This window comes from Juglans microcarpa x Juglans regia, chromosome 5S (assembly GCF_004785595.1).
Source record: "Juglans microcarpa x Juglans regia isolate MS1-56 chromosome 5S, Jm3101_v1.0, whole genome shotgun sequence".
Lineage (NCBI taxonomy): Eukaryota > Viridiplantae > Streptophyta > Magnoliopsida > Fagales > Juglandaceae > Juglans > Juglans microcarpa x Juglans regia.
In genome coordinates, this window is record NC_054603.1 from 28,880,877 (window position 1) to 28,952,965 (window position 72,089).

General features: G+C 36.4%; 4 protein-coding genes and 1 pseudogene across 5 annotated transcripts; 2 read left to right on the forward strand and 3 right to left on the reverse strand.

Moving 5' to 3' along the window:
* The first annotated feature begins 300 nt into the window (after nucleotides 1–300).
* Nucleotides 301–7,123, forward strand: LOC121267868 (oxysterol-binding protein-related protein 3A-like). The gene is made up of 10 exons (XM_041171961.1): nucleotides 301–653; nucleotides 1,421–1,514; nucleotides 1,786–1,902; nucleotides 2,001–2,073; nucleotides 2,165–2,283; nucleotides 2,446–2,567; nucleotides 2,955–3,131; nucleotides 3,629–3,773; nucleotides 5,438–5,616; nucleotides 6,688–7,123. The coding sequence occupies exons 1-10, from the start codon at nucleotides 556–558 to the stop codon at nucleotides 6,935–6,937; spliced, it is 1,374 nt and encodes a 457-aa protein (XP_041027895.1). The 5' UTR covers nucleotides 301–555; the 3' UTR covers nucleotides 6,938–7,123.
* Nucleotides 7,124–12,555: 5,432 nt separating this feature from the next.
* On the forward strand, nucleotides 12,556–21,835 carry LOC121267282 (telomere repeat-binding protein 5-like). The gene is made up of 10 exons (XM_041171130.1): nucleotides 12,556–12,627; nucleotides 12,728–13,493; nucleotides 13,817–13,960; nucleotides 14,076–14,135; nucleotides 14,216–14,295; nucleotides 14,905–15,143; nucleotides 15,254–15,565; nucleotides 15,650–15,713; nucleotides 16,146–16,255; nucleotides 21,778–21,835. Exons 1-10 carry the CDS (start codon nucleotides 12,556–12,558, stop codon nucleotides 21,833–21,835), a joined length of 1,905 nt encoding a protein of 634 aa, XP_041027064.1.
* A 2,317-nt stretch (nucleotides 21,836–24,152) lies between these two features.
* LOC121267849 (uncharacterized protein At5g02240-like) lies at nucleotides 24,153–50,641 on the reverse strand. 2 transcript variants are annotated; one of them, XM_041171940.1, is made up of 7 exons: nucleotides 50,611–50,641; nucleotides 26,678–26,805; nucleotides 26,307–26,578; nucleotides 26,014–26,050; nucleotides 25,582–25,741; nucleotides 24,548–24,671; nucleotides 24,153–24,393 (listed from the first exon to the last, which is right to left on the reverse strand). In XM_041171940.1, exons 1-7 carry the CDS (start codon nucleotides 50,625–50,627, stop codon nucleotides 24,274–24,276), a joined length of 858 nt encoding a protein of 285 aa, XP_041027874.1. In that variant the 5' UTR covers nucleotides 50,628–50,641; the 3' UTR covers nucleotides 24,153–24,273. The 2 variants fall into 2 exon arrangements, with proteins under 2 accessions (XP_041027874.1, XP_041027873.1); XM_041171939.1 differs by lacking the exon at nucleotides 50,611–50,641 and having other exon boundaries at nucleotides 26,678–27,030.
* On the reverse strand, nucleotides 39,258–42,428 carry LOC121267850. The gene is made up of 9 exons (XM_041171941.1): nucleotides 42,274–42,428; nucleotides 41,311–41,388; nucleotides 41,164–41,229; nucleotides 40,635–40,732; nucleotides 40,512–40,549; nucleotides 40,273–40,360; nucleotides 39,840–40,178; nucleotides 39,651–39,716; nucleotides 39,258–39,559 (listed from the first exon to the last, which is right to left on the reverse strand). Exons 2-9 carry the CDS (start codon nucleotides 41,369–41,371, stop codon nucleotides 39,407–39,409), a joined length of 909 nt encoding a protein of 302 aa, XP_041027875.1. The 5' UTR covers nucleotides 41,372–41,388; nucleotides 42,274–42,428; the 3' UTR covers nucleotides 39,258–39,406.
* Nucleotides 50,642–59,870: 9,229 nt separating the features above from the next.
* LOC121267677 lies at nucleotides 59,871–67,185 on the reverse strand (annotated as a pseudogene).
* Nucleotides 67,186–72,089: the final 4,904 nt, after the last annotated feature.

Below are 72,089 nucleotides of genomic sequence, written 5' to 3' on the forward strand. Positions count from 1 at the left end.
TCACTATTTAAACGCAATCTAATTCAAATAATAATGAGTAGAGTACGAGTAAAACAACTCATATTTATTAATTAATTAATCATTTCATTATGGGCAAAATGGAGATTGTAGGTATTCAACAAAATAATCGAAATAAATAAGTTTAGATACGGTTGTGATTCTTGTGAATAATTAAGGGGAAAAAAAAAATTAAAAAAAAAAGCAGCCAAAGGTATTTGTTGTTGAGCTGTACAGCGGAGAGCCGCCTATCTGGATGCTTATATAAAACGGTAGCAAAATATAACAATCTTTCACAAAACGCGTGGGCCTATGATTTATCATTCCACGCCGAGTTTACGGAAAGTTCTTCAAATTTGACTTCAAACTTCAAACTTCAAACGAAAGAACCGCCAACGACAGTCGTTGCCGCTTCTCCTCGCTGTCCCCGCCTATAAACCAAATCCCAATCCGAAGGTCCAGCCTCCTCTCTGAATTGAACTCTCTCTCTCTCTCTCTCTCTCTCTCTCGCTTTCTCTCTTATAGCACCTGTAAAGGACTTCAGCAAGGGTTTCAGAAATGGATTCTACGGATCCGAAGCAAGGCGGTGGATTTTTCGCTTCCATCGCTACCAGTTTGACGAATTTCGGTAGCGCCATGACCAAATCAGTCAACGGGTATAGCCATCGCTCTGTTTTGATCTTCCGCTATTATTTTTCTTTTCTTTTGAATTCTTATATCCTGACCTAGGTACAGAAATCGATTTTTTTTTCCTCTTTCATTTCTCGGATGATTCTGGGATAAATTATTACCGTTAATTATTCATTTCCCTTTTTATTAAATTTCTACGATCCCGATATTGGATAAAGCTTAACTCCATTATATACTTATTTTCGTTGTTGATCTTAATGGTTTCCTTCAATTATGTGCTAGTCCTTTCATATTCGTTGCCATGATGATAACTATACTGCTAGAGTTTAAGGTTAGAGCCTCCCAAGGAGGCAGTATTTCTTACTAGTTTGAAAATCTCTTTGATCTTTGTGTTTCTGTGCCACACGTCTTCCATCTCAAAACTGAAGCTGAAATGGTTGTCTTGTATAATTTCTTAGATTTATTGATGGTCTCGGTTACAGTGGTTGTGGCGTTGTTTGGGTTGTTGATTACTTGTATAATTTTATATCATATGCGGGAATGTCTGTTTATTTTGGAATCACACACTTTGTGTAGCTTGTTTCCTGTTGTATTCTATCATGTAACGCCCAATCTTTCTCACCTGTGCATATTCTGCAATTCGAGTTTTATAAGTTTCTGCTGATCATGGTGAAAGGATGTATTTTATGGTTTGCCAATCTTGACTGTGCATTCGCCATGTATATTGACTGCACTAGTTCCATGTGTTGAAGAATCCAATTGTTTGACAATCTATTGCCTTTGTATTATACAGGATACTGGGTTATGAAGGGCTGGAAGTTGTTAATCCGGAAGGAGGCACCGAAGATGCTGAAGAAGAAGCAAAAAGAGGTAGATGGAAACATGAGGTACACTACTTGTTTCACTATGTTCTTATCATATTGTATATATTCAATAGCAAATAGAAAAGTCATTACCCAAGTAGATGGGTTCTTTTGCGTGTATCTGGGTTGCTTTCTAGAATTTGATGTCGAGTATGTGTAGCAACACTTAACATCCATATATTAAGTAATTATGCACAAAAGTGAGGCTAGTCAAGATGCATTAAAATTATTGTGTTTTTCATATTGTTTAGGTATATGTGAATATTCATTTCTAACTTCGTTCTTGTTCTTCCAGGATCGCGATGGTCACTGGAAAATGATGCAAAACCATGTAGGCTCTGATGTCACATCATTGGTGACACTTCCCGTACTTATATTTGAGCCAATGTCAATGCTGCAGAAGATGGCAGAGGTTTGTGTTGGTTGCACTTTAACTGCATTGCTGGGAAGCTCTTGTGCTATATTTGATGTTGTTGAGGAAACTTAAATATTATCAAATGTTTTTTACAGCTTATGGAATACTCCTATCTGCTAGATCTGGCAGATGAATGCGAGGATCCCCACATGCGATTGGTGTATGCAAGTAAGCTTTCTTTTTCAGCTGTCTCTGCTAGTGTATGTTTGAATGTCCATGTGTAGTGTGTGATCTGGGACTTATGATTGGCTGTTTGCAGCATCATGGTTTATATCTGTCTACTATGCACTCCAGCGAACTTGGAAGCCATTTAATCCCATCCTTGGGGAGACTTATGAAATGGTTAATCATGGTGGCATTACATTTATAGCAGAACAGGTAAGTTTTTGGATTATCTAGTCATTTTTTTTGTGATGCTGCTTTTATGGAAGTAGTAGGTTTTTTAATCTATTCTTGATGAGTGGATATTAACTGCAAGTTAGAGCCACATTTTCTACTCCACCTAGTTAAATATCATTCTCAAATTATTTTTCCTTTCAGGTTTGTCATCACCCTCCAATGAGTGCTGGACATGCTGAGAATGAACATTTTATTTATGACATAACTTCGAAGGTGAAAACCAAATTTTTAGGGAACTCACTCGATGTCTATCCTCTTGGAAGGTAATCCTATTTTGCTTTGTTTGTCTATATCTCCATGATATTGTTAAAAGGTTCTAAGATCCTATGAAATTTGTTGAATTCATTATTACAAAATTCTTGATGTTGCTACCACAAATTCGTGGTTCCTTATTTTTTTCACTTATTATGCTAATAAGAAAGCTGATGTATAAATGACCCCTCGAGTACTTTGTGTATGAGTAGAGTTATTGTCCTAATTCTCACTTGGCCAGGAACTGAAAACATGTTCCATTTCACTGCCAATTGGAAATGTATGATTATACTTTTTACAATTCGGTTGGTGAATCTGTTCATAGTGGCCACATTTTCTGTTATTCTTATTACATTATGTCTACGGTTTTCTAACTTTTAGTACATGTTTGGATGCAGGACACGAGTGACACTCAAAAGAGATGGTGTAGTTCTGGGCCTGGTGCCGCCTCCAACAAAAGTGAACAATTTAATCTTTGGCAGAACATGGGTTGACTCACCAGGGGAGATGATCTTGACAAATTTTACCACCGGAGACAAAGTTGTGCTGTATTTTCAACCATGTGGCTGGTTTGGGTATTACTATTTCCTTGCAAGTAGTTGTGATTTCTCCTGCTGGCATACATGTCGTGCACATGTTTATTAATTTGGATAGATACTACCATCTTATGTGGGGCATTTTTTGTACAAGCAAGGTGGCAGTTATAGCATGCCACCTTTATATGGTTTTCTATGCTACATACCAGTCTTTTGTCAACATTTTCCTTACTAGAGGCATGAGTTATTTCCTGCGTTTGTCGCTATTGTACGCTTGTCGTCCTCATTCCATTTATCTGTCTTAAGAAAATGCTATATGCACCTGTGAGCAATATTTAGATCCTGTGTATGTGCTTAGAGTCTCTGAAAATCATGCGTGGATATACTTAATACACACAGGATGGATTGAGCGTTATAGAAGATTGGATATATTTGTTATAAATCCTTTGATTGGGAATGCATGTGTGGTTCATCACTCAATGTAGGCTTTCCTTGCTTTTTCATTCTTAATATGACATAGGAAATTGTGCCCGCAGAGCTGGTCGCTACGAAGTGGATGGATATGTATATAATGCTGCTGAGGAACCCAAGATCTTGATGACCGGAAAGTGGAATGAGTCAATGAGTTTTCAACCTTGTGACCTGGAAGGGGAGCCACTTCCTGGCACCGAACTGAAAGAGGTTAGCTCTTCAAATATTGTTTTCTGTTTGTACTATTTTGAACCCTTAGTGGTTGGCTTAAGTGTTAAGAGCCTTGGTCTTAGTGGTATGCTCCCCCAAGGTTTATGGTTTGAACCTTTTGGTGCAAACAATTTATCGGGGCCATCGGATTGGGGGAGTTTTCCCTTGAATTACCTGATGTGCACTTGGGGGAAACTTCTTCCAAAGGGATGCGCACTATCGGGATTAGTCGGGACTTTGTTTCGGACAAGTGCCAATTAAAAAAACATATTTTGACTGGTTTCATTGACATCCTTGTAAATAAATTTAGCAGCATGCTCCCATTAACTTCAGCAAATTCTGTGGTTGTACACACTCTTTCAGTACTACCTTGGTCATCAGGATGGGCTGTGGCTTCAACATGTTTAGAAGTGTTGGTGGCTAAGATGTTCTTGCCACCTATTTGTTGAAGTTGTATATATGCAAGTAATTTGATTTGCGTGCTGCTAAAAGTTCAATGCTTTTAGAGACTTGCTTGTTACAGACACTTACAGGAACACAGACGAATATAGTTTAAAATCATTTTGAAACGAAACAATAGCTTTAAATTAGAATCAGACATAGTTCTCAGTCTGTCTGACATGCAGATCTTGTGGGTCTGAGACTCAGTTGATTGTGATACTTGTTAATTGTATTGGTGTTAGTTGGGTGATATACTTATTAATGCAACCTCCTGTTGATGAGCTTCATTTTGTTGATGCTCAAAAAAGTATAGATTACAAGGAAAAGCAAATAATGTTTTCCACAGGGAGCAGATTGCCCCGTGCTGAAATATCTTCATAGTTGAGAATCAATATATATTTGCTTCCTTGTGGAGAGGATTGTGCTGTTTTCGGGCCCATTTGGATACTTAGAATATCTCAGAATATTTGTAAATAATAGTAAAATGCATTAGGTTAAGATGATTTATTGGGCTTTGGGAAATGGGAGAGAAAAAGTTGAATAAAAATATTAAAAAATTAAAAAATTATTTCAAAATTATTTTTAATATTATTTTTGTTTTGAAATTTGAAATTATTTTTTGTGTTTTGTTTGGGAGTTTGAGAAAGTTCTAATGATTAGATGAAGAAGTAGAAAACTTGAAATTGAAAAGTGTTTTGTTTTTTAGTGATGTTTGGGAAGGAAATATTTGAGAATGTCTAAGAATACTTGTGTTCCCAAACGTACCTGAGTACATCGTGTTTAAGAATAACCCAGCAAGTAATCACTATGTTTTCTTTAGATTTAAAGTCTTTTAGTGGACCTGGAAAGACTTTCTTTGCTTTCATCAGCCAGAGTCTTGGAATCAATTATGAGTCTCATAGTGTAGAATCATCTATGAACTTCATTTTTGCAGAAAATTAATCAATTATGATTATAGGTCATGAAATATTCACTCTTATGACGTATATGCAATTTAAAGGACTGCCTTGGTGGTGAGGTGATGGTTTTTGCAATGCTGCTATAGACCTATGAGATAATTTATATATATATATATACACACACACACACACACACACACACACACACACGTCTCCCTAAATCTTGGCAGTTGTATTTTTTAAGGGTACTTTTCAGCTCTTGTGGTTGAAGGCAAATATTGTGAATAAACCTTATTGGAGTTATTCTATTGCTTCATTGTGCAGGTATGGAGAGTTGCCGATGCCCCAGAAAAAGACAGATTCCAGTATACACATTTTGCACACAAGCTAAACAGCTTTGACACTGCTCCCAAGAAGCTATTGGCATCAGATTCTCGTCTGCGTCCTGATAGATATGCACTTGAGAAGGGTGACCTATCCCAAGCTGGTTTTGAAAAGAGCAAGTCAGATTCTCTCTCTCTCTCTCTCTCTCTCTGTGTTGTGTGTTCGATGCACGCACTCAAAAGCACATGCACCCAAAAAAATCTCATACATCGGCTAAGTAATTTAGGATGAATACTAATGACAATTGTGGACTCTGTCGCCGTTCACTAATCATGGTACCTCTGATATAAGTTCTGCACAATACATGCATGGTGTCAGCATTCTCCATTACATTGGTACTCTGTGGTAAGTGATTGGCGGTCATGCACATTGCCACAGCTACTCTTACCATTAGGGACAGGATGGCAAGAATTGCCATTCCAACTGCACCCTGTAGTGTGAGAAACATGATTTTTTTATTCTCTTTGTCGAAAAATTTATTTTATCCCGGGAAACAATGGGGTCTCCAAGTGACCGGTGTTTACATTTAAAATAAGAGAAGTCTCAATCCATGGGCTGAACTTTGATTGGTAAAAGGATTGTGTATTTGTTCTAGCTGAGTGGGGGAACTGAAGGCTTGTTTGGATACTTGGAGTATCTCAAAATACTGTAAATAGTAGTGAAATGGTTTGAGTTAAGATGTTTTATTAGAATTTGGAAATAATAGAGAAAAAGTTGAATAAAAATATCTTAGAGAAATATTTGTTTGAATATAATTTAGAGAAATATTTTAACCACAGAAATTTCACAAGAGTAAACTCAGAAACTGACGTGACTTAATGTGGTATGTTAGATTATAAAATTACTTTTATTTTAAAGTATATTTTGTATCATATGAATCCATTTCAGTTTGTGTGTTTATTTTTATGGAATTTCTTTGTAACTGTAGCACTTATCTTTTTAATATTATTTTTGTTTTGAAGTTTATAAAAGTAATATTAATTTTTGTGTTTTGTTTAGTTTTAAAGTTTGTAAAAGTTGTATTGGTTTTTGTGTTTACATAATGATTAGGTGATGATTAGATAAAAAAGTTAAAGATTTGAAATTGAAAAGTGTTTTTTGTATTTGAGTAAAATTTAGAAATAAATTTATGTAAAATTATGAGAATTTTGTATCTCATGCTGTTTCTTTTGTTTTTGTTTTTGTTCCAGGCTGGAGGAGAGGCAGAGGAGTGAAAAGAGAAACCGAGAGGCTAATAGCCATCAGTTCACTCCAAGATGGTTTGACTTTACTAATGAAGTCACTCCTACACCTTGGGGTGACTTGGAAGTGTACAGCTACAATGGCAAATATACTGAACACCGGGCTGCTGTCGATGATAGCTCAGATGGAGTCCAAGAGACCGACATTACACCAACAGAGTTCAACCCCTGGCAATACGAAAATTTGGCCTCAGAATGATTGGTGTACATCATATGTATTCTTTTTTTTTTTTAATCTTTTTTTTTCTCTATGGGCTATATATATCACAAGTATTCTTAGGTGTGTTTTAGCAACTGCTAATGTTATCTCCGTACTCCTTAAATTTGATACGCAGTTTTGCTTGTTCAAGCATTAGATTTCCTAAATAGTTCAGTGATCGCTCTGGTCTTTTGCTTGCCATGTTCTGACATTATTTCCAGTATACACGGGATTACTGGGCACGAAACGACACTTTATGGTGGGTCACGTCTTCCTCTCACCACGAAAATAATACCGTAGTCCTTTGTTTATGACGTGTCTCTGGCTCCCCTTTTCACCACCTGAGCACTGGTATATGGTCTCTTTAAATGGGAGGAATCTCAAAATTTGAATGGTTTGCAGTTAAAAATGCTATAATAGATTCGGCAAATAATCAAAATTTTAACTTTTGAGTTGTAGTATATTTGTTTTCATCTCTATATTTGCAGACGTATTGTTCATAGTCTATTTTTATTATTTTATTATAAAATCACTTCCTTCAACTTTCAGATTAATGCCATCACGATTTAAGTATTAATCAGGATTAATTAGGTTGAGAAAAAAAATTACTTGGGAAACAATAATTTAAGGATCAAATTAAATTATTAATTAACATATGATTTGTGTAATTATAAAATATAAAAAAATAAAATAAAAATATTATTATTAAAAAATATATTATATTATTATTTTGATTAATTTGATGACTAATCTAATGTGATGTTATGGCTAGAAATGTTTTGGATTTATGGAAAATATATATTTTTTTTATCAAATTTTAAAGATAACTTTGATGAAGTTAATGCCTATAGAAATACTTATTTCTCTCCATAAAAAGCCTAATAGGAGGAGTGGAGTAACTGCTTATAAAGTACAGGATGAGTTTGTTCCTAAACCTTGTGAGACTTTTCAACATGCCCCTCACTTGTAGGTCAGTATTTTTGATACCATCATCGTGGGTAGGTGAGTCCATCATCGGTCATAGGTTAACCTGCTCTGATACTATATAAAAACACTCATTTCTCTTTATAAAATCTAATAGGAGGAGTGAGGTAACTCCTTATAAAGTTCAGGATGAGTTTGTTTCTAAACCGTGTGAGACTTTTCAACACGCCCCTCACTTGTAGGTCAGTATTTTTGGTACCATCATCGTGGGTAGGTGAGTCCATCATTGATCATAAGTTAACCTGCTTTGATACTATATAGAAACACTCATTTCTCTTTATAAAACTTAATAGGAGGAGTGAGGTAATTTCTTATAAAGTCCAGGATGAGTTTGTTTCTAAACCGTATGAGACTTCTCAATAATATCAATGCTCTTAGGACAGTATTGAATCAACTTGAATATTCTTGAAGTAACCTCGAAATGTGGGGACATACTTTTGAATGTTTATTTGTTGAAAAATGATAAGCATACATTATTTTTTATAATTTTTTTTTTCTATATTATTTAAATATTATATTTTTAATATTTCTTACTCGTTCAAATATTTTATCTAACTTCCAAATATTTTATCTAACTATAAATGATATCATTATACCTTTTAATATTTGTAATATTTCCTCATATACAAGTCATATTGATTAATCCATATTTATAAACTAAACCAAAACTGAAATTGATTCAAAAAAATAAAAAGATATTATATTACGAAAATATCAAAATATATTATGGATTTGTGTTATTTAAGTTCAATAAATTTCACTAGGTTTGAGTTGGTTACTCAATCTTATGTGTTATTTAACTTATATATTCCATCCATTTTTATTAAATTACGGCCTAGAGAATTGTTAGGCCAACCCCACCAAGCTGCAGTCGATAATCATAAAACACATGTAACGGTAACACATTAGCAAACTGGAGAGTAGAAATAATGAAATAAAGAATTCATTGGATGTGCATTTTGAACAAAATTCTTTAAATTTTACGGATAGATGGATTTTACATTATTCATTGAGAATGCCCTTAGAACGGTATAATTTAAAAATTTAGGTCTGATTTAGTACTGAAACCATATCAATTTATTTTATTTTATATCATTTAATCATTACAATTTTTCCAAACATTCAAACAAAATATAATAAACAAATCAATTTTTTCAAATTTCAAAATAAAAATAATATTAAAAAAATAATATTTTAATAATATTTTATTTAACTTTCATCTCATTTAATCTCATCTCAACTCACTATCCAGATCAGGTGATATTTAAAAACAATTTTCATCTCATCCCATTTCATTTCATTTCCAAACATCATTAAAACATAAACACTTTCAAACTAATCATTACAGTTTTTTTAAGTTAATCATTACAATTTTTTCAAACTTTCAAATAAAAAATAATTCAAAATTTTCAAATTTCAAAATAAAAATAATATTAAAAAATTATGTTCTAATAATATTTTAAATTTATAATATTTTTTGTTCACTTTTTTTTTCTCTCATTTTCTAAAATTCAATGAATACTTAACTCAATCCATCTTACTACTATTCACAAAATTCTCATCTCATCTCTCCAAGCATCCCTAGCTAAGGCCCCAATTGGAACTTGGACTGAGCTGAGATCAACTCAGTCAAGTTGCATTTGGGTAGTAAGATATTCTCAGATATTCTGTGAATAATAGTGAAAAAGTAATGATAGAATATTGAATAGTAATAAAAAATATGTAAAAAGTATTAATAAAATAATAATTAGTAATGAAGTATTCTCAAAATACCTGGTACTCTAATTCTAATTTTAAGCTAAGTTTAACATTTAAATACATAATCATCAAATCATTAAACTCATCTCAACTCAAAACGTCTTTACACGTGGGATCCATAACCTTTTTCAACTCAACACATTTTTACATGCGAGACTTACAATCTTTTTCAATTTCTCATGAATACATCTAAATTCATCTTAATATCCAAACACATATAAACTCATTCCACCATCTCAACTCACTACTATTAATAAAGAATTCAACTCAACTAAACTAACTCAACATCCAAGTGTAAAGCCATTTTGTTTTCGCAGATGAGATGAGATGAGTTGAGATAAAAGTTGAAAATTGAATAAAATATTATTAGAATATATATTTTTTAATATTATTTTTATTTTAAGATTTGAAAAAAATTGAATTGTTTATTTTATTTTGCGTGAAAATTTAAGAAAGTTGTAATAATTAGATGAAATGATATGAGAATAATTGTGAAAACAAAAGAATTAATTTGGGAGAATTTGTACAATTGCCTTCAATTTTCAAACAAATGAAAATGACTTGCAACGGGCGAGCCATAAGGATTTGAAATAGGTCAAATTCACCAACCTAATTCAGTAATTCCCGGTAAAAAGTTGGAGGAGAATATTATATAAAAGTTAGCTTGCATTACTTGATGTTACTTCTCATAGATAATGTGGCTAATGACTAAGCATTCTGATGATGTTTGTCTCCCCGGATTCTACGCATCCTAACTGCTTTTTTTTTTTAAATATATATAATTTTAATTGTACACCAGTAAGTATAACAAGATATTTAAAATGATTTTTTTTTTTCATTAGTTACTATTTTTCACTTCACACTATATATTATAAAAAATACTCTATACCTTATGAAAAATATCTCACACCATGTAAAAAAGTTATAGGTGTGAGGTGTGAAAGTAAATAATAACTTATGCATAGTAAATTTCATTCAAGATAAATGCAAAACTCTTACATTTTTCTAATGAGTAATGATATACTCCATATTCTCATTTTATGTTCATCTCATCATATAAAATGTGATATATTTATCATCATTAAGTGATAAAAAATTATCTAATAATAATGATTATATTATATTTTATATAATAAAATGAGAATAAAATAATAATATAGTGTATAGAATTTTACTTTTCTAATTAGAAAAATGGAAACAATACAATAGGAACCATGTCTCTTGCTTCTTTCAAAACCTTCAAATTGGTAAATCCCAGATTCTTTTATTTTCAACCAGTCAAATTTGCAATAAAGTTTCATACTAATAATTGCTTGTCCTATTCTCATTGCCCAAAAAGTCTTCCCAATTTGAAACTTTAAATTCTACCTAGTTTTAGTATTTATGTTAACGAGATAAGATGGACCCACATGAGTGGAAAGACTTCCACGTGGTGGACATGGCAACTCATATGAACGGTAGTGGATCACCCATTACACGGACGAACAGATCCGAAGTGTGGCCGGTAAAATTTACACCAAGTTACCGGTTAGTACAGTTACTTGCAGTTACGAGAGTCAAAGTTTATAAAGCGCTGGGGGGTTTAAGGCTTAAGCACAGAGGTTCGTTGGTTTTCTGGGTTTTTTTTGGATGATCGGACAGAACCCAGTTTGATCGGTGAGAATGATATTATCGTTTCACCGAACGGTGTTTCAGACAGGAAAAAAATTATTGCTTTTCCTGTTGGTGGAAATGTAGTTCTGTTTTTCAGGCATAGAAGTTTCGTTCACATGGAAAACTTTTATGATCTGTCTTGAATTCCTTCATCAAGATAGGACCCAGATCGTTTTCCTGTTATTCTTACAATTTCTTCTTTAAATTCCACCAATTTCCCATTTTCTTTGGGGACTTGGTATTAGTTTTTGTTACTGTTTTGGTTCCTTCTGGTTTGTTTTCTGAAATTGATAAAATCTTTGTATTTTTGGGCATTTTTTAATGAAAGAATCATGCTTTAAATGCTTCTCTGAGATTGTTCATTTCCGGTAGTTTTTGGTGTCATTGAAGGTTCTAAGGATTCTGTCAGGGTTCGAACTTCAAAGTTCAAGTTTTTTTTTTTTTTTTTTGTTTTGTTTTGCTTTCTGCTTTCCTGTTTCTTCTTCTTCTTCTTCTTCATTTTTAAGATATTTATTGTGATTTTTATTTCTATTTACAGAGACTGAAGGGTGTATATATCTTAGGTTCAGGTGGGCGTAAATTGTCCCCAACCAGGGGGTGAATGAAATGAGGGTTACTCAAATACCCATTTAAATGTAAGTTTTTTTTTGTCTGCTTCAAATGGACGGTTACTCTTTTTTAGCTTAAGAGATTTTTTTTCTTTTGTTTGTTATTCAAGTGCAATATTAAATTTTTGTTTGGTCCTCCTATTCTATGATGCAGTGTCTCTGGCTATTTGTTTCGACCTTGCTTGGATCGTCATCCATAGACGGTGATAGTTTAGACAAATTGTAAAATCTACTACTTTTTTTTATTGCAAATGTTAATTTATTCTGGGACTTGGATGTGCGAAGTTTAAAGGATTTTTTCTAATCCATTGGTGAGTGAGAATTTCAAATGAAATCTGGATGTAGAACAACTTTCACACGGGCAAGATGATTTTGCGTTATGTATCGTGCCCAAGATTGTGGTATTTTACTGTGATTTTTTTAACTTTAATGGCTCGTAATGCCCTTTCTCAAGCAGTATGTTTTGAAACCTCATGAGTTATCTGCAAGACATATTCGATATGAAAAACTTGATCATCTTTAATACGGTAGAAGAAATCATATCATTGTTCTGATGGTTTGATAGGATCTTATTCTGGGTTTCTGCAACCTTAGAAAGCTGGCCATTTTTATTTAATGAGGAGGTTAGACTATGGTTTCACTGGCTACCAGGTTCCTGTAGTTCCTCGAGCTTCAAGATCATCTAGGGTAAACAAATGCTACCATTCCAAGGTTCCCTATTGGCCTATTTTTGCTTGGAAATTTACAGTTTCCTGATTTTATAAATCTTTTTAATCCCTGGTTTTAGGGGAGGGGACGAATCAGAAAGAAATGTGAGGATAATCAGATACAAGGATTTGGAATTTTATCTAGTGTAGCCGGCAATTTATTGCAGGGGAGTGAAAGCTCGGTCCCAACCAATGCTGCTTGTGTACAGGATTTGCATCACATTGTTTATGCTAACTCTAATAGAGAGAGAGAGGCTGAAGGTATATCATTGAAGGAAGACTCCTGTCTGCAGGGAAATTGTGATGAGAAATTCTTTGCCTTCCTGCCTGGTTTGCAGGGACACCATAAAAGCTACAAATTGAATGAATTTTGCCATGGTCAGAACAACCTTATTCTTGAGGTTGGTTCTGCATCAGGTGTCTATGACCAATCAGAGATGATATTTTTTGCTAAGAAGCTGGCTGCTGTTAACAGCAGAAATAATTGTGGATCTTCCTCAAACAGTGTAATTGGTGACTCCCCTTGTTTTGGGGAATTCTTCAAAGATAAAGTTGGAGGTGTGCTTGAAGGGAAATTAGGAGATAAATCATATACAAGTATAAGCGAAAAAGATGGAATTATTCCCATTACAGGCAGTTCAGAGGATTTGATCCAACTGGACAGGGAACCACATGCCCTGGTTGGTTCAGAAAGTGATGTAAAGCCGTCTTTGTTGGACTGCATAAATCATGTTCCTTGTCCTAAGCATTATGATAATGTGAAAGTAATTAGTAGAGATGATGACGAAAACTCAGTTCTGTGCACTCAACACATCACCATATCAAAGTCCTATACGCCAACGGCAGGTATTCGAGGGAGAAGAACGAAGAAACTCTCTGCTTCTAGACACTGGAGAGAAGCTCAAAAATTGAAGGGTAGGGGGTAATTTTAGAATTTGCTATTTGCATTATGTTTTAGCCTAGTGGATTGTGCACTGTTATTATGAATGTAAATTAGGTCTTATTATACAGTTTGTCCCACATATGATACAATTAATAATAGGTTTTTTCGTTGTATGTGAGGTTGAGGCTGCATTCCATTTTTGTGCATGTCTTAGTACAGTGAACTGATTTTTTGTAGTTTCATGTCTAGCTGATGGTACCTTTCACCTCTGGGTTGATTTCTTCAGATGGGCAAATGAAGCCAATGTACTGCAATGGGACAAATCGTCATATGGATGAAAGATCACAGAATATCTATCCTTTCAAGAAGAGGAAATTCTTTAGTCAAAACCCAGCATGCTCATCTGATGGAGGAGATAATCACTCCACAGGTGAAACAATGCATGCATGCAAATTTTCCTTTTTTGTGGTTTTCTGTTTGTGTTTATGCTTTAGGCTTTCAGGATATATTCAGTTTTGGTGAATGGTCCTAGCTCTTACATGCAGCAATTGGAGCATCATCCTCAGTAGCAGGTCAAGTACCACCTGAGTCCAAGGGTTGTAATGGTAGGAAAGCCTGTCATGTAATGAACTGGAAGATCTGCTTCTACTTGAGAGGCTCTTATGCATTTATTTTTGTTATTCAGTGAAGCTTAGCATAAAATCTTTCAAGGTCCCAGAACTCTTCATAGAGATTCCTGCAACTGCAACCGTTGGTTCACTGAAGGTTTGGAAAGTTGCCTGATTTCTTTGTGATTACTTACATGGCTCAGTACTTCTATACTATAGTTATTATTGTTATTGTTATTGTTATTTCAAAGATGCATGCAAACTTTAGGATATGGGCACATCTAATAAGTGCTTACACTTCACTGGGTGTCAAGGTACTCATTTGAGGTCTTTTTCTTTTTGGGTTGGAGGGGGTGGGGGGGAATGGTAGATTCGGGATATGTTTTTCATAAATTTTGTAGTCAGCACTAGAGGATTATTACCTTGTAGTTGTGGATAGACATGTTGCTTTTTTTTTTTTTTAGTGCCTGATTGTGGAAAACAAGCTGGCTATGGATGTTTTGTTGAGCCCAAGTTGCTTGTGTATTAACAATGTTGCATACCGGGATGAAGATCAGATGATACTTGCATCATGCATCATCTAAACAACAACAATAACCGTCTAATAGTTGAACAACTGGTGCTTTGATTTCTTTTACATTTTTATCATACTTTATTGCAAGTGGCATTTTGTGTAACACTTGGGAAGGAGAAAAAGTTCCAATTAAGTCTCATCACCTATTTGATTGTCTGCGATATTTGGTATTTGTTTTTTTTTTTCCCTTAGAGGACAGTTATGGAGGCAGTGACTACTATACTTGGAGACGGACTGCATGTTGGCATCATGCTTCAGGGAAAGAAGGTCAAAGATGACAACAAAACCCTACTTCAGACTGGGATATCTCAAGATCGGAAGCGTCATAGTTTGGGTTTTATATTGGAGCCCAGACATGCACAAATCACCCCACCTGCATGCACGGAAGACCAATCTTGGCTATCTGGTTGCACACCTCAGGACTTATCCAAGTATGTACCAACTTTTAGTTTCTGTACTCTTGAGCTATCTTTTATGTGTTCCAAGTTTGTGAATTAAAAAATTTATCTTGTCTAATTGTATTAGCATATTCTATTCTCAGGCATTCTGCACCGTTGACACTACAACCTGGTATATCTTATGTCTCCCCAAATACTCTGTTGTTGAATTTGGGTAGATTTCCTGAAAGTAATATGAGCATAGTTCCCTCTCTTGCTGATAGTTCAACTGCCACTGACATGCCAGAGACCCAGGCAATGGCTGCAGTTCCATCGATCAGTATGGAGGCATTGGCTATGGTTCCCTTTTGTAGGAAATCAAATCCTGAATTTGTACAGAGGCGAATCAGGAGACCATTCTCTGCTTCAGAAGTAGAAGCATTGGTTCAGGCAGTTGAAAAACTTGGAACTGGAAGGTACGTTTGATGATTACCTAGTTGCTTTAGTTCAGAATTTGAATTGCCTTTGTATGGAGTATAACCATTTGACTTGGGCTGCAGGTGGCGTGATGTTAAATTGTGTGTTTTTGACAGTGAAAAGCATCGCACTTATGTTGATTTGAAGGTCAGTGATTTGAGGTTCCTAGACTTGCAGATGAGTGCCACGATTGATCGTTGCACCACTTCTTGGTGTCTGGTATTTCTTTTTTGTAGATGTTTAAAGAGTGTGACTGTGTCTAAATATTTGATGGTGCTATCCCTAGAACTTCCCCAACCCACCACCCGTTGCCCATCTGCTACTTCCTATTTTATTTTCGGGTTGTTTCCCACAATCTATTTAATTCTTGTCAAATTCTCTGCTGCTATAGTCAAGACCTCGTTGAGTTGAGCAGTTGCTGAGCTACCTACAAGGTTTTAATTATATCATTCTACCCTCTGGATATAGTTTAGGACTGAAATGGCTTAGATGTAGGTTGGTCTAGATTGATTATATGCTGTACATCAGCGGATTTACCGCATATTGTTGTGTTTACAACATGAGGGTATAACAATGCAGGATAAATGGAAGACATTGGTGCACACAGCAAGAATCTCCCCTCAGCAAAGGAGGGGAGAACCTGTTCCGCAGGAGCTTTTAGATAGGGTCCTAGCTGCCCATGCCTACTGGTCCGCAGCATCAGACAAGGCAACAGGTTAAAACAGCTGTCTGAGGGCTTGCCTTCTTGGGAAACACAAGGATCAGGCAGAAAAGGGTTTGAGTTAGATCTCTGGTTATTCTTCATTACCATGTAAATGATTGATTATGTCTTCTTGCAAAGGGATTGGTGATCTGTACATGATTTGTTAAAAAAAGGGCAGCGTGCTGAAGAGAAGTCACCAAATCCACTCTCACTCTCTGGGATGTAGAAAGTTGGTGATATCTTGCTGCAATTGTGTCGTAGGTTTTAAGTGTTGACATTTTCTATTGTATGTAGAATTGTTGATCAGCAGGAATGGTATATATTGTTTGCGTCCATGTCTATCTGAAAGGAGCTGTATTTTTACAATTCAATATTTCCTGAAATCTAGCTTGTTTTGTTGCATATAGACCAGGATTTAACCCTGAACCTGAGGGAGGACCTTTTCTTGGGGTTCACAATACAACTTCATTCGATTGTTTTAAAGACAAGTTTACAGGATGCAATGTGGAATGTCTTAAAAAAGCTTGAGCATGTCTTCAAACACCAATTAGTTTTAAGTGGATTAATAGCTCATAATATTACAAGTGGTATCGGAACTAAGGAATCATAGATTAGGAGGAAATGCACCCAAACTTTTGACTTTCAATTTCTCCTGTATTGTCATTCTTGGTATCATCAGATCTGTATTGAGCACTGGCATCCGATCTGTATACCTCACTTTTCTCCAAATTATAAGAAAACATTTAAGGAAGACGTCCATTCCACCCTTCCATTGGATCCCCAAATAGGGGGAGCTACTGTACATCCCCAAAGCCACTGTTTGTGGTTCTTGGTGTTTTCTGATTCCCGCGTTCAACCCTCTACTACGCCCTAGTTGCTATTGACTCTCTCGTGCCATACTTGCTATCGACGATAGCCCCTCTAATTTCACTACGATAGGAAAGTAGTGCCACCGACACGCACAAAGTCACACTCACACACCAACACTCTCGAGCATGTCATGGAAATGATTTGAAATAAATGCTCTCTCGAATTTGTCCTTGGGCTCACCATCTGGAGCATCTTAGTGTTCCATTGCTGGTTCTTGTGCTAAAAAAAAACCAACATGATTCTCGTACCTGTTCTCTATTTGTGCTTCCCTAGGGTTTCTACAACTAAGATTTTGTTAGACACTTCGAACATCCTTGTTCAATCAGCTCGGTTGGTTTTTTATTCGACAGCTTCTTTGATTTGTAGAATGGGTAAATTTGTAATATTTTCATTTTCTTTATAGATTCAGTGACAGTTATTGTGTTCTCTACCTTGGGTTTGTGCTATGTTCTTTTGGGATTTGTTAATTAATGTTTTGTGCTGTTGGATCTCTGGTTCTTGTTGTTCATTGGTTTATTTGCTTTGTTGTTGACTTATAGCTTTGTCCTTTGTAGCGATTAGTATTGATATGCACGGGTTGTCGTTGGGGCTGTATGTGTAATGTAATTAGGCTGTGATGATGATTTTCATTGAATCTTGGAAGTGTAATTTGTACAAGTGTTGTGAATGGGCTCGATTGATATGGCAAGGCAACCCGATTGGCTATCTTTATGGTGAAAGTTTCGCAAAGGCAATCAAGGTTAAATGTTTTGTAGCTGTGCTCCTTTCCTATGTCTCAAAAAAACCATTATGAGCCCCATGGAAAAATATTAATGGAAGTCGCTGTTATGTGCAAAAAATCATTGTAGGTTGCATTAGTTTGTTATTTTACCTGTTGTGCTATGATATATCCATGCTTAACATCCTCAAATCTTGTAAACATAAAAGCCCTGATTGCTGAATGGTATAACTTGTTCTTGTACTTAGGCATGTTGTTCAGTTTTGTTGGTTGGATTTGTTTGTTATTTTTGTTGTTGCTGTGATCTATCCATGTTGGTTCATCCTCAAATCTTGATTATTTTTAAAAGCCCCCCTTCCTGAATAGCATAACTTGTTCTTGTATTAATTTCATGTTGTTTTTCTTTGTTGGTTGGATTAGTTTGTTATTTTACCTGTTTTGCTATCATATATCCATGCTGTGACATTTCATCTCGTTTAACATTTTTGTTGTTCTACTATGATTTAGTTTTTTTGGTTCATTTTCCTTATATATCCCCTTAGTTGTGATGATAACAAAGTTGAGTGGGGCCAATGGAACATTGGCACATACTCATGGCTGGGTAACCTAGATGGCCAATCAATATTGGCAACAGATTGTTGCAACCATTGAGGATGTTGTCACTTCCTATAAGTTACCATTCCTTTCCTGAGCCGGTTTCCAAAATGTTATCCCTATTGCTTTTGAGTTTCTAACATGTCTACCAACTGTTGTGTATTTATAATTTGTTAGAGATAGACTCACAAGATCATAAACATATGTTCTTCATGAGCCCCCTCAATGAGGACCCTAACACTGACCCCACTTACTTGAGTCAAACTAAACACTCCCCAGTGATGGTGGAAGAGTCTCCACCTCCACCCTAATTATAGGTTCTTTCCGTAAAAAATTAGCAAGGGGTGCGTGCTTCATCCAAGAAGAAGACAAATTACTCGTCTTCACATGGTTGAATACTAGCGTAGATGTCATCTAAGGAACCAATAAAAAACATGCTCAAATTTGAGAGAAAATTAGTTAATACTTCAATTAGTATAAACAAAGTACAACGAACCTGAGCGTTGGGTCCTTAATATATCGGTGATCAGTGATTCAAAAAATGACAAATAAATATTGTGCGAAACCCAAGTCGAAGGGTTGAATCAAGATGGCATGACTAAACAAGACAATATATAAGTTCTAATAGTTTCAATCTCTTGTACTTACTGTTTTATTTAATTTTTTGCCCGACTTTGCTAATTATTTTCTGTTTGGTTCTATTTTTCGAGTTAGATGAAGCGAATATTATGTATCAATCACTAGAGAAAAACAACTTTTCGTTCAAGTATTGTTGGCACCTGTTGAAGAACCAATGAAAATGGATTGCAAGTTTCTCAAAGGAAGGTCTAAAGTGAAGGTCGATGGCTCCTTCGACCTCGACCCATACCTCTGCTAACATGTTTGTAGATTCAGTAAATGATGCTGAGGCAGAGCATGTTGTTGATAATGATGTTGTTGACTTGGAAAGACCAATGAGAAGGAAAGCAGAGAAAGCAAATATTACTATTAGATTTCGGACAAAACCATAATCTTGATTTTATTTATCTATTACAAATAAGATACTATTAGAAAAGGCGAATTTTTATAAAAAAAAATGTATTATTTTTAAAATCGTAATAATTTCAAAACTATTACCGTATCCGCAAAGAAAAATCGGATTTGTGTTTAAAATATTAGCTAGAATGTGAGAGTTCAAAATGTAAGAAAATAGACAAAAGAGTGAGTAGTTAAGTTTGTAAATGGAATTGAGAGAAAAAAATAATAAAGAAAAAATTGAAAAATATTATTTTGATAGAATACAAAAATGATAGGGAATGAAATGTATAAAATTTTTGAAAGAGGAGTAAAATTTAAAAGAATTTTAGAAATGATGTTTTTAAACCAAAACTTAAGAAAATTTACAAGAAATGGAATGTGGATGCTCTTACACTACTTAAGACACCAAGAATCTCATCACCATAAGTAGAAGAGTCGCTTTAACAAAAACAAAAATAAAATAAGACTTGTGCAAAATTATCACCAATCACGCCCCCCAGCTCCCCGGCAACATTGGTTAAACATTTTTGCATTCCCAAAAAAAAAAAAAATCCATGGACTATACATTTTGCATTCCACAGACAGCCCTCATCTACCATGAGTTATGTATCTCCACATCCATGGAGGGTGATTCTCCTCGAGGCCCATCCACGGAGACGTCCCTAGCATCGTGCAACAACTAAGATCAAAGACAACAATCATAATTGAACTTTTTTTTGAGATTATCAAGACCATCTTGTATGACAAGTTGACCATGAGAATCTCAAGAGAAAAAAAAGAAAAAAAAAGCCACCTATACAAAGAGGGAAGAGATAAAAGAGACAAAATACTTTTTAAGGAGTAGACATAGACACAAATACGAGAATTGACCAAAGTTGACAAAGGCATGGACATAAAGTAAAAAGAGCAAGTGGACAAAAGGCAGGCGATACGATAAAAGAAGGGCATTTTTTTGATACATTTGGAGAGTTCACTTGCTAGGGTAGAAAGACATCTTCTACTTTTTTCCTCCTCTTCTCTATATACATGGTACTAGAGAGCATGAGGGTCCATAAAAGTTTATAAAATCACCTTACATAATCGATTTTCCCTCCCCAAGTCTCGTGCACTTAAGCCTGAATGCCAAATTACATAAATTTGTGTTTCTTTCATTTCTTATTTCCAGAACTTATTTTACTATTCTATTGAGGACGTAAATCACCCCACAGACTAGAACAAGAGAAAGTGTCATTCTCGGTCCACGAAGTTCCAGGTTTCAATGAAACAGTTTGAAGCCCATGATGGTGGTCTGGAGTGGCGGTACGTTGTCCATACGTATATCCATAGTAGTGAATAGAAAATAAATACAATAAATGTAAAAAAAAGAGGGAGACACAAATTTACGTGGCTCGGCACAGGGCTTACATCCACTGGTCATTTGAGGTGCAAATCCACTACAATGAGAATATTTTATAATCTTTTATGGTTTCTCGTATCTCACCATACAAATGGGGTCAAAATCCCTCAAATATAGAAGATAAAAAATGGTGTCTCGTCATGTGTGAGGTTGAAGAAGATGCTCCCTCTCTCTTAACCCAAAGTTCCCTCTTTATTAAGTCAATCTGATCCCTTTTATTGAGACTCTGTTAATGGTAGGTGAAGAATCCGACTTTATGTCACTTCGTCTATTTTTTTCTCTTTTCTTGTATGTTCTCTCTTTTTCTCTGACACCTGCTATTCTTCTTGTCTTGTCTCCTTCCTCCTATTTCCGACTTGTCTTCTAATGATGACCCTTTGGTAGGCTGGGTCAAGTATATCTGAGCCCGCTACTTTTATCCCTTCCAGTATGGCTGCAATTTTTAAGGTTGATTTTTTCAACAAGAAGGTTGTGAGAATCTTCAAGTCAAGCCGCGATAGAGATAGTCTGTGAAACAATGTAGAAAAATAAATGTTGAGAACTGGTCCCCCGAGTTTTTGTTTGTTTGCGCTAAGCAGTGAAGAACTCTGAGCGTGGAACTCGGCTTAGGTAGAAATGTACTCGACCGCCCTAGGTTCTTAGAGGGAATAGGGTGAAACGACGCTTCCGGCTTAGTTTTAACTTACAAGGAAATAGAGAAAAATGAAGATCTTGTTGTGGCATTCTAACGATCATAATTATTTTCTCACTGATGCGTTCTCCTAGTTTTAGAAAGCAACACCAACCTCTGGCTAATAGCTATGTTATGGAGTTCGGCTTGGAGAGATAGGTGGGAGATGTACTCGACTGTGCTAGGTGTGAAGGCGAAGCTTAGTTTTGAGAAATAGGTAGGAGATGTAATTGACCATGCTAGGTGCGAGCATAGAGCTCGACCTAGAAAGCTAGGCGAGAGATGTATTCCATCGCACTAGTTGCGAGAGTGGAGCTCGACTTAGAGAGATAGGTGGGAGATGTATTCGACCGCAATGAGTGTGAGTGTGGAGCTAGGCTTAAAGAGCTAGGCAGGAGATGTACTCGACTGTGCTATGTGCGAGCGCGGAGCTTGGCTTAGAGAACTAGGCAGGAGATATACTCGACTGCACTAAGTGTGAGCGCGGAGCTCGAGAAGACTTGTGAAATTTTGTAGTAAGGGCCTTCGAGGGTGCAACCATCTGAACATATAGTTAGCAAAGAGTGTGACTTTTGAAATCGTTTTGGTTTTGATGTTAAAGTTTGTTTTTATTACCCGCGCTAAGTGGTCAGGATGTTCGTTGTCCCCCGGATCCATCTCAGGCAGTGGTCGAGCCTGTCGACTCGTTCCCAAAGAAAACCCACTCATGGCTGTTGTGGAGCTTGGAGGTTCATTGCCAAAGGTAGTCCACTGGCGGCACTTGTGGCACAAGTGTAAGGCGTTTGCTGGAGAAGATGCTAGGTAGAAGATGACTCGACCCTGGAGAGATGACGAGGAGAGATGAGACACTTAGAAGATGTGTTCCCTCCTTTGTTCACTTGTGCAAGCATGAAGTATCAACTTAGATAACCAGGCAGGAGATATGCTCGACCGCATTGGGTGGCAAGGAGAGATGAGACACTTAGGAGAGGTGTTCTCTCCTTTGTTCTACAGGTGCGAGCGTAGAGCATCGACTTAAATAAACAGGCGGGAGATGTGTTCGACTGCATTGAGACATTTAGGAGAGATGTTTCCTCTTTTGTTTGCTGGGTGAGAGCGCGAAGCATCGACTTAGCTGCTTTGGCGAGAGATGTGCTCGACCGTATTGAGGCAAAGAGAGATGGGACACTTAGGATAGGTGTTCCCTCCGTTGTTCACCGATGCGAGCGTGGAGCATCGACTTAGCTGCTTTGGTGGGAGATGTGCTCGACTGCATTGAGGTGAAGAGAGATGGGACACTTAGGAGAGGTGTTCCTTTGCTGTTTGCCGGTTTGAGTGCAGATTATTGACTTAGCTGCTTTAGTGGGAGGCAGAGACTATTGCGACAGGAGACAGAGCTCGACCGCGCTAGGGGGTTTCCACAAAAAAAACCAAACAAGTGAGTATAATAATCCAAATTATAAGTTTGAGACTTTGCAAACCTAAGTCAAGTGGCGTGATGTCTGGTTAGCATCCGATCCATGTAGTGGAAGCTCATCATCCATGTGACCTGCAGATTAATCCCCGTGGGTGAAGGAGCTCCCATGATGGAGGATCACTTTGTCAGTGACATAAGATGTTGATGGATCAAGTGGTGGCTGGTGTGGTTCAGTTCACTGAAGATTCACTTGTGGCTTTCCAGGATGCACAATGACATGCATCCTCCGCATGCATCGTGTAGGGCGGCGAGAGACTGAGCTTGGTAGTCGGTGGTGTGTGTCGATGGCTAGTGGTGCACGTTGCATGGTTGGTTGTAATCTTCATGAGGTTTTGAGGGCTTGTGGGCCATTGGTTGTGGCGAGGTGCACGTTGCATGGCCCATGCAACGTGTGGTTGGAGTCTGGACTTGCTCCTTATGACCCTCAAGTGCATGGCGGTGCACCCACCATGTGCTGTCATGATGTGAGTGTGGGGGTTGCCGCCTTGGTGCAGTGCAGTGGATGGGACCACCACGCAAGGATGGTCTGCTTTGTGTGGCCATGGAGTCCACTAGGCAGGCGAGGAGCTTGCCCTTCATGTTGATGAAGTCTACTGGGTGGGCAAGGAGCCTGACCACTGTGGGGCGTGCAGTGCATTGGGTGGGCAAGGTGATGCACGTCATGGGTGGCCAAGGAACGAACCATGGCCAAGCAAGGTGGGGCACGTTGCACGCCTCATGCCATGTGCTCATGGCCGAGGAACCTGTGAGGGTGGTGAGGAGCCTCCTATGTGAAGATGGCAAGGAGCTTCTCCCTTGAGAGTGGAGAAAAGGTGTGGTACATGTAACACTGCACGGGATGGGGCTGGCGAGGAGAACAACACCACTTAGTGGTGAGGAACGCTGCGTGGAGGCATTGACAAAGATGCTACACAGGGGGAGGAAAGCCACAAGGGCCAAGGAAGGGGTTGGGGTCGTGGAGCCAACTATACATACACCGTGCGCCTTGAGGCTGGGCAACTATGCCCAGGTGAGGTTCATTGTCCCTAATTTACCTTCCTCTGCAAATTGAATACAAACACGTATGTTTCTCATAAATCTTAGTCAAATAGCTGAAAAGGATATTACTTTTGAATTATTTTATTTAATTGGTGAACAAATGATGTGTAGTGGAAGAAAATAGTAGTAACAAGGACGCCAACTGGGGCAATTTGAATTATTTTTGAATTACATAACTATGTTTTGAAATAAAACTCCGAATGTGGGAAATATTATCATAGACCAAATACAATGGCGGTAGAAACTCAGAAACGAGTAGCGATTTGGGAAAAGAGAGCCTTAAAATCTTTGGTCGGTGTCCCAACACCCTCAGGCTTTGAGGACAAATCAAAAGCCTTAAATTTGGCTTCCTCAAACTGTAATGCCTGTTGAAAACAAAGAAACAAACACAGAAATCTACTAAATACTAAGGTAATAAAGAGTAGGAAGAATCAAATGCAGCTTTGCAGGTAACAAAGACTGGGAAAAATCAAAGAACCCACAAATTTGCAGAAGCACAACTCAAGTAAAACAGAATACCTGAATGCACACTTCTGCCACATCTGCCCTGGAAATGGTTCTAGTTTCTGTCTTAAGAAGCTCATCATCCTTTCCAATAAGTAATTCTCGGATACCCCCTTCTTTATCTTGCAGGCCTCCAGCCCTAACCCAACCATATAAAGGTTGTCGATGTTAATTCGCAAGAGACTAGCACAGTTACATAGTGACAAATCTTTCAGAATTACTCTGTTAAATTTCTCGTGGAAGAGTATCTTGTTTATTCAAGCAAAGTTCAAAGATCAAGTTTGAAGCTTAAGAAACTTAAATACATTAAACAAAATAATAATAACCAGTCCTCGATTTAAAAGTAGACATTGGATTTTTAAAAGTTTCTTTTGATTCCTTAGGTTTCAGGTTTAAAAAACAAAAATTATCCCTCTGTCAATTATCCCAATTCGAGTCCAAATCACTAGCAGCTCGAGAAATTACCAAGACATGCTGACATGTGGATAACAAGATAAAAATAGTTTAGTTTTAAAAAGGCTAAAGATACTAGAAAAAAAAAAAGAAAAAGAAACAAGGAAAAACAGAAAAACAAATCAAACAACAAAGAAGTACAAGAAAAATTAAAGCCAAAATATTTACATGTAAAACAAAACATTGCACGGGATGGAACTATAAAAGTTAAAAAAGAAAAAAAAGAACATAAATAAAAATTAAAAAAATGAAACTACAAAAAAATAAAAATATATAAAAATCCAGAAAATAAATAAACTAACACACACCATTGCATGGAATGGAGGACCCCTCCACCCTTCCCTACTCTCTGTGAGGTTGGATAGGAGGGGGAACCGTTTCCCCACCCAAGTTTAACCGTTAAGGCAGAGCAAAATAGGTGACATGACACAATCTTCATTATCAGATATCAATAGAAGATCTTATTCGATAGTCAACAGTAAGTGAAGAATGTAATGTATCAACTTTGATAGTTTGATATGTAAAGTCTAAAATGTCTGTTAGTTGAAAGGGATAAAGGGTACTTTTCTCAAATGTGCCATAGGATATGGTCCTACCTTATAATAGTGTATGGAATACCAGAGTCGGCCAAATACTGCTCAGCCTTCCTCTTCCATACCAATATATTGCCGTTTCCCAAGCTGTTCAATGGATTATTTAAATCTGTTCCACCCATAGACCCAACCAACACAATTTGCTTCACTCCCGCAGCCTTAGCTGTCACATGGATCATATAACTCAAGAGAAACAAAAAGTGCACCAAACATAATTTATCTAAGCGAAAAGGGGGAAAAGAAAGAGAAATAATAATTACAGTCGTGAGTGTACAAGTGTCACGCAATCACTTTGAAAAAAGTAAATAAATATGGAACTCACATGAAAAAAAAATTTAATTTTTTAATAATGAACCACACTCTTTTTCAAAACGACTATACAGTGCTTGCGCACTCCGCGAATGTATATAGCATTAATTGAAAAGAAATGCTTACCAGCATCTATTTGATTTTTCTGCCCAATCCAATCGACCTAAGAAGCAAAATTCCAAAAAAAGCTTTATGTAAATGGTGAAGTTTTAGTCATATAATCTACTAACATGACTTACACATAATTTTATTTTATTTTTTTAAATAAAGGGTTAGAGCGTATGTAGACTGTCTGATATGGTCCAAGATTGCCACTTTTGTTTTATTTAATCAGAAAATGTATATTCTAAGCAGAAGGAAAGTTGTATAAAAACAAAAAGCTGTCCAAAGATCAGGAAATGAAATGCAGAAGTAATTACCTGTTCAGGATAAGCTCCATCTTCAAAATAGAATTCAGGACGTTCACCTTTGGTTGGATCAAACCCAGGTTTCATCTTGGGCACAGCGCTTGTGAGGATTACGAGTGCATAAATACCTTGGACTGCAGGAACTATGGTGCTGCCATCCCTTATATCCCCAACAAAAACATCATCTGCTCCACCTATTTTTCCCTTGCTCTCCTCTGTTCGAACTAGACCTCTGGCAACATACTGCCCCGACCTCTCCTTCAATTTCTTATAAACTATTTGTCCTGCAAGAGCCAAATTACCAATAAAAGAAAAACCATTTCACTTCGATACTCTTCCTTCAGAAAACCAAAGAAAAATAGAGAAATAAATGGAAGGGGCACCTGTTCTGCCACCAGCTCCGGTGACCAGGACCGTGCTTGGAACCGAATCCGCCATTGCTGCCGATACCACTCCAAATCCTCTAGATCCCCTTCTCTGAAGAAATGGGTAACCGGAAGCATTGAAATTATGACATGAACTGGACCTTAACGAGAATGGCGTTGCGGTGGTTGCGGGGAAGCCCAGTGGGACCCGTGTAGCGATGGCCATTGAGCAAAGACTAGTAGGATGGACTGCCATCCATGCGGCCGACGGGGAGATAGTCGGAGGCTTTAAAGTGTACTTCCCTCACCGGAGCTTTGAGTGTAATCGGGGTTCCTTCTGTTCGAATTATCTTATCCTACTACCACCTTATCTTTGTTGTGTTTAGTATTTACTGTGTCACGCTCTGTCCCACTGAACAAAGTGTTGCTCTTCCTTAACATTGAGAGTCGGCTTTGATCAGTTGGGCTTGTCTCTGGGTTTGCAAGTTGGGTAATTTGGGCAAGGATCTATTGGAAGATAGGCCGCTCATGGTGGGCGTGACGATGTGGGCTGTATTCTGCTGAGTTTATCAATGGCCCAGTAGGAGATTGGATCTGTTGAAAGATTTTGCTAGCTAGGACCGATGCTGAACTCCGTCAGTCGATCTGTCTCCTTCCGCGTACGATTCATGAATCATAATCAAAACTCAAAATCCTATGGTCATATAAATGTTAATTAGTTCTTTGGTTCTAAGGTAAACCGAAAATTTTGGAATTTGAAGTAGTTTTACATATAAGTCTCAATTGTGTGTCATGAACGCCGGAAAAGCAACTGTAGATTCAGGCCAACGGTTGAGTTAGTTGATTGTGGAGTCAAAATGCGGTGTTTAGTTTTAATAATACAGTGCATTTAGTGTGTTAGATGGTATGTGCGAAGGTTGGATTTGCCTCGAATCAGATCCTTGTTGCTTAGAGAACTCAATCAAGCATTTTTCTTGACTCATTCTTGTTTCTCTATCTTCTCCTTTCTAAGTACCCTCCTAACAGTTGGTATCAAAAGAGGACGATCCTCTCATGTCAAAAGAGACACGCTCGACAACTTTGAAGGCCCATCAAGAAAACAACCAATGCCAGCAAGAAGCCATCCAGATCCAACTTGATGGTCATCAACAAACTATCCAAATGCTATTGACAGGTTAGATCGTATGCATGACATGATTCGTCCTTTAATTGAGCATCATCAAGTACTTCCTTCTAAAGAGGGCACTCAGGATTAGAGAGTAGTATTTCAAGCAGAAAGGCCTCTCTTGCCTAGAGGAGTACATTTGGATTTTCTTCATTTTGAGTTCCACTAGACTACCCCCAATCAGAGGTTGTTCATGGCCTCGTATCATATGGAAGATAAGACTCTAAATTGGTATCACGATGCAGTAGATGGGGGGGGGGGGGGGGGGAATTTTCTGGGTGGGATTCCCTTTTCAAGGCTTTACTATTAAGATTTAGACCTACAGCCTATGACGATCTCATAGAAGCCTTGACAAGGCTTAAGTAGACATCCACAGTAGTGGCATATAAAGCCCAATTTTATAGTCTTTACAATAGATTAACGGACCTTTTTAGAACCACAAGTTGAGTTGTTGAGTGGCCTGAAAGATGAGATCAGGTTGCTAATTAAGATGCTCAATCCCATTAATCTAAGTGCAGCATTTGGCTTAGCCAAGGTTTAAAAAGAATATGTTTTGAGTTCAAGAAAAGCATTCATAACAAGAGGATATGGTGGAGATGTTCAAACTATTGGATATGGTGATAGGTTCCAGAAAAGTGTGAGTAAGAAGAGTTCTTCTTCCAAGATGGATGAGAAAAGGAGGAAAGAGCTATGCTATCATTGTGAGGAAAAATGGAATCATATCCATGTGTGTAAGAATTCCAGATCTTACTTGCTACAAGTAGAGGATAGTGGTGATCATGGAGAATGTGATCAGGAGATTGGCATAGAAGAAGAGATAGTGAAGGGAAGTTTAGTGGGATTACCTGAGGAAAACCTGGAAATTTCGATTCATTTTATTTCAGGTTCTCCTAGTGCTAATACTATGAGATTGTTGGCAGTCATTGAGGGACAGTCTGTAGTCATTTTAGTGGATTCAGGAAGCACACATAACTTCCTGAATTTTGGAGTTGTTCGTGTGTTAAATTTGAAGGTGGAAGAGATTGCTGAGCTATAGGTCAAGGTGTCCAATGGTGAGAAGTTGCTAAGCACATGTAGATGTGGAAACATTCCTCTTAAGGTCCATGGGAAGAAATTCTTTGTTTCTTTCCATGTATTGACCATAGGTGGGTGTGATGTGGTTCTTGGAGTAAATGCTTGAAAACATTGGGCCCTATTGTTTGGAATTTTCTAACAATGTCAATGGAATTCCAATTTTTTGGAAGAAGAACTATTTTGTAGGGCCTGTGTATTGGTGATAGATTAGTGGAGGATGGAAGCACTTTCTTTAAGTCATCTTCTGTGGGAAAGAAATGATGGTTATTACAAGTTGTGCCCGAAGAAGTGGAGAACAGTTTGATAATGAAAAGAAGGAAGTGGTAAACTTGCTTGAGGAGCTTAAAGGGTTATTTGAGGAAGAATAATGCTACTATGCCGCCCCATTTTGCCCATCATTTTGACCGCACATGCATTTAATTTTTTTCTTTTATTTATTGATTAAGGAAGTGGCTATTAGTGTATTAGTAATTTTTTTAAATTTTAAAAATGTTTAAAAAAAGTGCCCAACAGTCACCCTAGCAGCACTCTTTGAGGAATCTATTAGGCTGCCTCCCTCTAGAGCTAGTGACCATTAAATTAATTTGAAAGAAGGCACCCAACCCATCCCAATTCGACCATATAGGGTATTACCAGAAGACTGAGATAGAGAAGATAGTAAGAGAATTGTTGCAATCTAGTGTGATCAAGCCAAGCCAAAGTCCATTTTCATCACATGTTCTCTTGGTTAGAAAAGTTGATGGAAGCTGGAGGATGTGCATTGATGACTACAAAGCCTTGAGCCAAGAGACTATCAAGGATAAATTTTTAATTCTTGTGATTGATAAACTTTTGGATGAGTTGTGTGAGGCTCAGATTTTTCTCTAAACTTGAGAATTGAAGATATCTCCAAAAATAGCTTTTAGGACACACAAGGGTCACTATGAGTTTTTAGTGATGCCCTTTAAGATCTCTAATGCTCCTGCTACCTTCCAAGAGCTTATGAATGAGATCTTTAAATCTTTTTTGAGAAGGTTTGTATTAGTCTTCTTTGATGATATTCTGGTTTACAACATGACTTTTGATGATCACTTGGAGCATTTGAGGGTTATTTTTGAAGTTTTAAACTAGCATAGAATGTTTTTCCTCGGTAATTGCATAACATATTGTTAATGAAAAATTTACTTATCATTCCTATACCACACACCATATATAATTTTTTTTTTGTTTTTTCCCTTAATACGAAATACGTGGTGTATGAATGATGAGTACAATAATTCTTTTAGTTTTAGTAAGAATAAAACAAAAGTAAATAAAAATAAGAAATCAAATGTGGTATGTAGTGTAGAGATAATGAATAGAATGACTCATTGCTAATTAATCCATTTAAAATACAATTTGACTAGGGTCCAACTTTGTTTTTTTCCTTTTTATAAGAATGGTAGAAAGGGTAATTGGAGATGACTTTCCTACCTTAGCGTAATAGCACCCTATTTGGTGAAAACAAGTAAGAAATTCAATGAATTTTTAAGTTGCTAATACAATAATCTAAATTGAATTTATATTCGAATTCAAAGTCAGAATCTATTTGCATTTGAATTCGAATAGAGTTGCCCAAATCTCATCTGTTATGAACGTGTTTCATTGCCACCGTCTCATAATCACATGTAACCAAAGAGTAAGACGGCTTGGGGGTTCAAAGGGAATGCTTCCGATGCCTAAGTCAGTGATCGAATAAACTCTTTAATACCAATGAATCATATGCCTTTTACATACCTGAATTCTTCCCTTATATAGAGCATTTGAATTGTTCTATTATTAAGTGATAATGAACATATTTGTTATTTGAAATTCAAATCTAGAGATGAGCGGTTCATCTCATAGTAAATTTAAATGATAACTATTTTGATCCCATATCACCTTTAGATAGTTATCCAATTAGTATTGGTGATGGGCTGGATCTTCTTAATACCGAGCTAGGCTTCAGGTAGTGAGGTAGGCTACGGGCTTGACTAATGACCCAGACTCATTTGGGATTAACCGGTTAGAATATCCTCTCCATCATCCTTAATTGGACTTGTTTACGCTATTATGTTGTAATGATAAATATCTTGTACATCACCCTCACAATCGTTCCCATTTGTTGCAAAATGGAAAATTTGATTTGAAGTTAACATCGAAATGAATTTCCATTGACCATCCAGGAGGTGGCGCCCATTGTTGGTTTGCTTCAACCAGAACCTTTTCTCTTGCGACCTTGTGCTCATCAAAGTAGAGTTTTCTAGTGTGCTCTACATACAAGCTGTGCACATATATATATATATATATATATATATATATAAATATATATATATATATATATATTTTATTCTTGGAATTTTGCTCAATCAACCAAACAGAATCCATCAAAGTATATAATATCACAAAGAGCCTAAAATCCATCCGAACTTGGTTTCTTTAAAATGTATATTATGCTAATTACCAATGCGATAGAGTGGAATATTATGATTATGTAATAAGATTTTAGGTGAAGGGGGCCTAGAGTCGAGTCCCCACTGTTTACATCAATGAGGCAAGAAACTGGTCCATCCTTCAAGTGATGTTGCAATTATATAGAGAAGATTTCGCAAAAGCCCTTAAACCATTACTTTTTTAATCAACATATAATGCATCAATCAATACCCTAGACAATAATCAACGTCTCGGTTGTTTTCAGGAAACATCTCATCTCATCTCATCTCATCTCATCTAATCATTATAATTTTTTTAAATTTTAATATAAAATAAAATAAATAATTTAATTTTTTCAATTTTTAAAATAAAAATAATATTAAAAAAATATATTCTAACAATATTTTATTAAATTTTTTAATTTTAATTTTAACTTATCTTATCTCATCTTATCTTATTTTATCTGTAAAAATAAATAAAATTATTAGATTATTTGCTTTACACTAATGATTTATACAAATTCTATGCGTACAAGGCTCGAGCAAGAATTTTTAAAAAAGCAGTGTCCCATCCGAAAAGACATATCTCTTTTTCAAAAGAACTTGTTAAAGACTTGTACGTACCTAGAAAGAAGAAGACAGAGAAAAAAAAATGAGTCGAAAAAACAATTATTGATTGAATTCTCTAAGAAAGAAGGATTTGATTCGTGACAAATCTAACCTCCAGATTATTCACAAACACTTTTCAGATAATGAACATTGCACCACCCCTTCCCTTTTATATCCCAATACATACAACGCAGCGTTTTATGCATACACAAACACCCTTTTATTAATTACACAAAACACACCCTTTTATTAATTCTTTCGTGCATACCATTTAACACACTAACGCACTGTATTATTAAAACTAATCGCCGCGTTTTGACTCCACAATCAACAAACTCGACTGTTGGCCTCAATCTACCATCGCTTTTCCTGCTTTCATGACATTCTCCCTCCCTTGAAAGAGCATTGACCACAAGGCTGCTGACTTCTCCCCTCTCACAGGACCTTGCCCACAAGGTGAGAATATTGTTGCCACAACTAGAAGTAACAATATGTGACATGACTTGTTAACTCAGCACAAATACGACACAATAAAATTGAGTTAGGATTTAGCTTTAACGGGATTAGGTTAAAACGAGTTGACCCGTTAACACACGATTGTTTAAGGGATTGATAATGGGTCAACCCGTTAAGAAAGTTAAAGTTACAATTATATCCTTATACCTAGAAATAAAATTGTTGAAATTTTAATTTCAATATTTTTATTGTTTAGATTGTAATTTTGGACTTGTAGTTAGTTTTATATTTTTTTTATAGATATTGTGATTTTAACATTTATATAAAATTATGCTAAACTTAACTAGGTCAAACGGGTTAATTTCGGATTTGTTCAACCCATTTACATAAACAGGTCAAAACGGGTTGACACGAAACGACCCATTATGTTAATAGGTCGTGTTAGGGTTTGAGATTTTAACATGACAAGTTTAACAGGTCAGGTTAGGGTTGATCTATATAATATAATATACATGTTTTGACACGACACGAATACGACCCGTTAACACGATTTAACACCCCTAGTCGCAACTTCCATAGTGATTCCCATGAACCATCCTCAGATGGTGCACCATTCCATTTAATCAAAACATATGTTCTCACCAAAGTGTTCACCTTCTTCATTCCCAAAATTAATTCAGTTTCTGGCTTAATAGTCCCCTCACAATCAACTGGTGGCAAAGTGGGCAAAAGAACAATATGTTGCCAAAGTTTCTTTTTAAGACAAAGAAACGTGAAAAACTGAGTGTATTCTAGATGAAGTTGATAGATCCAACTTGTAACTCTCATTTCCAGCAGGTTAGGGATGTCACATATTTTCATAAAAATAGCCCGACAAGAGACTTTCATAACAAAATAAATATTTAATTCATAAAAATAATTATTAAACAAAACATGTTTTGAAAATATAATCGAAGTCTAGAAAAAATTAACTAAAAAGTTTGGAATTAAATCAAACTGTTCTTTCTAAGCTTGGGCCTCCTTCTCGTACTTATTATCTTCACCTAAGTGATAAAAAAACATAAAACAACTAAAATGAGTGGATGACACAGAAGAAACTCATCATATCATAAATATACTTAACATAAGATTTTTCATAAAATCTTCCGTGCTGAGAATTTAAAATCATGATTGTTCATAAATATGCTGATGACATGCTTGACTTTGAAATATTTCTGGCATATTGACTGATCTAACTTATCTGGACTAATTGACTTGTCTGACTGGCCAACAGACTTAACCCTATGTGCAAGGTTATGCACCGGTCCCACATCCTATGGACACAAGGGGAACCACTGATCTAATTTGATAAAATATTATGCTGGACCATGCTTGAGTCCGTGGCGTGCACATCCACCTTGACTGCATCGCACTATAATAAAAACGAGTATTTGTGACCATTGTTTAGCAACGAAAATGACTATTTGCGACGAAAACATACTCATTTTAGCTAAAAATAATCGTTTCGTTAGAAATAACTGGTCGCAAAAGTTCATTTTTCTTGTAGTGTCGGTACTATGCATCTAAATGACTATCTGATTAACTATTCTGAGCTTATCTTACACTTGATCTTATGAAAGCTTGTGTTTCTTATATAACGTGAGATGCATAATGCATACATAATTGTAATATGCAGAAGGAAACATGATGAATAACGTGCTTGCAAATATCATGACATGTGTGGAACATGAACACTAGCTTCCAAAAAACTGATTTAATAATAATATATATAACTAGCTAACATATGCTAATCCTAATTTATGATCAAGTTACTTACCTTGCGTTGCTGCTTTCAAATTCTCTCTTTGTAGCTTGTCTCTTATACGAAGTGCTAAACGTTAGGGTTGAAAATCGACTACCTTGGTTCGGTTTTGTGCAAAAATCGAAACCGACTAAGCACCTCTTTTTTGGGGGAGAAAATGGGCCGAAATCGACCCTGTAAGGGAGTAAAACCGACCGGACCAGTTGCAGGCTGGTTCATGGTTGGTTTATCAATTTGCGACGGACTCTGCCGACGTGAGAAGATAAACTTCTAATTGTAAATAGACTCAACTTTCAAGTGAGAACAAAGTTACAAAAATTGAAAATCATATCTTTAAAAAACACCACCGTGTAGCGGACTCTGTGGGCCGTGGAGGTTTATTTTAAAACGTGGTGGACTCTGTGAGGGGGACGAAATTGGAGTGGGAGTATAAACACCAGGGTTGCACCCTTTGCCATGGTCTAGAACTGGAGGTGGAGGTTGGAGATGGAGGGCTCGAGAGTGGAGGCTGCAAAGTGCGAACTGTAAGTGTGAAGTGAATGAAGTCGAGAAGAAGAAGAGGGAAGCACGAGGTTCTTAAACCCTAGGATGAAACTGCACCGTTTAGCTTAAGCTAAGCAGTGCCGTTTCATTTAATTTAATTTTTTTTAAACTACAGACCCTAAACAGCATCGTTTCACTCATTTTAAGTGAAACAATGTCGTTTTAGATAGGTATAATTTTAAAAAAATATATGTATGGGGTCAGCCGGTTCATTGGTTTAACACAGGGTTAAACCGCTGCCAAACCGACCCACGTCTGTTCTAAAGAAATTGTACTGCTGGTCGACCAGTTCCCTGCCGGTTTCGACCGGTTTTGAGCTTCAGCGACCGGTCTGAGTCAGTTCCGATCGGTTTTCCAGTTTCTTGTACAGTCCTACTAAACATATTTACTAATTTGACACCAGGAGATTTAATCTAATAATTACTCAGTTCTATCTACTAATATCATCTATTAGCTTTGCTACTCATCATCCTCACACACCATACACAATTTTTTTTTTTAAAAAAAATTTATTTTATTTTATTTTTCTAAAACTTATTGAATTCTTGTACTTATCAACTACATACTACATATTTGATAAGAAAAAAAAATGCGATGTGTAGTGTGTGGAATAATTGATAGAATTTTTCTATCAGATAAGGCATTAACGTCATAACACATAAATTGAAATTAGGCTGCACCTGCTTTACGGAAAGTTTCCAAACAATTTTGACTACCTACCTATGTAATAGCTTCTAGTGTGATATGATTTTATTCTTGAAAAATTCTATATACCACATTATCATCCCAATCTCATCCTATTATATAAGATATTGCACATTTATTTTTTGATGATAAATATACCCCAGCTTATATAATGTGATGAAAATAGGATAAAAATATGGAGTATAGTATTATTCCATTGAGAGAGGGAATGGAGAACGAATTACATTAGAGAGGAAGAGAAAGAGAAAATGCAACGGAGAAAGAGGGAAGGTGACGAACGAAGGGGGTTTGTTCTAAAAGTGTACGAGGAGTACTCTAATAAACCTGTGTAATCGAGAAAATGCGATAGTTGTGAAATTTGGGGGTGAGTTAAACATGTAAAATTTATCGAATAAACGGTTAAGATTTTAAAAAACGTAAGAGTTTTAAATAAAAGTTGATAGTAAATTCTAAGGAGAATTCTATCCATGGGTTTGGATTTGAACTTAGTAGAATCTAAAAAGATAATTTAAAATGAGGAAAATTCTATCTATTAATAAAAATAAAAATATTATTTTGAATTAAAATGTCTGATAAATAAATAATAACTAAACTAAAGTTAAAATTTTGTTTTATTGTCCTAATTTTATTTATTTATTTATTATTATTATCTTCTGAGCCGAATGTTACACAACTTGTAGGCCACTGTCCCCAACATTTTTATTACCTTGAAAGGACCATAGACTCAAGGGGCTAATTATAAGGTTGTGAATCACAACTTGTGATGAAGTGCTATTGTCTTTCTGTTGACATGGCTGCAGCCTCAAATAAACCAAATCACCAACTTCAAAAACCCTTTCAATTCTCTTTTTTGTCTGCAAACCATTTCATTCTCTGTTGAGCCTCCTTTAGTAAATTCTCTCTGAGCAAGATCATGACTTGTTCTCTTGATCTAAGCTATTGATCTACGACTTCATTTGTTGTTGTGCCTGGAACGTATGAAAGTAGTCTTGGAGGAGGATATCCATACAAAGCCTCAAAGAGAAACATACTAGAAGAACAATGGGTTGTAGTGTTATAACACCACTTAGCCATATGAAGACACACAGTCCAATCCTTTGGCTTAGACCCAATATAATATCGTAGGTAAACCTTCAAGACATTTGTTAAGAGTATCAGTTTGCCCATTTGTTTGTGGATGATAGGTAGAATTGAAAGTTAAGGTAGTCCCTTACAACTAAAATAACTCATTCCAAAACACATTGGTGAAAATGACATCTCTATCTGAGACTATTGTTTTTGGCATCCCATGCAACTTAAATACACCATAAAAGAAAACTGGAGCTACTTTGTTGGCTGTATAAGGTTGTGATTGTGGAAAAAAATGTGCATGCTTGGTCAATCTATCAAAGACTAAGAAAATGACACTATATCCATGGGAAAGTGGAATCCCTTCACAAAGTCCATGGATATATCAGCCCATGAAGAAATTGGAACTAGCAATGGTTGTAATAGACAAGCAGGATGTATGGCCTCATATTTTGTGGTCTGACATGTGTCACATTCCCTCACTAGCTTCTTAATATCACTCCTCATCCTTTCCCAATAAAAGTCTCTCTTAGCTCTTTTCAAAGTTTTATGATAGCCCACATGGCCAGCTTGGGGGCTGTGATAAATATATTGTAGAATTTTGTTCTGAAAATCAGAACCTGGAACCACTACCATCCTCCCTTTTCTGAGCAACAACCCCTGCTGAATAGAATAGTGCTTAACAATTTTGTGGCCCTCTTGAACTTTTGAGTAAATCTTTTGAAGCTTATGAGATTGAGAATAACTCTGCTAAAGCTCACCAATCCATAGTGGTGTAGTGAAAAAAATCACTGCCAAGACTCCCTCACCCTTCTCCAATTTCCTTGACAAGGCATCAACAATCTTGTTCTCCTTGCCTTTCTTATACTCAGTTGAAAAATTATACCCCATGAGTTTTATGATCAATTTCTACTGGGCCTCAAAATGCACCTTCTATTCCAACAAGAACTTCAATGCCTGGCCAATTTTAATTTTAAATGATTGTCAAAGCAAGTATGGGCGCCATTTTTGAACAATAGAGACCAAGGCTAAAAATTTATTTTCATGAGTAGAAAGGAGTAATGCCTTACCGTTTATATGCTTGTTAAAAATAGCAATAGACTGCCCTCCCTACATTTGTACCACCCTAAGTCCTACCCTACTTGCACCACATTCTATGGTAAGGACTTTTGAAAAGTCCGGTAGCCTCAATATTAGTGGTTGGATCATATCTTTTTTCAATTCTAAAAATACATCAGTAGCAGCTTCAGTCCATTTAAAAGAGTTATTTTTCAACAAAGAAGTCAGAGGAACTGCAATCAAACCATAGCCTCTGATGAATTTTCTGTAATACCCAATGCATCCCAAGAATCCACTCAATGACTTCAAAGATGTTGGAAGTGGCCATTCTAACATAGAAGTGATCATTGTTGGGTCAGCTTTCACACCCCCTCAAGAAATCAAATGGCCTAGGTAATCAGTCTTACCAACTCCTAGCATGCACTTGCCCTGTTTGGATACACACTTGGTCTCATCTCATCTCAAATCAACATTCAAATACTATTCAAATACAAATACTTTTCAATTTCTCTTTTATAATTTTTTATCTAATTATTACTAATCATTACAACTTTTCCAAACTTCCATATACAAAATCATTAAAAAAACACTTCTTTAACCATTAATGCATACAAAATTTCGGTAGCTCTATCACTTCTCTTATCAAAATAGTGATCACGATGCTCACTGCCTTGCCAATGGTGGGAGGGAGAACTAGGGTTAGGCTAATACTGCCATTGATTATTTGCGAACACAAGTTCTCTTTGGAGGTAAGCAATTTTTTTCCACGATTGGATGCTTTTTAGGCATTATGTAATCTTCTCTGTGTTGCTTAGAAAAACAGGCCTAAAATACATTTTATATACCTGTCAATAAAATGATTAAACAACTCAATTCCTCCTACTTAAACAAAGTGCATCAAATCCGGTATAGATTTGGTTTATACTTCACCAGCATTAGACTTGGGGCATCTCGCTCTCTCTCTCTGTGCATCTTTTCCACATGTATATTAAATATAGCATGTGATTAGCACGACACTCCAAACCTTCAATTTTATATTCCATGTTGATTGTGATGATGCATTCTACTCTATTGATTGTATTTTATTCACATGCTATCTAGGAAAAATAAAAATGAGTAAACAAGTCCAATACATATTCCTCCTACCTACACGGTCCGTCAAATCCGCTTCAGATCAATAATATACCTTTTTTTCTCCCCTCTTCCCCCTCTGAGTTGAATGATATACATCGCTTTCACATTAATAATGATCAAAATATACTCGGTTTTACTTATATGTCAAGTATGTCGAGGAATAATCCTGCATTGTCTGTGGACAAGGTCTTGGATATGTTTATAAGGAATGAGTAATCTTCTCTTGTAAAACCGGTTTTATGAGATGAGTTAGGTCCATGAATTTCTTCATGGCATCAGAATCTGCCACATGACAAATGGAGACCCACATTACTTATCCCATGACAAGGACTAGAAAAAAATACAGGTCTGTACATGAGGGAGGGTGTTGAGGAATAATCTCGCATTGTCTATGAACAAGATCTTGAATATGTTTATAAGAAATGAGTAATCATCTCTGTAGAACTGATTTTATAAGATAAGTTAGGCTTATAAATTCTCACAATTAGCATGACACTCCAATGTTTGGTTTGTGGTTGCATGTTGACCATGTTGGAGCCAAGAGAAAACGACAACTTTTGGGACAAAATAACTAGTCAGAAAGAGACATCTACATCATCTGCCCAATGAGATGGGCCATGGGGATGCTAAGATCCCAAATACATGATTTTCTTTTTCTTTTTTTTTTTTCTTTTTTCGATGGCAATTGATGGTAACATATAAATTTAAGCTGTCACAGAAGTCTCAACTGCAACCTTGCCAGAGTAAGCAACTTCTGATTTCATGTCATCCTCCAAGAGCTCTGGTATTGCTTCCCTGATGTTGTGGATGCTTTCTAAGGCATAATCTGCACCTTTAACTCTCTGGGAACTGCCAACCTGCATTGCAGAATAGGCACAATAGAATATGGGGTGAGTTGTTGTAACCAATGTCCCATTTTCAAGGGTACAAGATTTTCCAATGGCTTACCAAAACAGTGTGGAGACCCACACGTTTTCCAGCTTGTATGTTGCGGACACTGTCCTCAAAGAACAACTGAAAGAACAAGAATATAAAATTATAAAAGAAATGTCAATAAAAAAAAAAAAAAAAATTGACACAAGGAAAACCAAAAAAAGATGATAGCAAGTTCTAGTTCTAAAAAGATGATCATCTCACAGTTCTCTGAGGATTTATTTTCGCTATTTTCAGAGCCTTTTCTATGGCGTCAACCGATGGTTTGCAGACAATTGGTGACTTTGGTAATGCCAAACCAAGATCAGGCCGAGCAAAGTGCCCGATGATGTCAAATATTTCAGTACTAGCACTTGTGTTTGTGGCAGGAATATCAGGTGTATTGCATAATCCCACAAACTCAATGTCATCTTCATCATCTGAAACAGTGCTTTTGTGAGTTGGATTCAGGGTCTCAAAGCAGATAATTCCCTCGAAACAGTCTTCTATTCCAAGCCTGCTAAGTGCTTTGGCTGCATGGACCTTGTCTGCGTTTGTGAAAATCTATTTGCAAAGCAGAAAGAAAGATCCTAAGAATACAGTCACATGATACTTATTGCCTTTACTAGGCTATCCATCTGGTAATTTAGTAACTTACAACTTTACGGTAAGGCAGGCTCAGCAAACGTTTTCTCAAAACTGGGTCGGGTTTTAAGTTCTCATATGGCAATCTCCCATGAACGAAACTGTTACACAAGAAAGGGAAAGGCCAATCACTTTTAGAAGAATGCACACCAGCATAGTGAAAGATGACAATCCTTCAGGATCAATACCACAAAAGACAGGCAGGGAAAACGAAGGGGACAAGAAAAAACCCAACGAGACTAATTTCCATACCTGTGGTATTCATCATAGTCAAAGTCATAGCCAATTCCCTGCATAGGAGAATCCCATAAAACGTAATTATCAGTGTCCACATGTTATTCCAACAATAAACAAAACAATCAATCAAAACCATACCCTAAGACCAGCCATTGTAGTTCCATAATTCTTGTACAGAAGGTTGCACAAGTCGGGGATTTTGCTCTTATCTATGCCAAGCTTTTCGACCATATAATCTACAACAAGGTATCATCCATATATATATCAGAAATGCAGAATTGATCGTAGAAGAGAGAAATCTTACAAATAAACTGAAGAAATTCATGTGCCTAACTCATCTCATAAAACCGGTTCTACAAGAGAAGATTGATCATTTCTTATAAACATGTCCAAAACCTTGTCCATAGATAATGTGAGATTATTCCTCAACACCTTCCCTCACGAGCAGACTAGTATTTTTTTCTGGTCATTGTCACAGGGTAAGTAGTGTGAGCCTCCATTCATCCTGTGACAAGTTCTGATACCATGAAGAAATTCATGGACCTAACTCATCTCATAAAACCGGTTCAACAAGAGAGAATTGCTCATTCCTTATAAACATATCCAAGACCTTATCTACAGGCAATGTGAGATTATTCCTCAACATAAATTGCCTTTTCGGACTTACCTTTAATATTCTTGAGGCATGCTGTGGCAATACCAGTACTAAGAGGATACAGAGTATCATCCAGATCTGCAAGTTCAAACACAGTTAAAATCATTCTTGAGTGAAATTCAGCTTAGCGTGAAAAATGAGTCATATAAAATGGCTCACCAAACAGCAGGCATTCATATTTAGGCCTCTGAACCTGCCTGTAGCGGTCGTCGAATTCCATTTTTTTATAAGAAAGAACTGTTGATCAAAGAATGAAAACAAGTGAACACTAGGCTCCACAATAACTTGAACCCACCAATACCAAAGTTTTAAATGCAAATTCATTTTGAGTTTCAAAAGACGAACTTTCATGGCTGCCAAAAAATTAAAGTCCCCTTTTGACTCAAATTACCACCAAAAGAAGAAAGGTCTATTTAGGATAAGGCTTTGTTAAGTTTCTGAAGGGATAATCCACAACCACCATCACATATTGAATGACGAACAGGTGGACCAGCGACTTTATGTAGTTAGAAAACCAAAATAAAACATCCAAAATCTCAAAAGTTCCGTTATTACACAACTTGCTGGCAAGAAATATACAAAGACAGAGCCGCAAAGGCATATAAAAAGGGGGGCATCTTCAGAATTCTCTAAACAAAGTTCATATGATTTAGCAAACCCTTTCCACCTATCAGAATCAAATACAACTCACAAGACACAAACTTTTCCAGCTTAACTAGAGAAGATTGTATATTAGATCGAAAAAAAACCCACTCTTGATTACATAGAATAAATTAAAAACGAGTTCATTGTAAAGCAAATCAAAAGTGAAGCTCACTTTGCGGCAAAACAGAAAAAAACAAAGACTTTTGCTCTTTGATGAGACATAACCCAACATTAACAAAAGTTGAAAGCGTTGGAACCCCAACAGTAATACAAGAACAAGAAACGCTTAAACCAAAAGATAATATGCCCTGGACAACCATTCGTTGCTGAAAACTTATGAATAAGCTTCGAAGCTTTATGAGCAGTAATTGGACCCAAATACGCAGAACGAAAATGAATAAGCTTCGAAGCTCTGTGACAATGAAAACTGAAATGCAAGAAAATACAAAAAGCATGGAGCCGGAAGAAACTTCTTACCAAACTCAAAATGAGCAATGAAAGGAAAAGGAAAATCGAGAATTTGCAAAGATGGAGAGCAATGCCAAAAGAATGTGAACAAGGAAGGAAGAAGTGGGAGGAGGAAGGAGAGGTAGAGAGGTGTGTTTAAATAGGCAGAAAACCGTTGTTTCTTTGCCTGAGGTCATTGGTTTTAAAATTAATAAACTTTACTTATTTGCATTAAACACGTTTAACGAACTCAATAATTTAAGAAAGTGACTGGGCAGGAAGGAAACAGGAAGCCCTCTAATTTTTCATTAAATATCTGTTATTTTATTATATTTTATGTTACTGAATTCTATTTTATTAATTTGGGTTCAGGAATCGTAACTTGATTAGGCCTAATTCTTTCAGGAATGCCAGATCTGCTAATCAAGGACAATTAATTTGACAAGGTCTGAGAATAATGATTTTTTATTTTTGAAAAAAAGAAAATGCTAATCACTATTTTAATCGTGATCTGTTATCATCATCTCGATGTGATGTTTACTAATTCTCTCAAAAAATAATAAAACTTTATTAATTAAAAGACGATAAATTACATTTTCATATTTTAAAAAATGAAATGGTGAATGGAAGAACTAAACAAGCAATGGGTAAAATTATTCCAAATTTGGCTGCCTTTTGAAATCATCTCATCTTAATCTAATAATTAATAAAAATCATTATTTTTTTAATTTTTCATAAAAAGTTAAATTTATATAAAATTAATTCATACATTTAAATATATATCTCTACTTATTTATATTCAAACACGTTATTATTTATAGATCAAGTTAGATTATCGAGATCATCTCAACATTCAAACACACTCAACAAATAATTAGATGAATATCGAATTGGGTTTATTTAGTAGAGAATTAGAGAATAGATAAATGTTGGGGAAGAAAATATAGCTTTTGGAGGCATTATCTTCCTTTGATGGAGAAGGCAATTGTAGGAAGCTTAAACTCTTGGTTCTGTAGGCAACCATCTGGATACTTCTGGAGAGTCTGGACACATGGTGGATCTTGATGGGGATGCAGCATGATCTTTAATTACTTTATTAGACAAAAATCAGAATTAATGTGCCTGAACACAGACGTGGCTTAGTGGATTCTGTGATTGAGGAAGACAAAAGTGAGAAGAATTTGATTAATTAGTTGAAGTTTACCAAACATACAGGTAAACATATAATCTGGAAGTGGTAACGTGTCAACATTGAATTTACTTTTAGAATAGATGATTGAGTTTAATTCATTAACTGGCAGTCCATTATATTGTTTTAATTTTTTTTACTGTGTATCAAACCCCGGACCGACGAAGGAATTATCCAATGAAGTTATTAACAGCTAAATCATCAATTGTGTTAAAATCAAGTTTTGATCATTAATCAAACTCAGTGATGAATATTTTACACTTGTAAACCTTTGTACATATTATCCTAACTGTAAGGAGATTTCCCCCTCACTTATAAGCCCACTAGGCGTTCGGCCGAGAGTAATGGGCTTCGTCCCGATACTCGGCCTTAGGGCCCAAACTTGCACACGAAACAATTTGCCTGCAAGGAAAGTAAGCGATGATGGTTGACAGGACGAATAGGCTTGACGCCGCTCGGCCACATCCCGCTAATGGGGGATTCGTATAGGGAAAAACGAGAAAGATGGAGAACTTTAATATTCTAATAAGGGAATATCGATGGACAACCAATAGGGCCTGTAGAATAAATTGATCAGGAAGCCACGTCGCATTAATGACACCACTACCTGAGCAACATGCCACATTAATGACACCGTCGTAAGGCACGTCGCATTAAAAGACCCTGACAAAGGGAACGGTAGTGAGGATGTAGGTCCCACGGCAGGCACGATTCCCCTGCAAAAAAAACTTCCGGTATAAATAACGATCCTAGGTACAATAAAAGCTCTCTAGACTCCCTCATTATTTACAAACTTTCAACTTACTCTACTGACTTTAGCATCGGAGACTCCCCAGCCCAAGGGCCGCCCTCTCCCAACTTCTTTCTTCTTCAATTTCGCAAGCCCAATTTTAAAGACCCGAGTTGCTAGAATCTGGCCAAAAGGTGTACAAAACACGACGTTAACAGTGGCACTGTCTATGAGATCCTTGTAGATATTGTGTGTACTTCGTATGCCTATGACAACTCGTTCTAAACAGCTTGGGTCTTTAAAGAATGATAGTACTGACGAACATGAAAGCTTACCAACAAAGAAGCAAAGCTCCCAGAATTGGAGGAGGAGGTGCTGTGGAAGAAAGGCGAGAACAAACCCAGGATGGGATGCCTCCGAGTGGTGGGGTGAACGCTGTATGCCCTATGGTGGACGACTGCACCTTACCACTGCTGCCCATCGAGACGAGCAAAGACTCAAAAGGTGGAACCAAACGAGCCGTTCGAGTTCGTTCCCTTAAACTCAAGTCGACTAGAAGCCACTGCAAGAATTGATAACAAGATGATGCTTGAGATGTGGAGCGCCATGCAGCAACTTCACACCACCGAACACCAGGATGTATTCACTTGAAGCCATGAGGACATGCCCGGAATAGCCCCTGATGGGAAAGCCCCTAAGTGGTCACCGCCACCAATTGCCCGGGCTCCTACAGACTCTGAGACTCCCAAGGAAACGAGCTGCTACCCTCTAGGATGCCGGACACTTACGAAAATTTTATTGCTGAAGCTAGTTTAATCATTGTAAATTTATGTTTTCATGCATACACTACAAATCGTAATAGAAAAAGTGTTGTGCTTCAATGTCGAGTTTTAGGAATGTAACAGAATCTCCATCAATGTAATCTGCATCAACAAAGTCTTAATCGACTGTTTACCTCATCGCGGGACACTAAAGGGACGAGTCACACCAGAGGCTGCTCTGTCCCTCTTGCAGAGGAGTGCAGGTCAGCCCTTGGCCACCTGAAGACAAAAACTTACCTTCCTCATAGGTGTCAATAGGTGGGAGCGGGTCCAGTTACAGACTGTTAAAACAACGTACCTCCCATGGGGCCAAAAGGGCGAGTTAAGCCAAAGGCCACCTTGCCCTCCCGTGACGAAGAGCGGGTTTGACCCTGAGGAGACCTGAAAAACTTATCCCGGCCTCAGCCATAACGAAGTGTGGGATCAGTGCGAGCCTGACCCAAACTTACCATTTCCTATGATGTCAACGTCTGGGAGTGGGTCTAGTCCCAAACTGCCCGAACAACCTAGCTCTCCACGAAGGATGAGAGGTGAGTAAGAGGCTTAACCTCCTCGTCCAGGAAAGTAGGAGCAGCCCCCCCCCCCCCCCCCCAAGGCCCGAAAAACTTACCCAAACCCTCATTGCGGTGAAGGAACAGACCAACCACATTGCTGTTTGAATTACCTCTCATGCAGGATACCAAAAGGAAAGGTAGGCCAAAAGGTTGCATTCTCACTCCTGTGGTGGAGTGCGGGTTAGTCCTTAACTACTCGAAGGCAAAAACTTACCTTCTTCGTAAGCGTCAACAGGCAAGAGCGGGTCCACCAGTAGAATGCCCGAACATCCTACCTCCCCACAGACCAAGGAAACAGGTTGAGCCAGAGGCCACCTTGTCTCCCCACTGCGGAGAGTGGGACCAACCCCACGGCTACCTGAATAACTTATCTTGACCTCGGCCAGCCTAACCCAAAACTTACATTTCCATGCGGTGTCAACGGACAAGAGTGGGTTCACCAGCGGATTGGCCGAACAACTGACCTCCCGTGGGAAACAAAGGGGCGGGTTAATCCAAAAGCCACCCTGTCCCTCCAATGAAGAATCGCGGCGAAGGAGTGGACCAGCCACATTGCTGTCTGAATTACCTCCTCGGGGGCAAAGTGGAGGTTTGGCTTGAGGCATTCCAACCCCTCCCCGACGGAGTGCGAGTAGTCCTCAGCTACTTAAGGACGAAGACTTACTTTTCCTGTAAGCGTCAATAGGCAAGAGCGGGTCCAGTTACAGACTGATCGAACAATCTACCTCCCCGCAAACTAAGGAGACTAATAGAGCTAGAGGCCACCTTGTCTCCCAATGGCGGAGAACGGGATCAACCCCCGGCTGCCGGAATAACTTACCCCTACCTCCGCTATGACAAAGTGTGGGATCAGCGCCAGCTTGACCCAAACTTACCATTCCCTGCGATGCCAAAGGGCGAGAACGGGTTCAGTTACAAACTGTCTAAACAACCTACCTCTTACGGGGATGAAAATGATATGTTGAGCCATATGCCACCCTGTCCCTCTTGTAGCGAAGAGTGGGTCCAGCCCCGAGGCTGCTTGAAAGCTTACCCCGACCCCTATCATGGCGAAGGAGCGGAGCAATCACATTACTATCCGAATTACCTCCTTGGGGGGTTAAAGGGGCAGGTTGGCCTGAGGCATCCTGACCTCTCTCCGATGGAGTGCGAGCAGGGTCCTTCGACCGCCCGAATATTGTACCAAGGAATGTGGACATCAACAACATGGTAAAAAGCGGCAAGCACATCACATAATAGGCCAAATGGCCCAGGTTTACGAATTCTTACTCCTACGAAGTTAAGGATAAAATTATAATAGCCTGATTATTTTTCAGTCAAGAATTAAATACGCAATGCCACGGGCGGGAGTGAGAGCGGGTCTAGTCCCAAATTACTCGAACAACCTACCTCCTACGGGGACAAAAGGGATGGGTCGAACCAGAGGCCGCCTTGTCCCTCCCATGACGGAGAGCGAATCTGACCTCCCGATCACCCAAATACTTACCCCAACCCCATTGTAGGAAAGAATAGTCCGGATTATTTAATTTGACTCTACGACCACGGTGCTACTTGGAGGGACATAGAAGTGGGTTTGCAAAAAGCTTCTTGGCCTCCCCCCAAGGAGGCAGCTGGAGTCTCCCTGACGCGGCTTAACTCTTAGGGGGATTCTCATCCCCTCCAAGCCGACGATAGAGGACGAAGGCTAACATATGCTGATGACACTTTTTTTTTTTTTTTTTCAGTTTCATATCAAAATAAAGCACGACAACGCAAAATAGAAGAACTAAAAGATTAGGTGGGGTAAAGCGCATCCAAGAGGTTGACGACAAAAAGAAGGAAATTGGCTCAAAGAATAAGTGGAGAGACATCGGCCTCGTCAATGATATCGCTAAAAGCACCAAGAGGATAACTAACTAACGAAAGCAAACAAGGACCAATATAAGCAGGGAGCCATCGGTCGGTGGGGTCATCAGGGATGGGTTCGGCGCTGGTGGGGTGAATCGTAAAGCTCTAGATGACGGTAATCCCCCCGCCCGATGCAGACCCCATAATTCCCTGCTTCAAAACCCCAAGAGTGGCCGTAAAAAAGAGAGAAAAAAGAAAGGGGAGACCCCGAAAGCAAATGGCCACAAAAGATAAATAGAAAGCAAAAATGATAATGTCATTGACAATATGAAGCCACAAGCTTACAATAGACAAGTTATAACGTAAAGTGACAAGTTACAATATGAAGCCGTAAGCTTACAATGAACAAGTTACAACGTGAAGCGATAAGTTACAACATGAAGTTACATAGCTGCAACTGCAAAAATTGATTAATCAAGGAAGGAAAGGAAGAATTCCCATCGGAGTTTGATAGGAATTGGCAGGGTAACTGCAAGGAGATTTCCCCTTCACTCATAAGCCTACTAGGCGCTTGGCTGAGAGTAATGAGTTTCGCCTCGATACCCGGCCCGAGGGCCCAAATTTGCCCATGAAGCAACTTGTCTGCAAGAGAAAGTAAGAAATGATGGCTGATGGCATGGCAGGCTTGATGCCGCTCGGCAGCATCCAGCTCATGGGGACTTATATAGGACAGAACGGGAGAGATCGAAAACTTTTGATCTTATGACAAGGGAACATTGACGGATGACCAACAGGGCTTGCAGAATAAAGCGATCAGGAAGCCATACCGCATTAATGACACCACTACCCGAGCAACGCACCACATTAATGATACTGCTGTAGAGGCCCGCTACATTAAAGGACCCCGACAAAAGGAACAGTAGGTACGATCTGCCCCCCCCAAAAAAAAAAACTCCCAGTATAAATAGTGATCCTTAGGTACAAGAAAAGATTTTTAGACTCTCTCATTATTTACAAACTTTCAAAATACTCTACTAATTTTAGTATCGGAGACTCCCCTGCCCCAAGACCGCTCTCTCGCAACTTCTTTTTTCTTCGTTTTCGCAGGCCCAACTTTGAAGACCAGAGTTGCTAAAACCTGACCCAAAAACATACGAAACACGACGTTAATACTAACTATTCAATGCATTGATACGATTCTCTTTTTATTATTGTTATCATTAGAAAAATAATATTTGCAACTCTATGCTATACAAGTTTCGTGTACTCACTTTTAAAAAAAATAGATAAAATATAACTCATATGAATGCACAAGACTTGCATGCACCCTAAAAATGTATCTAGCATTACTCTTATTATTATTATTATTATTTGGAATAACTAGATTTTTTGTAGTTGGTGTTTTCTTCCTAGGTTCATGCATTGAATTATTTTCTTTCCAATGAAAAGAATATGCCGTCAAAATTTAAATTCCCCCAGTTTTAGAATAATAATTTACACCCACAAAAACCTTGAAATATGGTATGAATATAATATATATATATATATATATATATATATATATACAATAAATTCTATATGCTATCATTTTTACTTATTCATTGCACACTTCACTAATGTGATTAGTTGTGTCACTTTTTTTTAATGTAAAATAACTGCTTTGACTAATCATATCAGTAAAATACGTAAAAAAGTACACAAAAATGACTGTATGTAGCAAAACTCTCACACACACACACACACATATATATATATAACGATTGTGAGGATACCATATAAAAGCCAACTTGTAGAGAACAAATTACACATTAAAGATGTCATTTCAACTTAGATTACTAACATAGGCCATAGCAACGGGCCACACAACAGGAGAAAAGTGCTAAAATATGGAAAACTTTATATATCAGTACCCCAAGCATGCAACTTGCCAATGCAATATGCATATTAAAACTTAGCCATCGCTTGCACCAAATAAAATATATATATGTACATGCAAGACCACTCTTTTCAATGTTGTGGTTGTTGTATCCATTAGTACTATATATGTGATGTACTGCAAGCCTCTTGTGTGAACAAACATGAAAAATGGTATATACTACAGCGATGATGTTATTGTTTATCGTTGATACTTTGATTTTGTCATTTTAAAAACAACAGTCGGTCTAATGTTTAATAGGTATTGTCATATCAATACAGTGGGATGAAAACAGGATGAAAGTATCGTCTACGACACAACTCAACAAACATACATAATGGGAACCATGAGTAGTACTGCTGCCATCATTAGGGTGAAAATGACTAACTAACCTAAGGTAGACCAGAGCACAACTGGATGCTCATTATTTATGTGATTGGAGGAAATAATTGGAGCCCTAAGATCACAGAGTAAGAAAAGTACAAAGGAAGTAGATTTAAAAGAGGGGTGGCAGAGGAAAGTAGTGATCAAGGAGATCTTTGTTTAAGCATTCTTTCTTGTTCACAGAACCTTAATTTATATGGGTGGGTTAGCACAGTTGGGGACTTGGGAAAGCACCATTTCTAACTCTTTCTCTCAATCATATGAGGGGGGCGTGGGGTGGCTGGCCTTGAATATGACCCATATTTTATCATATTGCCATTAGATACAATTATTAATACAATTCCATGATTGTCGATGGGGCCTCCCCTCGATCCTTGCCCTTGGCTTCATGAGTGGGGGTTGGTTCACTGGGAAAGCTACAGCAACGGAGATTGTAGCATTCTGTGATCTGGCTGACAAGTCATAGAACCTGCTATAATGTTATTTTTCAGGTATCGTTTACTTTCATGTTGGCTTTAAAATAGTGGGGGAAATTCCTGCTTCTTTTGAATTCGGTGTACCTGGTTAGTTATTAAATTGCTGGGATTTTTTTGTTTCTTCCAGGGTTTTTCTATTTTTATATTTTTTGGGTTGTGCAAATATATCATTCATAATGAAAAATGAGATACATGAAGAGGGGTTAGAGTTCTCCATTATAATAACCATAGAGCTAATGTGAAGAAAAAAAGTGGTTCTTAGAGCTAAATATTTGATCCCTACCTATAGCCAGCAAAGAGAGCACCGTCTTAAATGACGGTTTTTTACAGTTTATTTAGTTGTGCAAACTGTGGAGTCACCACTAGAGGCGGTGGAAGCTGAAGGTGTACTGCGGTTTGTTGTCTTGAAATATTTTTGAAGAGAACTATGTTCCCTTCTTCAAGATCATCGGTTAGGAAAAGTGAAAACATAGTAGGAAGACCGGCATCAGTTTGTGCAAAATTCTCGTCTATATATGTCTATACAAAGCAACTGGACAATAATACAAATAATGATATTATCTTAATGATATAGATAAGAGTTGCGTATACAAGTAATTGGTAGAAAGTCGGGTGTTTTTTGAATTTTATATAAAATAATTGCTAAATTTTAAAAAAAGTGAGATTAATATCAATCATAAAAGCCTAAAACAATGACTCAACTAATTCAAAAGTTGGTCCAATGACCATGGTCAAGAGTACTTATCATTAGTAACATTGAAAGTTGGTTTGCTCTGTAATAATTTTAAATGTGATATCAACGTCGATTAAGATGAGAGGTATATACGTTATAATAGTTTATATTTAAAAACTAATATTTTAACATTCAAATTTTGTCAAGTCTACAATTGCATAAAGCAGAAAACAATTATGACTCAACTAAACAAACATCAATTGAAGATGAAAAGTCTAGAGAAAAGGACATCCTCACTAATTTAATCCGGTAATCATGGTTAAGAGAAGTATCGTCAGCAGCTTTTGAAACTTGGCTTGGTTTAACAATATATAATATACCAATTGTGTTGGAAAAACATTCAATTTATTTTTATTTTCTCCCCACCATAATTTCTCCTCGAGCATAGTTAGCCGCTCACAAATATATATATATATATATATATATATATATATTGTGATACTCGATTTTGACAAGTAGTAAGAGTAAGTGGTGTATGGGATCAAAAAAAATTCTTACTCTTTATAATGTTTTAATATGACTCCAATTGTATCATTGACTATTCATTTTATAGTTATGGCTGTAAATGAACCAGTCTTTTCAATAACCCGCTCGATACTCACTTGGTTAAACTCGAATTGAACTCGACTTGTAATTAAAGAAAGCTCGTTTGTGAAAGTAGATACCCACTCGATTTATAAATGGCACATACCCGACAAAACTTGACCCGACTCAACTAAGACTCGTTAAGGCCCGCTTGTTTATACTCAAATCGACTCGTTAGCTCAATTCGATTAAAACTCATTCATATATTGATAAATATATACATACACCTATATATATACATATATATATGTATTAGCTAATAATATAAGCATGCCTTTTATAATTAAATATAGAATACGTAATCTAATTATTTATGTATATATAGTGAATATACTTTATAGGTTTATTTTATAATTGTATAATAATGTCGATAAAATTTAATAATTTCATATACTAATATGTGAGAACCATCTATGAAATAGATATATGCTATCATATTAAGTGTATGTATTAATAATATATGTAAGCACATAATATATTGTTATTTTAAATAAATATCAACTAGTTAGATATTAATTATTTATAAATTTTTTAAAATTTTATAATTCAATAGAGGTTCTACTTGTTAGTTGTATAAATTCAATATTAGATCTTTTATTTGTTTTTATTTATTTAATTTATTAATTATTAAATCTTATTCAAAAAATAAAAAAAATAAACAATTCGAGCTCGACTCGAACTCGTTATTTTGTTGGATGAGCTCGAGCTCAAGCTCGAGTTGAGAGTTTAGCTTATTGAGTCGAGCTCGAACAAAGAATAAAAAAAAACTCTCGAGCTCGAGTATTTTGAGTCAAGCCGAACTTGACAAGCCAAAGACCGGCTCGGCTCAACTCGATTCTAGTCCTATTTATAGTATATGCCATGTGATTTGGACATTCTATTAGAGCATTACTGTATTTTTCAAACACAATTTTCTATTTCTTCTGACAAATTTTATGAATGAAATATTAATAGATTATTTGAATAAGAAATTATCAATACCATGAATAAAATGTTCATGGTTGTAAATGCTTATGTTAATAATAATAATAATCTTAGTCAAACTGAGATAGATGATTTATTGATTATAGAATTTTCTAGTATGTTTCGATATTGATGGGATAAGCATCTACTAAATGAAGCAAAGGAAACTGTTGGAAATGTTGTTAAAGATGATACACATATGAATGAAAACTTCAAGAATCCCACAAATGATTGTCCAGTAGTTAGTGGTGGTGTGGAAGAGTAATCCCTTGTGTCCTGTGTCTGCTTTCCAACAAGGAGGCCAATAATGCTTGGTTTTGTGAGCAAGCTTTTGCTCTCAAAAGCAACTGAAATTTGTCCAGAATGATTTCCAGGTAGCCCACACTGACCCCCCATTATCAATACAACAGCCTAACAAAACCAAGTCCAATCACAAATATATATGGAGTCAGCATCCAACCAATTTTTGTGTGCTTTAAAAGATATGCACTCATGTTTCCTGTGACGTGTTGATAGTAGAACTCCAAAGAATTTTTTTTTTTTTTTTTTTTTTCATTTTAGATTTTATCGGCTGTCAAATCTGCAGTATGCATGATTGGAAATTGCAAAATTGAAGATGAAAGATAACATCCTTATAAAATTTAAATTCAAAATTATAATGATCATATTGCCAAGTACTTGTGGATATGGACAATATGCTTTAGCCTAAAAAAGGAGAAAAAAGAAGGAAAAAAGAAAAGTGTTCGATGACCCAACAATAATAATAGCAATGCTTATCCCCGTGGCATATCTATCATGAGATTAAAGGTTGCAACAGCCAAGTAGAGTCGTCGTCTTCATTTGCAGCCTTTCGTGAAGAGTAGGATATATTATCACGTATATCATATCATGGAGTGTGTAGAGGATAGGTTCAACTATATATATATATATATATATATATATATATATGTATGTATGTATATAATTTTTTTTTATATATAATAGAAGTTGGGGTTTCGAACTCAAGTTTTCTATTTAAAGAATCGAGTCATATGCTATCAGGTCATCAAATTCTTGATAATTCAATTCTACAGCAAAATACAATATTACTTATTTATGAGGTTGAGAGACCTTCCAAGCAGTTTGGGTTTTGTTGGATTTCAGCAGAAAATCAAAGCTTTTAGGCCCTTTGCTTTGACAAAGACCCCTATGGAACTCGAATCATACCGCACACCACATGATTATGCGCCCACACAACACACATATACATTTGTTTAATTTTAAGGGGGAGTTGCACGTACACCACTAGCTAGTTTGTTTCAACGTTAGAATCACATTCAGGACGGTCCAATTTAATTTAATGACAGCAGCCACCCAGTAGTAAGTGACCTTAGTATTATGGCATATGATCGTAAAGCAGCAACAAAAGCACACGTGGGCAGCGTTCATGCAGTTTATTAAGACCTAGTTTGGATAGTGAGTTAAAATAAGATGAAATGAAAATTAGTTAAATAATATTGTAAATACATGAATGTAGTAAAATATATTCTATGTATTTGATAGATGACTATTAGAATTCTAACCCATTCATGTATTCCTATTTTTCAATGTTCATGTATCCTCTTGATTCATGTATTGTCATTCCCTAAGTTCATGTATATATTTAATATAATGTATCATCCCATGTCTATAAAAGGAAATTTTGAGGAGGATTTGTTGAAGACAAGCAATAAGAATGTTGAAAAAAATAATATTGAGTTCCTGAAGAATTAGTTTCATATATTGTGATCATTCAATTCTCTTGTTACTTTTCTTTAGTTTTACAATACGTTATCAGCACGAGACTCTAACCAACAGGTGTGTTCTTTTGATCTTTGGTAAGATATTTGTGAACCATTTCTCGACTACTGTAAGTTTTATTCTATAAATATTGATATATGTTTATTGCTATAAAAACCATTCTATAAAATTTTGATATGATCTATATGATATTATATAGAGTATAATATTATCATATCAATGCAACGAATGGTCAGGCCAGTTAATAAATAAAAACAAGTCTGCTTTTTTCTTTACGAAGAAAATCGATATCTCTAGATGGTGAAGTTTAATGAGATTCACGGGGTTTGTGGAGGGAAAATTTCCAGTGACTTATTTGGGAATTCCCTTAATGTCAGGCCGACTCACTTCCCGCAATTTAGAGACTCTAGTAATAAAGATTCGAAATAAAGTGACCGGCTGGAAATTAAGGTTGCTTTCTCAAGGTCCTAGACTTGTACTTTTTAAGCACATTCTCCCTAGCATGGCTATACATCTCTTAGCTGTGCTCCATGTTCCTATGGTGATCATAAAATATATCAATGTTGTATTGTCCACGTTTCTTTGGGAGGAATTTGGAGGTAAACCAAAAAGAAAATGGTGTGACTAGACCGTTTATGCAAACCTTTCAAAGAGGGTGGCCTGGGACTGAGAAATTTCTCAGAGGTTCAAAGGTCCTTACATATGAAATTTTCTGTTCTATTCAATTGGATAATACAGGAGAATTAAATTTAAAATTTTGATGATTATTGCATGTTAGTTAAGATTAATATTGAATAGTTTGTTGCTCATATATATACTCATAATGGTTTAGCTAAATCATTTATTAAACGTCTGCAATTAATTGTTAGACCATTACTTTTGAAAATAAAATTACCTGTCTCTACTTGGAGACATGCAATTTTGCATGCTGTATCATTATTTTGAATAAGACCAACTGATTATAAGAAATATGCTCATTGCAACTTGCATCTGACCAATCATCAAACATTTTTTATCCTCGTATTTATGGTTGTGTTGTTTATATTCCAATTTGCACATCCCCACACACTAAGATGAGTTCTTAATGTAGACTTCGAATTTATATTGGTTTTCATTCTCCCTCTATCATTAGATACCTCGAGCCCTTAACTGGAGATTTTAAGACTCGTTTTGAAGATTGTGTTTTTGATGAAATAGTCTTCCTACTATTAAGGAAAGAAACATTGTCATAAGTATAAAAGCAAATAACATAGAACACTTTGGCGCTTTCTCATCATGATCCATGTACAAATTAGTGTGAACTAGAAGTTCAAAAGATCATTTATTTGCAAACTATTGTAAATTAATTATCAGATGTCTTTACTGGCAACAAGAAAATAATAAAGTCTCACATTCCAACTGCTAATACTCCAGCAAAGATCGATATCCTGGTAAGACAATCAAATAATGCAACAGTTAATAAGCCTAAAATAAGCCTGAGGTGTGGAAGACCTATTGGTGTAAAATATAACACTCCCTAGAAGAGAAAAGCACAAAGAAAAAAAAAATCGGTGCTCCTGAAGAGGTCGTACCCACAAAACAGGCAACAAGAGTTATAGATCCAATCAAACTTTCTATCTTTCTGTACAAAATTCTCCCATAACATAATCCCTTGAAGTGGAACCTCCTGAAGAGGAATCTCCTGAAGACTTATCTTCTGAAGATAAAATGTACCTTAAAATAATGAGATCTCAATATATTATATAAGTATAGGAGAATTATTTGATAAAAATAAAATTGTTGTCGACAACATATTTTTATTTAAAATTGCTCTTGATATCACCAGAAGTGATAATGAAAATGAACAAGAAACCGTTGATGAATGTTGACATAGAAATGATTGATCAAAAAGTAAAGAATCAATTCATGCATAATTGATGTTGCTAGTAAAACATGAAGTATTTGGACCTGTAGTCCAAACAACTAAGAGTGTGATGCATGTTAGATATATGTGGATATTTGTATGTAAACGTAATGAGAAAAATAAAATTGTGAGATACAAAGCACGACTTGTTACATAAGGTTTCTTGGGAAAACCTATATTGATTATGAAAAAACGAATTCCTTTGTAGTGAATGCAATTATATTCAGATTTTTTATTAGCTTGGTAGTTACAGAAAATTTGGATATGCATTTAATTGATGTTGTTACAATATATTTATATGGATCACTAGATAATGATATTTCTATGAAAATCTCTGAAGGATATAAAATGCATGAAGCATGTAATTCAAAGTTCTGAAATATTTATTCTATCAAGCTACAAATATATTATATGGATTAAAACAATTTGAACGCATGTGGTATAATTGTCTAAGTAAATGTTTAATAAAAGAAGGATTTGAAAATAATCCAATTTACTCACGTGTTTTCATAAAAAGCAAGTTTCATATTTGCTATTATTGCAGTATATATAGATGATTTAAATTTGGTTAGAATTCTAGAAGAGCTGATAAAATCCTCAAATTATTTAAAAAATAGTTTGAAATGAAAGACATTAGAAAAACAAAATTTGTCTTAGCTTGCAAATTGAGTACTTTTCAAATGGAGTTATGGTTCATTAGTCAACATATCCAGAAGAAGTTCAGAAGCACTTTTACATAGATAAACTTCATTCTTTGAGTGCTCTAGTGGTTATCTGATCATTTGATGTGAAAAAAGATCAATTTCGCCCTCGAGAAGATGATAAATAAATTCTTGGTCCTGAAATATCATATTTAAGTGCAATTGGTATTTTGATATATCTTAAAATTTGCATACGGCCAGATATTGCACTCTTAGTTAACTTACTAACAAAATATAGTTTTATCAACTCAAAGGTAAATGGAATGTGGTCAAACATATACTACATTACTTTCGTGGAATGGTTGACATGTGATTGTTTAATCCATAAGGGTTAAATATTTAATTAATTGGTTATGCAGACTCGGATTACCTTTCCAATCTGCATAAAGGAAGATAAAAAACAAGATACCTGTTCACTTGAGGAGGTACATCTATTTCATGGAGATCTGTCAAGCAATCATTAGTTGCTACTTCTTCCAATCATTCAGAAATTATTGCAATACACTAAGCAAACAAAGAATGAATTTGGTTGAGATCAGTAATTCAACACATTCAAGATAAGTGTTAATTATCCACAAATCAAAAGATGCTATATCAAATGTTATAGAACTAAGCATATTTCACCAAAATTATTTTACACACGAGCTCCAAAAGAATGGTGATATTGATGTCAAGCAAATATGATCATGTGGAAATTTGGCAGATTTATTCACTAAAACATTACCAATTGCAACATTTAAAAAGTTGGTATACATCATTAGAATGTGCCAACTCAAAAGTCTTTCATTGTAAACAATAAAGCTCTACATACTTTTGAGGTGGAGAAAATGCTAATACAGATTGTACTATTTTTCCTTCGCTAAGGCTTTTCTCATTGGGTTTTCCTTTACAAGGTTTTAAACAAGCAATCCTAAAGCATTCCAAGGTATACAAGAATATTGTACTCTTTTTTCGTCGCCATTGGTTCTTTTCCCATCTGGTTTTTCCTTGGCAATGTTTTAACGAGGCATGTTATTTGTGTATGGTTATCCAAGGGGGAGTGTTGTAAATACATGAATCTTGTAAAATAGATTCCATGTATTTGATGGATGGCCGTTAAAATTCTGACCCATTCATGTATTCCTATTTTCAATGTTCATGTATTCTCTTGATTCATGTATTGACATTCCTTAAGTTCATGTATCTATTTAATGTAAGAATTTTGCTAGATACAACCGGGATGTGCAGACTAGGGGGGGGAGAGAGGTAATCGGGCTGTATGTGACAGTTTATGTAGAATAAAAAATAAATAAAAAGGACAAAAGTAAAAAGAAACAAAGAAAGAAAGATCATCATAAAGCAGACTTCTATCTTTCTCTTTTTTCTTCCATTTCTTCTTTTTTCATCTCTCTTTTTTCCTTTTTTTTTTTCCTAGCATATAGTTTTCCTGGATAAGTTCTTTTTTTCCTTCTTTATACTTTAGCTCGTGCTTTTATCGCAAGCAACTCTCTCTCTCTCTCAATTTTTTCTCTTTGAGTCTGAGCTGTTACGCCATGGGAGCAAAAGATGGATGCGGCTATTGCAGCTGCTAGCTTTGTGGGTGCCTCTTGATCTATTGCCTTATATGCCTTGTTCTTTAGATCCTTTTCACCGTGCTCGTCATCGTGGCCCTCACGGGCTTCATCTTCTGGCTCATCTTCCGCCCTAATGGAATCAAGTTCCGCATCACTGACGCCTGGCTCATCCAGTTCAACTTCATGGCTAACAACAACACTCTCCACTACAACCTGGCTCTCAATGTCTCCATCAGGAACCCTAACTTCACCCAATTGCAGCATTAATTTTTTTTGTTTTGTTAAGCATCATTAATGATATCTAGCCGTTGGTGACATTTTTTTAGGATGTTTTAAACTAGACGTTCAATCCATGTTCGTACATAAATAAACACTCGAACTTGATTAGAAAAAGAGAGGGAATGATTACAACAGATAAAATTGATAGAGAGAAGAAACAAAATGGCAAGAGAGAGAGAGAGAGAGGGAGAAAGAAATGAAAAAATTTATTAAATGGGGCACCGATTGAGCGCCTATTGAACCAGGCGGTTGCAACAAGTATTTTTGTTAATGTAATGTATCCTCTCATGTATTTTTGTAGATAGATGGTAAGAATGTTGAGAGAAATATAATTGAGTTTCTGAAAAACTAGTTTCATATATTGTAATCCTTCAATTCGCTTATTATTTTTCTTTAATTTTACAATAAATAAAATATTATTAGAATATTATTTTTATTTTAAAATTGAAAGAAATTAAATTGTATATTATATTTTGTTTGAAAATTTGAAAAAATTGTAATAATTAAATAATTGAGTTAAGATGAATTCACTATTTAAACCAGGCGAGCACTAGCATTGGACTCATCAAATTTATCTTCAAATTTTGATGAAAAGTATATGTTTTCCATATATCTAAAACTTCCTTATCCATAACTCCATATTGAATTAGCTATTGAATTCATCAAAATAATAATATAATATTATTTTTTTAATAATAATATTTTATTTTTTTTCATATTTTATAATTACACTAATCTCATGTTAATTAATAATTTAATTTGATTCTTATATTATTATTATTATTATTATAAGACGATTGAAGATTAAACGTGAATAAAAAAAATCATTAGAGATTAAAAATGAATAAAAAATAAATTTGATGAGTGACCAGTAGCCCTTCAAATTTGAAAAAACATATCCATTTATTGTTGCTCAAAATTTCACACTTATCTCTTTGACTAATCTAATGCAGCTCTCTTTTGATGAAATTCATCATATTTTATATTTGACGAGCCCCTAAAAAAATAGTCCACTCTGTATATTCACGGCATCCACCAATTCCTTCACAAGCCCCTGAAAAAGTAGTCCACTTTGTATATTCACAAGAATAATCATTGTCCCAAACACTTCCTCCAATATGTGAATCCCACAATATTTAAAACTAGAATTCACACTGCACACAATCAACATTTAATACTATTATGGGATCCACGCATTGTCTCTAATAGTTGTGGAACATGTTTAGGAGGGAAAATTGTAAAAAGTTATCATTCAAATCATTTCTATTTGGTCTTTGCCAATTATCTTCAGAAGATTCAAAAGCAGGCCACTTTCCTCCCTCTAATTAATTCAAACAAGATTTTTACGAGTTAGTTCCATTTCTCAGAAAGTGGCTAACTATCGATTTTAACTTCCAGAAAAAAAAAATATATATATATATATATATTATTATTTATACAACTGCAAACCTCTCCAAGGCTATGCAGGCACCACGTCTGGTTCCAAAGGTGGTGGTGATCTGCCATCGTCCACTGTCCCGCCCTCTGTGGTGGGGTCTCTTTACCCTCCTTATCTTCTTCTTGGAACCCTTGCTTAAACCTATCATAATTTGTGGGCTCGTTTGACTGGAATGGCCGCTCTCCTAATACTCGAATCAAGTCATCTTGATGAAGGACCTCCTTTTCAAGCAGAAGCTTTGCAATCTGCGCAACATGCTCCTTATGCTTCTCTATCAGCTCGACAGTGCGTTCATAGGCCTTAGCCACCCACTCTCTAACTTCACCATCTATGATTGCACCAGTCTTGCTGCTGTAGGGCTTGGCCATCTCAAATGTATCCTCCCTTTGAGGAAAAGAAAGAAGACCCACCTTGTCACTGAAACCGTACACTGCAACTTGAGCGTAGGTCATCTTGGTCACTTTCTCCAAGTCATTCTGTGCTCCAGTTGAGATCTTTCCCAACAAAACCTGATCCATGTGAAAAAAACAAAAAAGAGAGTACCACCATTAATTCAATCAATCAGCAGTTGATAGAGTATACTACTCATCATCCCATAATGTGGCATTAGATGATAAGTTCACTAGTGAGAGGATGATGAGAAAATGGATGATGAATAGATTTTATCTTTCGTGATGGAAAAACCCATGTATTTGGGGCAAGATTTGATGCATTTCACAATGCTCATAGGTGTTTGCAATTCTAAGGTAGACCATTGTCCAAAATTGCATTCCAATATTAGAGTTAATTAAATGTTATGGCAATCACAATATTATAGTTATTCACAAAATGAACACGGCATCAGTTTTAAGCTGCAAGGAAACATTTTTTTTTTATAAGTAATCTAAGCTGCAAGGAAACATAAAATTCAGGAAAAAGAACTGCCGTCCCTTGTCACTCTGCAAGGAAAAATCTGTTTCAGAGCACGATCTAGTTCTGACGGAGAAATTGAGAAACCAGGTATTAACATTCCCTAGTGTTTAGATATAAACCTCAAGGGCCGAGTCTCAAGAATCATGATCCATCATTTTCAAACTGGTAAATCAATTGCAAAACAATATTCATTTAAAGATAAAATTATGATTTCTTCCACAAATAATTGAACATTAATTCAAACTGCTATCTGCTAGTGGTAGCATCAACTTTCTACTCTTGACACACACACACATGGAGACGCGCATGTCAAGTTCTATGCAGTGTCTATTGAGACGTCACTGGAAAAAAGGAGAAAAATTAGAATCTTGTATATTTCCAGCAATTGATGTCCACATTACTTGTGCCTTCTAAGCAATGAAAATGATCAGTATCTATTGGTAAATAAGCACCACATGTTCCTGCTGTCCATGGAAGAGTTGAAGCTAAACTCCCATTTGAAAATCTTGAATAAGAGAAATTTAAAAGAAAAAACATAGAAGCAATGTCATGGATAGATCAATATTTACCATTTCTAGGCAAGTCCCTATTCACTCATCCATAACGAGGTGGAAAGTATGGAAAGGGGATCTGTAAAATCACCTGCTCAGCAGCTCGACCTCCAAGGGTCATGCAAGTCACGTCAAAGAGCTGCTCTTTTGTCATCAATAGATTTTCATTGGGAACATACTGTGCAAACCCCAGGGCCGCAGTACCACGGGGAACAATAGTAACTTTAAGCAAGGGTTCTGCATGTTCCAAGAACCAACCAGCAACAGCATGACCCGACTCATGGTAGGCAACGGTACGACGTTCCAACTTGCTTATTACCTGCAGAAGAATGAAGAAATAGTTCACATATCTTGATAAATGAACTTGGCAATCACTCCATTCTTAGAAGTTCGAGTCAAATGTCAAATTAACAAGGTTGTTTGCACACAGAATTTATATAGTCCATGCCCAAATTAATTGATGCATTTGGCAGTTAATGAATTATCCTATACTAAAATCCCTGCAAACTGCTTTAATGCTCGGCCATAAATCCTAAAAGCAAAATTCCAACACTGGCAAAAGAAAAATGTAGATACCATTTACAACAAGTAAATGCCAACCAACCAGGTTAAAATTCCTGCAGACTGCTTTAATGCTCGACCATAGTTTGGTGTTGTTTCAATAACAAATTTAAGAGAGAAAAAATTGCTTTTATCATAGTTTGGTGTTGTTTCAATATAAAGTTTAAGAGAGAAAAAAATTACTTTTATTCTTGGCATCTGATTTCCAGAACTGAAAGAGTACATAAACAAATTCATGAATTATGGTGTTTTTTCGGTTCACTCCTATAAGTCCCTTACTTTGCTTCCAAACACGCATTTTCCTTGAAGAGGATTGTGGAGGAATAAGGCACCTCCAAAAGCACTATTTTTCACTTGGACAACGGCTCTGAGTAAGATTTTGACCACTGATAATCTGCGGAAGCGTCGGGTAACTATTCCTGATTGGTGTTGTATGTGCCAGAAAGCTGTCTCGACAGTGGATCATCTTTTGCTCCATTGTGAGACAGCTAGAGCACTGTGGAGCAATGTGTTCATTCGATTAGGGTTAAATTGGGTGATGCCTGCTACAGTGGTAGAGTTATTGGCTAGCTGGGTATTGCCGGGTGGTGCTCCACAAATCAAAGCTGTGTGGAAAATGGTTCCTATTTGTATTATGTGGTGTATTTGGCGGGAGCGTAATGAGCGGACATTTGAAGATAAGAAGCGGACAAGAGAGGATCTTAGAATTTTATTTTTCCGTACCTTACTTCTTTGGGCTATTGCTGTAGATTTTAATGGCCTAAATGTACATGATTTTCTTCTTTCTTTTCTAGCAACTAGATAGGTTTTACCTCTTGTATACCGCCTTGTATACCTGGGCTTTGCCTATTCTAATTTATACTACCGTTTACTTATCAAAAAAAAAAAATTCATGAATTATAAGGTTTTTTTCAGTAACTGTCAAAATTAAGTTTGTGTTTCTAATATGTGCAGGAAGGCCAGTCTTTTATAGGTAATAGTTTCGTTGCCAAAACCCATTCAATGGATCCTAACACTTATGATTGTTGCAAAATTTTAATAAACTAAATCCAAAGAAATTAAGTGAAACAAAGGATATGGTCTTCTTCCATTTGAATTTCATTTGCACTTTGAAATAAGTAAATAAGATTCTGCAGTGACTTCAAATTCCCACTAAGGTGTCTTTTCCATTAAACTATACTTATGAGTTCTAGGTTCAAGGGCAGATTTTACCAGGTATGGCTTAAAGTGACAAACTAATTGGGAAGACTCCTAACATATAAAGTCAGGATAACATTAAAGCAATTTAAAATATCCCTTTGGAGATTAGAGAAACATTTGCACCCAAAACCAACTGCTCTTTTTATCCAGCATACATCAATCACACCAAGTATATGCAAAAAAAATAGAAGTTTCTAAATAAAAAAGTGCAGGAGTGAGAAAAAGTTTACCTTGTTCTTCTTCTCCAAACCACCTATGACACGGTCTATAGCTGCCTCAAAATGTTCCATAGTGATCTCTATGCTCTCATTCCTTGCAGCAATCAAAGCAGCTTCATTGCAAACATTTGCAATGTCTGCTCCAGCAAATCCAGGAGTAAGAGCAGCAAGTCTTTGAGAGTAAAATGATGGCTCATGATCCAGTTTTAGCTTCTTCAGATAAATTTGAAAAATCTGATGACGACCTTTAATATCAGGTTTATCAATTGTAATTTGACGATCGAACCGACCAGGCCTCAGCAGCGCTTTGTCCAAAATGTCAGGCCTATTAGTGCCAGCAAGTACAACCACCCAGAAGTTGTTCCAAAACCATCCATTTCCACAAGCAATTGATTGAGAGTACTTTCACGCTCATCATTGCCACCTGAGAAACCTCCACGGCCCCTAGCTCGACCAATTGCATCAATCTCATCAATAAATATTATACTTGGTGCACATTGCCTTGCCTCTTGAAATAAGCTTCTAACCTTGATGGCCCAACACCAACAAACATCTCCATAAAATCTGACCCAGAAATGGACAGGAAAGGAACTCCAGATTCACCTGCAGTTGCCTTTGCAAGAAGCGTCTTCCCAGTGCCTGGAGGGCCCACAAGAAGTGCACCTTTTGGAATTTTCGCTCCCAACTCCTCATATTTCTTTGGATTCTTGAGGAAGTGAACAAATTCCATGATTTCCTGCTTTGCCTCATCACATCCAGCTACATCATTGAAATACACCTGGACACCATATAATCAAAGTGAGTGAATTGAATGTTGATATTACTGTGACAAAAGAAATAAGATAAAAGCAGTATGGTAACACAGAGCAGAGAAATGAAACCAGGGCTAACCTTGTTTTTTGCATTCTTATCCAGTTTTGTTATATGAGCTTTCCCTATGTTGAAAATTCCACGGCCACCTTTTCCACCAGGACCACCACCCAGTCCACTTTGCATTCTTTTCCCCATGAACCAGAGGGTTCCTAAAAGCAATACTGTTGGTGCTAACCTCAACAATTCTTGGAACCAATTCACCTGAGATACATATGTGACAGGAACATAATCATGTGGGTCCATTCCTAATGCTTCCTGCGCTTCCTCCAGCTTCTCCTCAAAAGATTCAACACTTCCAATGTTGAAGTAATATTTAGACCGGCTTAAGTTTCCTCTAGCAGGATTACCATTAATTGGAATCTGGACATCTTCATTGGTTTGATCTTTAGAACGTGGCGAGCTCCTCACGTATACTTTAGCCACCGATTTGTTTTCAACAACAATGCGATCCACTAAACCAGGTTCAAGTAGCTTATTTTTGAACTCTTGAAAACTAATCTGAGGAAAACATCAACAAGTGGAAAAAAAAATTACAAAGTATAAAATAATAAAATGTAACCAAAATACACATCAAGAATTATTTTATTTTATTTAATAAGTAAGGGAAAAACAAACAAGATTCAAGATCAAAAAGTTTCTATCTTCACCCATAAAAGGTATGATCATGCCACTTACCTCTTTGCTTCTAGCAATAACAAACGCATCAATAATCACCAGCTCGAAGTTGCTGAAAAAAGGGTTGGACTTGATAGGGTGAGGTTGGTTTTTAAATCTCCTGGAATTGCAGGAACTTTCCTAGGGTTTTCTTTGTAAAATCAAGCAAGGACTTCAAGAAAACAATGCTGATTGGTATTTGCAGCAGTTATCTAGGGTTAGGGATTGGTTTTCTTGAAGAACATCACAAGGGATTGCTACAAAAAATTTCTAGACTTACAGCAGCCTCTGTTTTCTAGTTTTCAGGCCACACAGTCCTTTTAACGGGACCTGAAAAACCTAATAATAGGGCTGTACAGATTTATCTCAGCTTCTTTCGAAAAGGGGTTCAAGCACTGGCATTGGATTACCCAAATGCCAGTGAAACGCAAAATTTAATTCATTTTACATTAAATTGTCTGCATTGGATTTATCCAAATGCATATTATCACGAATTTAACAGCCAAAAATCAAATGGGCTTTGGCCACAAAATTCTTGGGCCAATCCATCCATTTATGGGCTTATGGGCCAAATCTACTCCATTTTTAATCTTGGTCCATAATTTCATCTCCAATCCGATCTCCTCAAATAACACAAACGGGCTAATGGGCCCAATAAAATAATATTCCTTTCTAGCTTTAACAAAATTGGGCCCGTGGTCCGAACTTATAAAGCCTATAAAATTTCGGTCTAATGTTACATGGACAGAGGCATAGATATTCTGGGTGTTACAATAACAAAGAAGTGTCATGTAATATGAGTCACAAATTACTGTAGCGATTGATTTCAATTAATGGTAATTAACCAAAGACAGCAACTTGAGATGACCTACATATCTATTAGAAACCAATAAATCAACCGCTGCAACAATACTGAAAAATTAGGACCTGCTTCTGATCATGAGGACCAGCAAAAAGTGATGAAAACATAAAGGCAATGATCCCTAATGGCCCAAGAGCATTTAGGAGCATCCTCCCCAAGTTCTCCTGGGAATTGCCATGATCACCAGTATTTGAGTCCCCTGGAAAATTAAGGAAAAAAAAGAACATCTTCAAACTGCAATGAAAATTTAGCATCAAAATTAAAATTAAAAATGTGAAAAATAAAAGAAGAGGACCGGAAGCAAAAGAGAGCATTCAACAAAGCATCTCATCTCATCTGATCTAGACTGCATAACCAAACGAGGCTTAAATTTTCAGTCCAGATATCACATTTAGCAACCATCAACGTCATATATAGGATATCACACATCGCACAGCTTCAGTTTGACACATCAAATTAGTGAAAACAAGGCCAAATAATGGCAGCATACCTTTAGACTCGGATTTCTGTTCATTCGCTTTTGGAATTTCCTTCTTTTCCTTGGGATAGTAATTCTCATACTCTAAATTAAAAAATTATACAAAATTAAAATACGGATGTGTAATCATTCAAAAATAAAAATAATAGCGAAAATACAATAGAACAAAATTGAAACACAAAAAACGGACGTTATTGTCTTACTTTTCTTCTTGGGCGCGTCGCTGGAGAAAAGGCGCCGAACCCTAGGGTTTGCGAGGACGGAATTGAAATTCGATAAGAACGAATTCGAAACGAGCTGCTTCCCAGCTCCAACGGATGTTATATAACCCCTCATAAGCCCTAAACCGCCATCGACGCGTGAAATGCAAGCATTGCCGGTCGAGGCCAAGAGCGAATCATTCGGTAACACAGTCCTCCCACTGGAAATTAAATGCTGCACATCAACAAAAATAAATAAATAAATAAATAAATACAGATAATTAATCATCAGAAGAGATATAAAAACTGGTCCAAATTGAAAAATAAAATAATAAAAACAAATAAAGGAGGTTACTCTTTGGGATGAGGACCGAGCCGACCGACACAGAGAGCGTCCGATTCTTGAGAAAATCATTGTATCGAAGATGGGGACATGAATTGGTTGATGCTAGTGAAAGAAAGAGTATTCGAACCTGTTTGGTTGCTGAGAAAATTCTTCACTCACCAGGGCAACGCTCCGGCTATTGAAATATAAATGGAATGCGCTTATTGCACGAAATGGATACGAGGGAGCAGAGACGGGGGAAAAGGAAGTGCTGTAGTAACCGGAATGGGAGACCGCCTCCGTTTGGATGTAAATAACGCAAATAACCTTATCATGGTAAATAGATTTTGCTTTTTAGTGTGGTTATTCTGGTCATTATACCATTGGTACACCGGACAGAAATTTCTGATTTATTTTCAACGATGATATGAGATGAGATTAAAGTTAAAAAGTTGAATAAAATATTATTAAAATATATTTTTTAATATTATTTTTATTTTAAGATTTAAAAAAATTAAATTATTTATTTTATTTTATATGAAAATTTAAAAAAATTATAATAATAAGATGAAATAAGATGTTTTATGAAAATAAACAAGACTGGGCAATAAAATTCCTTTGACATGAGCTCTAAGTTTTGTAAGAACGGCCCACTCCATTCTTTGTATGATAATTTTGATGTTATGATGTGATATTATTGAGGAATGCTATTTCTCATATCAATTTCTATTATTTTTTATTATTATTAGAAATTATTTATTATATTTTATTTATAAACTTATTATTTAATGTCATATCATGAAATGATGAGAAGATGATAAAAATTAAGATAATAAATAGATTTTTTCTTTTCCAAATAGGAATGTTAGTTTCGTATATATCATTAATAATTTTAATTAAGTTTATGAAATTCCCGATTGCTTGAGTTTATCATTAATTAAGTTTTGAAAATTGTTCCGTTTCAGCCAGAACGGTTGGAATTTGCCGTTCCAAAACAGTAAGCAGAACGGGTGTGGCTGAATATTTTGTACCGGATTCAATTTCTATAGTTTCAGAGCGTTTCGGGTCATTCTGGCCGTAAAGAAGTTTTTGTCCTTTGTATAAGATAAAAGAATAAAACTACTATGCCTTCTACTTTTGACCGCTGGTCAATTTTCTTTTTTATTTAGTAATTAAGAAAGTAATTTTAAGTGAATTGATTTATTTTTTTTATTTTTTAAAAATATTTAAATATATTAAAAAAATATATAAAAAAAAAAAGCCGGGTACGCCCAGTGGTAAGAGTGAGACGGCAGAGTAGCCCACTCAAGATAAAATACTAAGAATAGATTTCTTGGTATCTTTATTAATGAGTAGTGATCATTGATCAATTACAAAATTCTGAAAATCCCAAAATGCATTTATAAAGTGCAATGTTCAAGATATATAATGGATTAATTTGAAATGAAAAGTAATTTGTGCAAATCATGCTTTAAAAAAATTTAGTCATATGAAATTTATGGAAATAAGAAAGAATGAAAGCATGACGTGAAAGATATTCAAAGAGAAATATTAATACATATAAATAAATATTTTAACAGGATGATGCTGTCCAACAAAACAAGTCTCTGACGTTGGTTTGTTTGATGTTTTCTTTTCTACCCTTATAATTATTATTTTTTTATCAGTTTTTTTTTTTTTTTTTTTTAAGGATTTGTGTTTGTTTATATTTTAGTATTGTATTTTTATCTTTTTGTATTTTTTTAAATACATAAAAATACTTTAGAAAATGAAAAAAACTATATTGTCGGTGACTATCATGGCTCTAGTACCCCTTTTTTTTTCTTTTCTTTTTTTCTTTTTTTAAATAAATAAGTTAAGTTAGGCTAATAAATTATCCTTTCCATGGTCACTTGCAAAGCAAATTGTAGGATATGGCTGTTTTCTTTCTCCTCTTCAGTTAAATACGTGATTTGAAAAAGATGGCCAAAGAAGTTTCAAAGGTTTGCTACCCAAATCATCGAGTATGTCAAATATCAAACAATTTTGTTAGGAACAACGCTAATTAAGAAGATAAAATAGATAAGAGAGTGATTGATTCAACGTAATCAGCCTCCAGAAAATTAAGATAAGTGCAACTTCTTGTTCCATTTCATTACTTGTATGAATATTTAAAGACAACGTAACAACTAGACTTGCCATAATCATGACTAAGCAAGCGGATCATGGATTAACTAAGCGAACTACTAACATACCACTAAACAATGATTACGAAATGGAATAAATAGAACATTTCCTATCTTGGACCGAACTCAATACTGGACCCAACTAGAACAACACTTGACCCAAAAATAATTAAATGAATAGAACACTAACACAGCAACTCAGCTAGGCCGATAACAATTCCCCTCCCCCTTACAGGAAACTCTTTTGAAGCAACTTGTGATAAGAGTAATTCTACTTATCATTCAAATTCTCATCATCTTATGATGTGACATTAAATGATTAGAAATTATTTATCATATTTTATTTATAAACCTATTATCTAATGCCACATTATGGAATGATGAGAGGATGATAAGAAAAACGATGGTGAATAGATTTTCTCCTTGTGATAATTGACCCACAAAGCATCTCCTTCAGCAAGTCCCTTCCATTTGATCAACACCTCTGCCCTAGCTTGAGTTTACTGCTGCACCATATAGCGATCTAGTATCAGCTCCAAGTCTAGCTTAAAAATTATGTTGGCAGTGATAGGTGGCAATGACTTCTTCAAACATGAGATATGGAAAATTGAGTGAACCCTAGCTTCAGGTGGGAGGTCCAATTGGTAAGTCACGATGTCAATCCATTCCAATATCTTGAAAGGGCCATAAAATTGGGGTGAGAGCTTTGAATTTTGATGAGTGACAATGGTCAATTGCCGATAAGATTGTATACGCAGGTAAACAAAATTCCCAATTTCTAACTCCCTCTCTGTTTGCTTCAAGTCTGCAAATTTCTTCATTCTTTCTTCTGCAAATGTCAAATTTTGTTGAAGTAGGCGACTAAGTTAATCTCTGGTTCACAAAGTCTCATGTACTGCTTGTACTTGAGTTGTTCCTCGAGAGTACGGAAGTAGTTGAGGGAGAGGGTAACCATAGAGGGACTCAAAAGGTGTTAGCTTAGTGGAAGAGTGAATGTTGGTATTGTACCACCACTCAGCCAAAGAAATCCATTTTGCCCAATCACGTGGCAATGAAACTTCAAAGGTATTGTTCCAACACATTTGTTTACAATTTCAGTTTGGTCTTCCGATTATGGATGATAGGCCAAACTAAATTGTAATGAAGTTCCTTGTAGCGTGAATAACTCTTTCCAAAATATGCTAGTGAACATAAGGTCTTTATCAGTGACTATTGGAGATGGCATACCATGCTATTTAAAGACATTATCCATGATAATATGGGCTATTTTAGAAGTTGTGTAAGAATGATGAAGAGCTACAAAATGACCATATTTAGTGAAACAATCAACGACCACCATAATAATACTGCAACCATTAGAAATAGGTAACCATTCAATAAAATCCATAAAAATGTCTTGTCATACCTTGGTTAGAATAGGTAAGAGTTTTAGTAGGCCTAGAGTCAAAATATTTTCACTTTTGTTCCTTTGGCAATTGTCACATTCTCGTATGAAGTTTCTAATATCCCTACTCATCGCTTTCCAAAAAATTTTGATTGTGCATTATGGAAGGTCTTGTGAAAACCAGAGAACCATCCTTAGTGACAACAACGCAGCAGCTGAATGAGCTACTCCTTTAAGGAAGTATTAGCATCAACATAAATCTTTCCCTTGTAAAAAAGAATATCATATTTCCTAGAGTATTTGTTGGCGTCAAGCTAGCCTTTGTCAAATTGCTCCAATAATGAAATTAAGTCTGGTGAAGTGGCATAGTCAGCTTTTAATTTAGTCAGCCAAGTAGCCATAGGCTTCCTTGGTGCAAAACTTTCCCCTACTGGTTGTCTAGAGATTGCATCAGCCACACAATTTTTCCTTCCAACCTCCCGGCGGCCCGACCTCCTTCATGGCGAGGCCCGGGTCAAGCCTTTTAGCTACCAGACTATTTACCCTCCCCATGAGGGTCAATAGGCAGGTATAGTCTTTCGACTGCCCGACCTCCCTCACGATGATTCATGAGATAGCTGCCTGAGTACTTTACCTCCCCGTGAGGCTCAAACAACGAGTCTAGTATCTAGGTTACTCAACCTCTCTCACAGCAGAGCGTGGGTCTATGCTACCCAACATTACTCTCGAGATGACATCTCTACCAGCAAACGTCGAGTGATTACACTCGTGCCATAACCATTGCTAGCGGGTTACCTTCAGAAATGAGCTTTTGAGTTAACAGGGCATCTGAGCTCCACAACAACCTCGCACGAGTTACCTTTGGGAACGAGTTGATGGGATTGGCAACTCTCTAAGGTGGATCCATGGGATCGATAGGCTCCTTGACCACTTAGGGCTCGTTTGTTTTCAGAGATGAGATGAGATTAAAGTTAAAAAGTTGAATAAAATATTGTTAGAATATATTTTTTTAGTATTATTTTTGTTTTAGGATTTGAAAAAGTTGAATTGTTTATTTTATTTTGTATAGGGATTTGGGAAAGTTGTAATGATGAGATGAGATGAGATGTTTTCTGAAAATAAACGAGGCCTTAGTGCGGATTAGTACAAACAAACACTAACACTAATAGCAAAGTGGAAACACTAACACGATTCACATTGAAAGGGAAAAATCTACCAACACCATTGAAAACAAAAACGTTGGAAGAATAAATGTTGTTCGATAACAATAAACGTTCATACGAAACGAACTCAAAACCTATTTACCCTCCCCGTGAGAGTTAACAGGCGGGTCCAGCCCCTGCTATGGCTTGACTTCCCTCATGGTGAGGCATGGGAAAGGTCAGGGAATGCCCGACTACATACCCTCCCGTGAGAGTCAACAGGCAGGTCCAGCCTCTTGGCAACCCGACCTCCCTCACAATGAGGCGCGGGAAAGGTCAAGGACCGCCTGACATCTTACCTCCCCGTAAGGCTCAAAAGGGAGAGTTTAGTCTTCAAGATGCTCAACCTCCCTCATGAACGAGCGCGGGTCCAGCCTTTTGATTGCCCGACCTTCTATACGGTGAAATGTGGGTGCAACCTTTCAACCAAA

Excerpts from the sequence above, each read along its gene's own strand:
- LOC121267868 (XM_041171961.1), top strand. The coding sequence starts at position 556 with ATGGATTCTACGGATCCGAAGCAAGGCGGTGGATTTTTCGCTTCCATC. Across the intron at positions 1,903-2,000 it reads TGCTGCAGAAGATGGCAGAG|CTTATGGAATACTCCTATCT; the intron begins GTTTGTGTTGGT and ends TGTTTTTTACAG. Across the intron at positions 2,074-2,164 it reads CATGCGATTGGTGTATGCAA|CATCATGGTTTATATCTGTC; the intron begins GTAAGCTTTCTT and ends GGCTGTTTGCAG.
- LOC121267282 (XM_041171130.1), top strand. The coding sequence starts at position 12,556 with ATGAGGAGGTTAGACTATGGTTTCACTGGCTACCAGGTTCCTGTAGTT. Across the intron at positions 12,628-12,727 it reads GAGCTTCAAGATCATCTAGG|GGGAGGGGACGAATCAGAAA; the intron begins GTAAACAAATGC and ends CCCTGGTTTTAG. Across the intron at positions 15,714-16,145 it reads GCACTTATGTTGATTTGAAG|GATAAATGGAAGACATTGGT; the intron begins GTCAGTGATTTG and ends ATAACAATGCAG.
- LOC121267849 (XM_041171939.1), bottom strand. The coding sequence starts at position 26,915 with ATGGCAGTCCATCCTACTAGTCTTTGCTCAATGGCCATCGCTACACGG. Across the intron at positions 25,742-26,013 it reads GAAAAATCAAATAGATGCTG|CTAAGGCTGCGGGAGTGAAG; the intron begins GTAAGCATTTCT and ends TCCATGTGACAG. Across the intron at positions 24,394-24,547 it reads TGGCAGAAGTGTGCATTCAG|GCATTACAGTTTGAGGAAGC; the intron begins GTATTCTGTTTT and ends TGTTTTCAACAG.
- LOC121267850 (XM_041171941.1), bottom strand. The coding sequence starts at position 41,371 with ATGGAATTCGACGACCGCTACAGGCAGGTTCAGAGGCCTAAATATGAA. Across the intron at positions 40,733-41,163 it reads ATGCCTCAAGAATATTAAAG|ATTATATGGTCGAAAAGCTT; the intron begins GTAAGTCCGAAA and ends ACCTTGTTGTAG. Across the intron at positions 40,361-40,511 it reads GACTATGATGAATACCACAG|TTTCGTTCATGGGAGATTGC; the intron begins GTATGGAAATTA and ends CTTGTGTAACAG.